Consider the following 72,089-nt stretch of genomic DNA (forward strand, 5'->3'; position numbering starts at 1 on the left):
GGAGGAAAGCGATAAATCATGCTGGATATCCTCTAGCCAGGAATGAGGCGGGCTCTATCTGACGTGATGACACTTGTAATGCACATTGTAAGCAGCTCACAGTGTGCAGTGTGAAATCAGAGGAAGCCATTTCAGTCCAGGAGAGGAGCCTCTATAACTGTCACACTCCATTGTTGGGGTCCCTCTGTATAGTAACACGGAGCTGCCTTGTTGTATTTGTAATGAAAATGGAACGGCACGGTGATGGCCGGGACTGGACTGGTCATGTCGCTCGTGCACAGCCTCCTGGTGCACACAGCGCGGTGATCTGTGGTGAGCTGTGTCCCTTGGAGACAACTAATCACCAATCAGGGAAAAGAGCCAATGACAATGGCTTGGCGCTCTGCTTATTCCCCCCGATCGTTCCCCCGTGAGATCCGGAGATGGGGCATGTGCACATCCCACGGGAGGAGGGGGGGGGACTGTGAACCTCCCCTGTACAGTGTGTACTCCACCCATCATTATATATCCCCCAATGTATCATCACTGCACTCCACCCATAATTGGAAGGATTCTCAACAGCTCCCCCAAAACTATTAAAAATGTTCATTAAACATCTCATAGATGTGGTCACCTTCCAAAGACATTGCAAGCCATGTGCATATCCAACAAATCCATCTTGATATTCAATCGCTCCACCCAAAACTAATAAAAACAAACACCCCATGTGATCAGCTTCAAAACACAATGTGATCCATGTGAAAATCCAATCAACCCTGCTTGATTCTCAATCGCTCCACATTAAAATGAAACTACAAAAACGTAAACACCCCATTTACGTGCTCCCGCCAAAGACACTGCAATCCATCTAATAGATTGTGATTCTCAATGGCTCCGCCCAACACTGAAACTATTAAAACACGCCACATATTTGGTTGCATTCAAAGACATTGCAATCCCTGTGAAAATCCAATAAATCTTGTTACTGTATTGTCCCCACTATAATGTACAGGGCGGAGCAAACCGTTGGCGCTATAGAAATCCTGGATAATAATAATATTACATCTATCTTGATAATCGCTCCATGTAAAACTGAAGGGAATTAAACACTGCATTTATTTGGTCACATTCAAAAGACATTGCATTCCCTCTGAAAATTCAACAAACTCATCTTGGTTCTCAATCGCTCCACCCAAAATTGAAAACAATAAAACAACCCATAAATGTGATCACCTTCCAAAGACATTGCAATATACAGTCATGGCCGAAATTGTTGGCACCCTTGATATTTTTCCTGAAAATCAAGTATTTCACACAAAAAAGGTATTGCATTAACACATGTTTTGCTATACACATGTTTATTCCCTTTGTATGTATTGGAACAAATATAAAACAGAGGCAGAAAAGCAAATATGACATAATGTCACACAAAACCCCAAAAATGGGCTGGACAAAAGTATTGGCACCCTTAACTTAATATTTGGTTGCACACCCTTTGGAAAACATAACTGAAATCAGTCGCTTCCTATAACCATCAATAAGCTTCTGACACCTCTCACCCGGAATTTTGGACCACTCTTCCTTTGCAAACAGCTCCAGGTCTCTCTTATTGGAAGGACACCTTTTCCCAACAGCAATTTTAAGATCTCTCCACAGGTGTTCAATGGGATTTAGATCTGGGCTCATTGCTGGCCACTTCAGAACTCTCCAGCGCTTCTTTGCCATCCATTTCTGAGTGCTTTTTGACGTATGTTTGGGGTCATTGTCCTGCTGGAAGACCCAGGATCTTGGACGCAAACCCAGCTTTCTGACACTGGGCCCTACAGTGCGACCCAAAATCCTTTGGTAATCCTCAGATTTCATGATGCCTTGCACACAGTCAAGGCACCCAGTGCCAGAGGCAGCAAAACAACCCCAAAACATCATTGAACCTCCACCATATTTTACCGTAGGTACTGTGTTTTGTTCTTTGTAGGCCTCATTCCGTTTTCGGTAAACAGTAGAATGATGTGCTTTACCGAAAAGCTCTATCTTGGTCTCATCTGTCCACAAGACGTTTTCCCAGAAGGCTTTTGGCTTACTCAAGTACATTTTGGCAAACTGTAGTCTTGCTTTTTTATGTCTCTGTGTCAGCAGTGGGGTCCTCCTGGGTCTCCTGCCATAGCGTTTCATTTCATTTAAATGTCGACGGATAGTTCGCGCTGACACTGATGCTCCCTGAGCCTGCAGGACAGCTTGAATGTCTTTGGAACATGTTTGGGGCTGCTTATCCACCATCCGGACTATTCTGCGTTGCAATCTTTCATCAATTTTCCTCATCCGTCCACGACCAGGGAGATTAGCTACAGTGCCATGGGTTGCAAACTTCTTGATAATGTTGCGCACTGTGGACAAAGGCAAATCTAGTTCTCTGGAGATGGACTTGTAACCTTGAGATTGTTGATATTTTGCCACAATTTTGGTTCTCAGGTCCTCAGACAGTTCTCGTCTCCTCTTTCTGTTGTCCATGCTTAGTGTGGCACAGACAGACACACAATGCAAAGGTTAAGTGAACGTCTCTCCTTTTTATCTGCTTTCAGGTGTGATTTCTATATTGCCCACACCTGTTACTTGCCCCAGGTGAGTTTACAGGAGCATCACATGCTTGTAACATTCTTATTTATCCGCAGTTGTGAAAGGGTGCCAATACTTTTGTCCAGCCCATTTTTGGAGGTTTGTGTGACATTATGTCGAATTTGCTTTCTTTCCTCCCTTTTTTTGTTTTGTCCCAATACACACAAAGGGAATAAACATGTGTATAGCAAAACATGTGTTAATGCAATACGTTTCGTGAGAAATACATGATTTCCTGGAGAAATATCAAGGGTGCCAACAATTTCGGCCATGACTGTACGTGAATATCCAGCAAATCTATTGTGATTCCCCATGTATGAGGCTGCCTTACAAAGACATTGCATTCTCTGAATATCCAACAAATCCATCCTGATTCTCAATCACTCCACCCAAAACTGAAAATTATAAACACCCCATATATGTGGTCGCCTTCCAAAGACATTGCACTCCATGCGAGTATCCAGCAAATCCATTGCGATTCTCAATTGCTCCACCCAGAAAAAAAAACACCCTAATAAACACCCCACACAAGTGTCACATTTGTATAATGTCCAAAAGACAAAGTGTTTCCCAAATGGATCTTCAAGACGTGCGGCTCCACCCAATACTGAAGATACAGCGATGTGTTCATTCCTCCTCTGCTGGCAGTTATCACTTCCAGGCTATGATGTGCGTCAGTTGGCCGTCACTGTGTCAATAAAGTTTTGTTGAAAAAAAAATGTTTGAACTGTGCAACTGTAACTATGAGGTCATCACAGTGCAGCAGAGGCTGTGTCAATAAAGTTTTTGTACAAAAAAGAAACTGTCACAGTGGAGCAGAGGCTAAAAATAGAAGCCAGCAGAGGCAGAGTTCAGTCTACAAGTGACTGTTGTGGTGAACACATCTGATCTGAAGACCTCTGATTACTACCAATAGAAATTCTTGGTGTATTCTACCATCTGATAGCAGAAATGGTGAGAAACACCCACCGCACTACAGGAGGGAGGGCATCTCCCAGGACAAGGTTGGACTTCCTTTGCAACAGTCCCTGCAAATGGCTGAGGTCAATATTTGCAGAGGAAGATCAGCCAAAGACGACGAATGAAGACATTAAACTCAAAGAGACGGAGGAACAGAAGAAAGACGAAGTGGTGAAGGAGACTGAAGATGAAAGACTTGAGAGAGAAAGGTTAGAGGAGCGGCATCGTGAAATCGTTATAAAACTTCAGTCATGGGCCAGAAGAAGCTTGGAACAACAGCGATTCCACGATTTCATGCATAGTGAAAACCCATCGCCGAGCTCGGTCATCCAGTTTTCTAAATGCTTGAGCCCCCATGACCCAAACTTCAATCTGCAGCTGCGGATGAACACATTGAACGTGGAATTAACGTCTCATTCTAAAACCCTCAATGAACAGAGGTGTGAGATGGACAACTTGGACAGAGAAATCGCAGCTTTAGTGAAAGAAAATATCACTCAACAGGATCTCGTCTCCAGATTCAAAAAACTAAAGCCTAGCAATAAGGAGCAAGTTAAAGAGGCCATAGCCAAGCATAGACAGGAGGCTCGCGAGGACAGGAAGAGAAGTGAGAGGCTGGAGTCCTATGAACACCTCTTCTACTATCTGCAGACGGATCCAGCTTACCTGACCAGACTCATGGACCAGCTGACATCCTATAGTGATATTATCACATTTACAAGCAGACTGCTCCTCCAGCTCTACAACTACGGCAAAACTCCACGAGAAGAGTACTATTTCCTGAAATTGATGGAATTTGCTCTTCGTAAAGAAGTGGAAACCAAAATTGCTAGCGTTCAGGACATATTTCAGGGAAAATCACAGATTCTAAAGGTCATCAAATATTTTTACACCCAGAAAGCAAAGTACAATCCCGTAGTCAACGCACTGACTCGGGGAATAATGGACACCTTGAGAATCGATGATAGACTGACCTATCCAGACTCTAAACACAAGAAGCGTACCAAGCTAGAGAAAAAAATGCGAAAACTATTCAGCCATAAAATTGATGTATATGCCCTGACGGACACATTCCTACAGGACATATTCTCATCTGTCAACAAGATTCCTTATGGGCTGAGATACCTAACCAAAGTCCTCCAACAATCTTTGCTAAGCAAGTTTCCAATGGTAGGTGAAGATTTACTGTCGGAGTCTGTTGGCTATTTCCTTTCTCAGTACCTCCACACAGCCATAGTGGAACCGGATAAATTTGACATCTATGTAGGTGAATTTTCAAACCAGAGGAACAACTTATTGTTCATATCTTCAATCTTCTGCATGACCATGCATCCCTTCTCTGCCAACACAGATCAAGCGCCTGGATTGGACAACTATATCAAGAAAACCTCCCAAAAGCTCGGGAGTTTCTTTAAGCAAGTTCTGAACACTATAGAACCAGAGAAAAAATTTGGCTTTACCAAGTACGCTGACGCAATACAGACTCCCCAGATAATCATACATGCAGGGGACATCATCTATACACATACTCTGCTTTCTATGTATGAGAAGGCTGTATTTTGCGACCGCGGACTTTCGCCAACCGCGGACATTGTGTACCAAATGTATAAGGGTATTGGACCGGTCCCTCCACTTAACGAGCTTGAGGCCACTCATGGAGCTGCCTATAACAAGATAAGTAAAATAATTAACATCCCCCTATCTTTATACAGCAAACTACCTCCGCTGGAGAATTTGGATGGTGAAACAGAGAAAGCCAAGGTTTCCACCATGAATTTGGTCCTACAACTTATGGCTAAGACACCTGAACAAAAACTCCAAGAGATTCTGACGCTCGAACAGGAAAAGAAGGAGGAAGAGGAGAAGGAGAAGGAGAAGGAGAAGGAGAAGGAGGAGGAGGAGGAGAAGGAGAAGGAGGAGGAGGAGGAGGAGGAGGAGAAGGAGGAGGAGGAGAAGAAAGAGAAGGAGGAGGAGAAGAAGGAGAAGGAGGAGGAGAAGAAGGAGAAGGAGGAGGAGAAGAAGGAGAAGGAGGAGGAGGAGGAAAAGGAAGAGGAGGAGAAGGAGGAGGAGAAAGAGGAGATTGTAACAGAAAGCACAACTCCCACCGACACTAAAGGTGCAAATGAACAGGAAGGATCCTGTTCAACTGAAAATCAAGATGATGCCTCTCAGGAATCTGTAACAAAAACCGTCACCGCAAACCTGCAGATTTTGCAAAAAGCCGGTTACTTCACAGAGGCGACATGCTACGAAGAGGTCACCAACCTAATTCGCAATGAAATCAAAGGGAAACACGAACTTCGTGAGAGAAGAGCAGCTGAGGTGAAAATCAACGAGCAGGCGTTAGCTGATGTCAAAGACACCTGTGAAGATATGAAGGGCATCATAGACCTGTACAAGAAGTATAGGAAAAACTGTGTGGACGACTTGCTGGGTGAAAAGTCAGGCTTTGCTGGAAAGGTTCCAAGGATCCATTATACAGAAGATATGACTAAATACACGGCCAAAGATCTATTTAAGAGAGGTGTCATAGTGAGCACACACGGGAAAATCAAGAAAATGAAAAAGGAAATGATTTATATAAAAGTGGTTGGTGAAGACATATATATCGATTTGGACGACAAATGTGAAAAGATATCGATTTTGGACATATTACGTGCTCATCATAGCGGTAATCCAAGGATGAAGATCTTCCATTATGACATCGATGTTGGACTGTTTCTGTTTCTGCTTTGCAGCAACCTTTATGGAAGGCTGGACATGGATGAAGTTTAAGCTGGCCATACTGGCTGAACGACAAAAGACAAACGCATTGGAGGTGGAGGCGGGAATCCACCCTTATTCGCTACTGTATTCTGACAGCGGGGACTCCTGATTGGCGGCAGCGCTGATTAAAACGAAATTTCCCAACAAGACCTTTCGACATGGCCGGATCTAGGGGGGTGCTAGGGTGGGCTGCCGGAGAAATAACAGCGGCAGAGAGCCAGGCGGTGGGAGCTGTGCTGTACTCTTCCCACTCCTGTCATCAGAACAGCACTCCTCCATACAGCAGATAACATTTGAGGGGGGGAGGATTTATGCTAGGAAGGGGGTGGGGTGATTTGAGTTATGGTGGGGGAAGATTTTGAGGATAGAATTAGTGCTAGGATGAGGGATGGGGGGGAAGGGGAATTTGGGTCAAAAGGCAGGATTTCTGCTAAGGGTGGATTTATCGTAGGACAGGGGATTAGTGCTGGGAGGGGGAATTAGGGGGGATTTATCGTAGGTCAGGGGATTAGTGCTAGGAGGGGAAATAAGGGGGGATTTATCGTAGGAAAGGGGATTTGTGCTGGGAGGGGGAATTGGGGGGGATTTGTGCTAAGAAGGGGGATTTATACTAGGAGGGGGGATTTGTGGGAGAGGATTTGTGCTGGGAGGGGGGATTTGTGCTGAGAGGGGAAATTTGTGTCACTATCCAAGGCCAGAGGAAGTGACACCATCACGCTGACCGGAACCCAGAAGTAGGCTGCCGCCAATCAAGGAAGGAGGATTGGATGCTTTGACACTTTTCTATGTACACTGCCTTTGATATCCCTATGGAATGTGAATGTTTTTAGCCTTTCATGAAAATCAGAAGTTTGCTGTTACTACGCCATGACAGTCTCCACTTTTTATATATAAATATAATGTAATGTAATTATTAGTCATCATTTATTAATTGAATGAGACTTTAGAGCTGCGCATCTAGTTATATTATGGGCGATAGATGGCGGCGCGGGTAGGATGGGGATGAGAGTTGGGATATGAAAAGGGGAGGAGGAGGTGTGGAGGGATCATTTATGATTTGTTTTGTGTAAATTTTGCACAAAAAAAAGAAGACCATACCTAGTGTGATGTCATGAAAAGAAGACCATACCTAGTGTGATGTCATGAAAAGAAGACCATACCTAGTGTGATATCATGAATGGAAGGTCTGTCATATATGCAAGAAAGTGGGACACTTAGCCAAGCAGTGTATTGAGTATCTACTGCCAAGGAGAGCTCTGTGGATATCCTGATCGGTTCCGGATGGGAGGTGCACAACATAACTAAGAGCGCAATACTGTGATAAATGAACCTTCACCTTGGGAAACAGCAGCTCTGTACCGTCAAGCTGCTGTCTACCCAGCATTCCAGGAGGAGAGCGCCATGCCCTTTGCTGTGATATATGGGCCTTCACCTTGGGAAACAGCAGCTCCGTACCGTCAAGCTGCTGTCTACCCAGTCTTCACGGAGGAGAGTGCCATGCCCTTTGCTGCGGTAAATGGGCCTTAAAAAAAATATCTTAAAAACATATCATTTAAAAAAAAAACAGTTTTGAGCCTACCTCTGAGGCAGCCGTTTGTACCGGCGAAATCAGTCAGAAAAAGGCCTATTTCACACCTAGAGGTCTCTCAGGGACTTTGATCTTGATGCTGTTATGATAATTACCAACAATCCTACCTTTGCTCTGCCTTGATAACTTGGGACTGTCCATACTTCAGGACTTGCTCACCAATATGCCTTCTGTTTCACAAAGATATGCCTACTTGGCCTGTGTATGAGCCAGACCTTTCTTGATGTACGAGGGAGGTTATGTGTCCTCCTCTGGATGGTGCCCTTGGCTCCTCGGGTACCGGAGGGAGGTGAAGACATCACCATTCATATATGTTTGTTATGTAACTTTCTTCCTCCTCTGGACTACATCAGGATTAATTATCTATCTGGGGACTTTGATGGATACCCTATAAGAGATTAATTTGGCTACTCACACAGTGTAGTCATTCACAATGAGCTGTGCCATCACTTCAGCTCTACAACAGAAGTGGACCAACAGCTCAGTGATAGTCTGGGATAAGGCCATTGTCTCTATAGACACATAACCTGTGCTCATGAGTAAAATGGATCAAGAAGATGGTTCCGTTATTCACAATGAGCTGGGGGGGTGGAGTGGTGTTAGTGGAAGGCTCTCTTGGGTGGGGGAGGCAAGGGTGTTGGTCACTGTCAGAATCTCTGTGGGGGAGGAATGTCTGGGGGAAGGTCTGATTTTTGTGTTGCCTAGGGCAGCAAAAAACCTAAATACACCACTGGCCAAGTGCCCAGGATGTCTGCAGTGCGGGGATGGAATGAGGAGCTCTGTTGAGTGCTCTGCCAGAAGTGACCTTATCCTCTTCTCTGCTAACCCGTCCTCTTACCTGCTAACTCCCAGTACCCTGCCGTGCTGACCCCTGTACCCTGCCGTGCTGACCCCAGTACCCTGCCTTACTGACCCTTGTCTTCTGCCCCCATAGCCCTTGTTCTCTGCTCTGCTGACCCCTGTCCTCTGCCCTACTGACTCTTGTACACTGCCCTGCTGATTCATCAGCATTTACAATGGCACATAGTCAGTACAGGGAGAAAGGAGTGCAGCTGGTATGAAAGTACAACTTGTGATTGACCCCAAAGAGCTCTTTCACACAGGCTGTAGTAAAAACAAGCATCTGAGTAGCAGTTTTAACGCCCCCACCTGCCCACCCAAATGCTAACACAACAGCCTGACAAGGCTGTACACATACTGAAAGTGTAGCTGCCGCCTTGCTCAGAGGGACACAGCCTGGGAGATGGAAGGGGTGGGACGGATGACTGAAAAAGGGACTGTGCCAGCAAGTCTGGGACAAATGACAAGTATTTCTATTCAGCGCAACAGCACTGCACTTTTGGAAAAGGTACCAGTGCTACTTTGCTGCTGTTGTTGCTCTTTTTTGGCCCCAGAGATTTACACAGAAAATGCACCAAAAATGTATTTAAAATACACATACGTACGAGTTTTGTGTAGGTGTTTAAAGAGGCACCTGCTGGCATCCTTACATCCCCAAGCCTAGTGCATTACCATAAAAAATGTTTAATAAAAAATAATAAAGTAGGTGTTGTACTCACAAACGACAATATAGTCAAGGCACATCATAAAAGAACAGCTGGATCAACACCGCGCTGAGTAACAGTCCGCAATAGGGAGTTTAGACATCCAAAAGGCTGACGCGTTTCGAGGACTTGCCTCTTCCTCAGAGCCAACTGACCAAATGTCTGCTCCCTCTTTTATATGCTCACTACTAGTTAAACCAAAGGTCACATGGGCCGTCCTGGACACTCCCCTGTGCAGGTCCAACTCTAAACTCCCTATTGCGGACTGTTACTCAGCGCGGTGTTGATCCAGCTGTTCTTTTATGATGTGCCTTGACTATATTGTCGTTTGTGAGTACAACACCTACTTTATTATTTTTTATTAAACATTTTTTATGGTAATGCACTAGGCCTGTGCGCCCTCTTTTTGTTCTTTCCCCATTCAGTATATTTGGATTCCCCCGGTCCATTTGAGGGCAGCAAGGTGTGCATGTTCCAGGACATTCTTAATGTGGTTGTAGCATCGAGTCCATCCCCAAGCGCAGGAGCATTTGTGTTTGCTGGATCATTACATCCCCGCCCGGCTCATTTAGCTGTCAGCTGGCTGACAGATGAATGTAAACAAAGGAGAAGGGTCATTTAACCCATTTACGCCCTAGTAACCAATATTTGCGTCGGCAAAAAGCTGGGCTTTAACGCATATGAGCTGCTGGGTGGGCAATGTTTCTGCGCCAAAAACAGCTCTCGGTCCTGTGAAAACATCGGTAGACGGCGGGACCGGCTTCCGTTTATGTGCAGAGCACAGCCATCCAAAGCAGTGTCCTTACAGCGAAGCACAGGGACAGAGCACTTAATGAAACAGCACACAGTTAATTAACCCTTTGATCGCCCCTCATGTTAACCCCTTCCTGCCCAGTGCCATTAGTACAGTGTCATTGCTTTGTTTAGCATTGATCACTGTATTGTTGTCACTGGGGATGTCAGTGACACCAAGTCAATTCCCCCCCAGTGTCCGAATGCCCACCGCAGTCCCGCCATAAGTCGCTGATCGCCGCCATTACTAGTAAAAATTAAAGAAAAAAATCCCAGCATATATACCACCATTTGTAAATGTTATAACTTTCACGTAAATCAATTAATTTACACGTATTGGGATTGTTTTAAGCAAAGACATGAAGCAGAATATATTTTGGCCTAAAGTTAAGACGAAAATGTGATTTTTAAAAATTCTTTTACTGGACATGTTTAATAGCAAAATGTCAAAAATATTGTTTTATTTCTCAAAATTGTCGGTATTTTTAATAGCGCAAAAAATAAAAACCGCACAATGATCAAATACCACTGAAAGAAAGCTCTATTCGGGGAAGAAAAGGACATAAATTTAATTTGGGTGCAGCGTTGCATGACCGCACAATTGTCAGTTAAAGTAACGCAGTGCCATAACGCAAAAAATGGCCTGGTCAGGAGGGGGGGGGGGAATCCTCAGGAGGGAGAGTGGTTAAAGAAAAACAAACAAAAAAAAAAACTTTAGCCCTTAGGGGTATCCCTGCTGGCCAGCTAAAGATGCTGAGAGCCACTTCAATCTATCTGAGCCTTTTGGGCCTTATGGGATACCCTCTGCCATATTTCTTATTATCCACACATGTCCCTTACCTGCATTGGCAGTATTTTCGGGGCAGTGAACTAACCCTGTAAAACAACTGGCTATTGATTCTTTTTCTGTCACACCAAATATTCATTTCATTTAGTTTTGATTCTGTGTGCATTGTGTAGATTGTTTATTCAAAATTAATATAAATAAAAATGATTCATCATTTTTTCTAAAGCGTCCTCACTTTACACATTACCTAGTAGTTGTGGCCGAGCGGTTAAGGCGATGGATTCTAAATCCATTGGGATTTCCCCACGCAGGTTCGAATCCTGCCAACTACCGTCTGTAGCTTTGGAAACAGTACACACACTGGGTACATCAGTGCTCTGTAGGTCAATGTTCCAGTTCTGCTGGTTGATGACTCTTGCCAGGATAAAGTGCTGCACTTGACAGCCTAAACCTTTAGCACGGTTCTGTAGCTCCTACAGTCCCTTGACGGAGATGAAGCTCTGCGTCCATTGAGGTCTTGGCTGGTTTGTAGGGTCTAAAGGACCTGCAGAGTTCCCTGAGACTCAGATAAAGACTTGGCCGGGTCAGTAGGTGACATTTACAAGTACCCAGCTGGTCACAATCCAAGCCATGGGGTACATCATAGGACTGGGAAAGCATTTGGAAGACTTTTTTTTTTTACTTTGCGGCTACAATGTAGTTCATACGTGGACTAGGTTTTGTTTTGAAGGTAGGTCCTCTGTAACTACTTCCCATCTGATGTACAGTCCATACATAGACGTCCTGATGGGAAGTGATTAAGAGCTGCAGCCATGATCTTGGTACCATTTCTATGAAAGATTTGGAGAACTCTGGGATGAAGCACAAAAACAAGTTCAACTACACGCACCAACAAACGGTAGTCATGGTCAGTGACAGGGGGGTATAATCCTTGCCGCAGTGTGTACACTCCGTCTGCTCCCTCAATGGTGAATACAGGTAGCAGTTAAGGGTAGAAAAAGCGTAGAACAGCCACATTTTTACCATCCCAAACTACTAGTCTAAACAAGTCCTAACAGTGGGAGCTGTTTAACTGCTTCCCATCCGCCCTATAGAAGATATACTGCTACAGGACGGCACTGGGTGCACAAAATCACATATATATGTGTGTGTGTATATATATATATATATATATATATATATATATATATATATATATATATATACACACACATACATACATACACACACACGCGTGATTTTGCATGTTCAGGTAGGGGGCACGCGAGCAAGGCCGGGTAATGCAAAACATGGCCTGGTCAGGAAAAGGGGTAAATTCTCTACAGGGCAAGTGGTTAAAGAGGGACGATTAAACAGAACATCAGTTTCGTTGATGTACACTTACATTGCACGTCTATGTCACAGTCCTCGCACCCACAAAGTACTTCTAATTACTGTACCACAAGTCTCACACAATCACACAAACCTCTGGATAAAGGATCATCCTAATAAAATTACGTTTTCCAATTATGTATGCTTTTCTCTGCACAAAAAGGTAACACATTGTCTGACTGAGTCTATTTTAAAAAAGAAGTACAGCCAAAGCTGCTGAGAGCCAGAGCCAGCCGCTGCCTCCCCCATCACAGCGCAGAGCTCCAGAGAGCACTGGAGGGGCAGAGCAACAAGTGGAAATAGTCATTGCTCTCTGCTCAGAGTGGCTCGAAGAACTGAGAGATAAGTAATGTTTGATCACTCAGTTCTTACTGTTAGAGCCAGCGGGGGACAGATGAAGCATCCACCTATGAAAGTTTGCATAAAAAAAAATACTTAGTGGGGGGAAAAAGGAAGGAGAAAATAGTGTGGGAGGGAAGATGAAGAGGAGAGAGAGGAGGGGAAAGAGAGTGGGAGGTGTATGGGGGGAAGATGGGTAAAAAGGGGGGAAGGTAGCTTACCCAAGCAGAGACACAAATCTAGGAGGATCTAAGGGGGTCTTCCATTAAGCTGCTGGAAGAGGGAGCTCAGGCAGAAGAGGAACAGGATGTCCACTGGTGAAGCAAAAGCCAATATACTGCAGGAAGCGTGGGGATAGCAAGAACAGCGGGTGGACTTTTAAGGACATCATGTTCAGCAGAATCCAACCCTACCATCACTGCAAAGTCACATTTTGGAGAAAACAGATTTGAATTCGGAGCTCATGCCCGAGCTCACCTGAACTTGAAATTGTCTGGCTCCGGAAATGCACATGCACAGCGTTTATTTCCCATAGGAGAGGATGTTATCTTACTGTCACTTGCTCCCATTCACTGACTTTTATGGAGAGGAACTCCAACAGTGAGAATTCCCCTCTGTAATTCCTGACTCTGTTCCTGTTCACCTGGGAGGTTTGGGTGTTCCCGTCCACTTTGGAGATCTGCAGCTCTTCCTGTTACATTCTCCATAATATAAATGTCAATCCAGCAAGGATGGTGGGAACCCCTCATAATGGGCGCAGCAGGTGCATAGACATGGGAACTCAGCAAAGGGATGCTGGAAACCCCTCATACCGGGCACAGCAGGTGAACAGAAGAGAGGGAACTCCCATAGGGATAGTGCAAACCCCTTAAATCAGGAACAGCGGATGTGGAGATATGGAATCTATGCATAGGGATTGTGGGAATATAATGGGCACAGCAGGTGTACAGACCAGGGATCTCACCATTACAGTCTTCAAGACTGTCATGTGGTTTGACTCGCCAGCATCCATCAAACACTCGAATATCAGTTTTAGATGGACGAACGCTTTATTGCAATCCTCCCTTAAAGTGCCTATATGAGAAGTCTCAGACAGGAGCTACTCTACTCTGACTCCCGGCCCGAAGAGAAGTCCTAGATAGTGACAACTGCCACAGTGAAGCTGAAATAGAGGCCAAGTGTGGCCCCATCTGCCTGCGACCCCTCACAAAGATGCATTGTTTGTGAGCTCTGGTTCACACTGGATCCAACTTGAAGTTGCATGATTTCAAGGTCACATGACAGTACAACTCAGTGTGACTTGGAAGACATCAGTGCGACATCATGCACAGATCTCTATGCAAGTCGCTCCTGAAATCACAAAAAGTAGTGCAGGAACTTTCTTCAAAATTGGGGCGACTCTGATGGAGTCAGAGTTGTACCGATTTGAACTGTTCCATTGTGCAAAACAGGGTGCGACTTGTCATGGAATTTGTAACTGTCAAATCGCATGACAAGTCGCACTGGTGTGACCCAGGACTTACATAGAATACAACATCTTACAAGAGGTGATCCAGGGCTGGGCTCAACATGCCCAATATGGCAGCATTGCCAGTACAGCTTGTATCCCAATAATCTTTAGTAAATCTAGTGCTACTTGTCATTTGGCGCTAGAAAAGCGAAGGCAGTGAAGTTGGGTGTATGAAAGTATGAAGGTCTTGTGCTAAGTAACCATTGGGTATGTCCACTGGATATGGCTGCAGCTTCTCTGGATGAGTATTTGGATATGAACTCTTGCACTGTCAAACAAAATCGGGAGCCGCCATCTAAGTGTAGATTTATTACAAGCAATAAAAGGAAATAAAATTGCAAACACATTTAGGGTCACTTCCCACCATAGAAACGCAGTCCAGATGCGTCTCGGATGCGTTTCTGCATCCGCGTTTTTAACGCGTTTCATTGCGTATTTTATGCTTTCCGGTTCATTTTTTCCACTCTTTTTTCTTCAATTTAAACAGGGACATGTGCATTCCAGTGCGTTTTTGATCCATTTTACTGCATTTACAGTTGTGTGCAGGAATAATAAAGCCTGTTCACCATTTTTTTCTGCAGCCGGAACGCACTGGAACCCCAAGCTGATGTGAAGTATGACATTGACAACAATATAACCTATTACATAATCACTCGGTAACTCACAAAACTGAATAAAACTCACATAGTGAGTACACAATTCATAATCCCAAGAAAAAGTCACCCTTTCACCCTTGAAAGTAAATAATAATATTCCACCTTTTTCTTATCCTTAAATAAAATTAATAAATCAAACAATAAATGAAATTCAAATAAAAAAATTTGAAAAAAATGAAATATAAATATAGTCCCAAAATATATTTCCAAGTCCAACACAATCTCTCAATCCTGTGTGTCCAACTTCAATATTTCCATCACTCCGGACGCGATAAAATAAAACTAAAATAGTGTATTACCTTCAAACAATATGTATATACCTTCACAACTAAGAAGTATATACTTCAATCTGTGCAAAAACAGAATCATCTGTGAGTAACACGTGAATCGTGCAAGTCACTCTGTGTACACTATAAAATGAACTAATAAACAGTGACAAACTGAGTACACTCAAAAATAAAATAATATATATTGAAATAAAATAAACAAACAAAAATAATATTAAACAAATAATATAGAGTAAACTCAATAAATATAAAAAGGTGAACACTCCGTGAACACTTCCATAGGACAAGAATGCATACAATTACCCTCATGGAGTAATATCAAGCCTTAAGGGATATTCAGATGTTTAGCAGTCACTTTCAGGCTCTCAATAGCTGTATATAGGGTAAGCCTTTAATCCACCATCATCCTCATAAAAAATAGAAAAGAGTGCATGTAGCATGATATAATAGGTACCAAAACCATTTAATATAGCATCTTACATTAGGGACTTGAACAATCAGTAATATATTCCAATGACTCAGCTACAGCAGCTTCCTAGGATGTAAAGCGTGTTTTCCAATAATCAAAATGGCCGCGCCACCACTTCCGGTTTTTGCGCAATTACATCAGACGTACTGATTGAGAGCCTGAAAGTGACTGCTAAACATCGGAATATTCCTTAAGGCTTGATATATATAATAATATAACCATATAACCTACTTTCTGTGCACTTTGGGTGCAGAAAAAAAAATCACACTGAAAACGCAGGTAGTGTGAACTGGCCCGTAGTAAAATCATAAGAGCATATCAAGTCCTCTGTGTCTGCAAAGTTCTACTCTACCTGGCCGCTGCCCTGCCGAGCTCTGGCACTGATGGGCACTGGCAGGTGGCATGGATGAGCACTGAGAGCTGGCACTGATGGACACTGACAGGTGGCGCTGCTGGGGCTACACAGATCATCAGGGCACACTGATCATCAGTGCTCTGATGATCTGTGTACATGTCTCCTCCGGGGGAAGGCCGATTACCGGCTCTCTTCTCCTCTGTCAGTGTGACAGCTCGTGGGGAGAGAAATGCCGATAACCGGTAGTTCCCTGTTTACATGTGATCAGCTGTGATTGGACACAGCTGATCACATGACCGAGCCGACATCTTCGGCTCTTTCCGTGGATCGGTGATCCGCTGTGTCCAAGGGACACAGCGCATCACCGTTCGCCGTGCTGCGTGCTCCGGGAGCCGCTCATTCGCGGTTAGAATGGGATGACGTCATATGACGTCCTCCCAGAATGAGAGAACTACCTTGCATCCGTCATATTACTATATGGTGGGTGGGAGGTGGTTAATCTGTGTGTAACCAGCAGTGAGATTTCAGGTAGTCACCTCGACAGAAAACCTTAGCGCAGTCCTGGCAGATGAATGGCTTTGCTGTGGAGTGAACCTACATGTGGCTCAGTAGAAAGGAATGGCTGGGAAAGGCTTTCTTGCAAATTTTGCAGTAAAATACCAAGTCAGCTCTTTGCAGATTAAAGCTTCAGAATTCACTCTCTCAATCAACCGACTATTGTTTAACCTTGTGCTGCTAGCATTAGTAACTAGATAGGAAAGTACATTATATTTACTTATTTACATTTTGTTTACATTTCTTAAGTTACTTCCTGGTTTCCAGGCCTAGGCAAATGATGTCATACATGCCACAGGAGTTTTCAGGAGGGGAGGAGGGGTTTTTCTCAGCTAAGAACACTCGGTTAAGGGCAGATGGATTCCAGGGAGTAAAAGCTACACAATCATCTTCCCTTACTCAAGATGGATATGACCAGAAATGCCAGGCGGTGGTTTTCAAAGTGAATTCTTGGCAAAATAAAGCATGGAGACACGGATGGATGGGGGAGTTTGCTCTGATTATAAAAAATGAATGAAATAGCATTTTTGGCTTGTGGTGCTCAGATGCAGTGCAGTTCCACATAAATATCACGATTCTCAAGATCTTCAATAATGATGGAAGCTGAATTTCTCATTGCTGAGAATTTCTTCTGGCATGCACCATCATAACCTTTCATTAGAGTACCCAACCAAATGTGAATGTTTACATTCATTTTTATCTGCCTGGTCACCTCATTAACATACACACGTCTTTGTTACCGTTTTGGCGAGCAGCTTTGGTGGCGATGTGTGCGCTCTCTTCATGGTTGGTGTATTGTGGAGGTCACTGACTGCTAACGCTTCACAGTTCATACAATCTGCGGGAAGAAATGGCTGTCAGTAACTTATTATAACTGTTCAATGTCACATGGAATGACCCTTAAATATAATGAGAAATAAAGCTGATCTCTAGGCTCTACCTATCTCCACCATACCCCTCTGACTGACCGTTGGACCTTTTTACACATCTAAAGCCGCAGTCACATGATTCTCTCATCCGGAATCTTGAGACTAGAGAATCCAGATTACAGGAAGTGGAGTCCTTCTTCGGGTGTCCATGTCACTGCTCATGTGATGACGTCACTTCCTATTGGTTTGTCAGTGGCGTGGTCCTCCCAAAACAAGCAGAGATTTTTTTTTTTAAGTCCGCAAACGTGCAAACTAGAACGAAAAACCCGTAAGTGATCACAAAAAAAGTGCAAGTGCGAACACCACACGAAAAAGTGCACTTAGGGGTGTGCTTTGTCCTACCCCCGAAGGGGTTGGACCGTTACCCTGATCCCCCGGGGCACGAAGCTCCTGACAGGGACAAGGTTCCCATTTGGTCCTCCTGGCCAAAAGGCCTGGTGGACCACCGTTCCTTATGTCCAGCCGAAGCCGGACATCCAGTACTAGGCCAGGGGGCTCTCCCGGAGAAAAAAGCCCCTAGGGATCAGGGGAAAAAGGAACCAAAAGGCCACACATCCTCCCCCTAGACTTCAGGGTAGGCCCGAGGACCCACACCCTACCATCCAGTGAAAACACACACATAAGCAAAGAAAAAGTGACAAACGTGGGAGGTGTTAAATTAAATAAATAGAAAATAAAAAAGTGGTACCGTGCCAAATTGTGCACAGACCAGGCCCTGAGGCCTGTAGCAAAAATTGCCCTGGACTTAGCCAAAAGGCCTGGTCCTTAGGGCGCTGTGCAAAAAGAATGTAAAAACAGTGACCATGTGCCATGTTCACACAGTGGGGTCCCACACCCAGGTGTTACTAGTGGCACCCCTGAGAGCGTCTACTCAGGGGGCACCGAGTTTGCGGACTTTCTGCCTCCTCAGCCCCTGGCCAGACCGAGGTAGATCCGTCCAAATCAGGAGGTACTGGGTCTTTCCAGTCTTCTCGGAGGAATTACTCCCAGGGCCCCAGAATGACTCATGGCGCTAACCGGTTTCTGTCCCTCCGGTACTAGCCTTCCGGACCCCCACCATACTAGTGAGGGTACTATACAACAGCCATCCCCGCAAAGCTAGAATGGCCGGGAGCACCCCCACTGGACACTGATAAGAACAGATACTACACTTGATCTTAGCCAAAAGGCCGAGAACCCAAAACAAGCAGAGATAGGAAATCAGCAAAAGGGACCTCTTGGGATCCAGGCTGGGTGGCCGCATCAGCAGACTTTGATTAGCGCTCCCCCCACTCCCAGAAATGGCATCGGTGAGAGAGTGCAGGATGGGTTAGAGGGGGTGGGGGAGGATGAATAGTTGTCTGAAGATAGGCAAGCTTTTATTGTTTTTATCTACCTTTTATTTATGTTACAGAGGCCATGTGTGATCAGGACACACTGGGAAAATCTTTGGCAGGCTTAAGGTGAAATTTTGGGCACGTTGTACCTGTTCCGGACTAACATGTACTGCGGGCGGGCGGCACAGACATGCCAAGTGATGTACTTGTACATCACTTAGCACATGCGCATTGGCGCACCACTCCCTCGGGGGACATAGCGGATTGCGGATGCTTGTAACCAGCCACTATGAGACGCTGGGGTGTCAGGTGATCGCATAGCAATCACATGATCACAATGTCAACAAAACTGTTATGAATGAGTTTCAGTAATAATAATTGTGCTTAGCATTGTAATGCTACGAATGGCCCACAGCTATCACATTGTACCTGAGCCAATCACAGCACCTTATATGTAACATGTGATCACAATACTAAGCACATCTGTTATGAATGTAACCAAATCATGATAGTTCAAAACATTGTTGTTACAGTGATCATCATTGTAACAGCAATCAAAGTGTAAAAAAAAAAAATCTCTGATCACCTCACCAGAGAAGTACAGAATCACCAATCATATTATGACACTGTACTGTTCTAGTGACAGTATGTAAAAGAAAAAACGTGAAAAAAAAATGTATTAAAAATTTCAAAATTGTGACAAAAAAAAAATTTAAACTTTCTGTGCATTTTACTAAAATACCTCAGACTGTCCACTTTCAAAAAAAGGGATCATTTGGGGGATATTTGTACTGTCCTGGCATTTAAAGATCAATAAATGAGAGGCCGTCAGTACATCAGGATTGAGCCATTTTCACATATATATCCCATAGTTTGTAGACACCAGAACTGTCACACAAACCAATATACACTTACTGGGATTTGTTTTTACTAAAGACTTAGCAGGATACATTTTGGCCAACAATTATGAAGAAGTTTGATTTCATTGCACATGTTTTAGAACAGAAAGTAGAAAATATAATTTTATTTTCAAAATGTTCAATCTTTTTTTGTTTACATAATAAAAAATAAACCCAGTGGTGATCAAATACCAGCAAAAGAAAGCTCTATTTGTGTGAAAGAAAAATGTATTAGATTGTATTTGGTACAGTGTTGCATGACCACACAATTACCAGTTGAAGTAGTGCAGTGCTGAAAAGCACAAAATGTCACGGGCATGAAGGGGGTAAAACCTTATGGAGGGCAAGTGGTTACAAGACGTCCATCAGACACAGTACTGAACACAATATTGGTGCTAGACATGTTTTGGAGTGTCACTCACCCAGCTCCTGGGGGTCATCTTCCTCCTTCACACCTATCTATAGGAAGTCAGAGCTGTGAGCAGGGAATTCTGGGAATAAAATGACAGTTATAATTCAGGTTCCAATAACAAGGTGTCAGCAAGTTTCTAAAAAGGCTAAAACTGAAGTTTCATAGATGTATATTTTCTGTCCTAGTTCCTCCCTCCTCACTTAATAACACGCTAATAACATGTTACATGAAACCTTTGTCTTTTCATTACACATCTTATTTTACATCTAGTGATGTCATCACTGTGTCTCTGTGCTTCTTCATGCAATTCAGGCAGATCATGGCTGGTGGGAGGGGCCGGCAGGGTGCTGTGCATAGCTTCCTGAAAACATCACAACACCCCGTACTCCTCGCAAGATTCTTCCATTATGATGAAAACAGGGGGCTGGATCTTGGGAGGAGTTATGCAAATATATAAATGCCTTGATGGGTGGACATCAGTGTGGAGGAGTGGGAGTTCCCAGAAAGAATGTATTTGCATGCAGACCACTCTAGGTAATGCCCACGTGATGGTGAGCCTCCATGATTGAAAGAACTTAAAGTGGTTGTAAACCTCAGACATGACAAAGGAACAAAGCATTTCCCTCTATAGGGTGTACTTGTCTCAATCCAGAGCACTAAGGGTCATTTCTGCATGCTGCTTCATTCCTCTGCTATCAGCACCAGTCACTTCTCACAAGTTTTCCTGACACCAAGAAAAATATAGTGATGGGGAGGGACCTCCAGCAGAATGACAACCTCAGCTCTGTTCCTGTGAGCTGTGTATGTGGGGGAAAGGGGGGGCGTCTCTTCCCTCCAATCAGCTCTCCTCACTGAGCTCTGCAGAGTGTAACTTCAGCTCTATGCCCCATTTTTTCTGAACGCTCAGACAAGCTTTACCAATTAAGAACTTTGAACAGATGTAGAGAAGAGACTAAAGATAAACAGGTACAACCTATACAGGAGGATCTGTTTCATCTCTGTGTACCACCTGAGGACAGTCACTTCACTGGGTATATGTTGGGGTTTACAAACACTTTACATCCAATAAATGGAAGGACAGCCCAGGGAGGCTGAGGAGGAAAGCGATAAATCATGCTGGATATCCTCTAGCCAGGAATGAGGCGGGCTCTATCTGACGTGATGACACTTGTAATGCACATTGTAAGCAGCTCACAGTGTGCAGTGTGAAATCAGAGGAAGCCATTTCAGTCCAGGAGAGGAGCCTCTATAACTGTCACACTCCATTGTTGGGGTCCCTCTGTATAGTAACACGGAGCTGCCTTGTTGTATTTGTAATGAAAGTGGAACGGCACGGTGATGGCCGGGACTGGACTGGTCATGTCGCTCGTGCACAGCCTCCTGGGGCACACAGCGCGGTGATCTGTGGTGAGCTGTGTCCCTTGGAGACAACCAATCACCAATCAGGGTAAGGAGACAATGACAATGGCTTGGCTCTCTGCTTATTCCCCCCCGATCGTTCCTCTGTGAGATCCGGAGATGGGGCATGTGCACATCCCACGAGAGGAGGAGGAGGGGGGAGACTGTGAACCTCCCCTGTACAGTGTGTACTCCACCCATCATTATATACCCCCCAATACATCATCACTGCACTCCACCCAAAATTGGAAAGATTCTCAGCAGCTCCCCCAAAACTGAAACCATTAAAAAGGTTCATTAAACATCTCATAGATGTGGTTGCCTTCCAAAGACATTGCAAGCCATGTGCATATACAGCAAATCCATTGTGATAATCACTCCACCCAAAATTGAAAACAATAAAACAACCCATAAATGTGATCACCTTCCAAAGACATTGCAATATACGTGAATATCCAGCAAATCTATTGTGATTCCCCATATATGTGATTACCTTACAAAGACATTGCATTCCCTATGAATATCCAACAAATCCATACTGATTCTCAATCACTCCACCCAAAACTGAAAATTAAAAACCCACCCCCCATATATATATTCGCCTTCCGAAGACATTGCAATCCATGCGAGTATCCAGCGATTCCATCGTGATTCTCAATAGCTTCACCCAAAAAAACCCTAATAAACACCCCACACAAGTGTCACATTTGTAGAATGTCCAAAAGACAAAGTGTTTATCAAACGGATCTTCAAGACGTGCGGCTCCACCCAATACTGAAGATACAGCGATGTGTTCATTCCTTCTCTGCTGGCAGTTATCACTTCCAGGCCATGATGTGTCAGTTGGCTGTCACTGTGTCAATAAAGTTTTGTTGAAAAAAAATGTTTGAACTGTGCAACTGTAACTATGAGGTCATCACAGTGCAGCAGAGGCTGTGTCAATAAAGTTTTTGTACAAAAAAACCAATTGTCACAGTGGAGCAGAGGCTATAAATAGAAGCCAGCAGAGGCAGAGTTTAGTCTACAAGTGACTGTTGTGGTGAACACATCTGATCTGAAGACCTCTGATTACTACCAATAGAAATTCTTGGTGTATTCTACCATCTGATAGCAGAAATGGTGAGAAACACCCACCGCACTACAGGAGGGAGGGCATCTCCCAGGACAAGGTTGGACTTCCTTTGGAATGGAAGGCTCAGCAATTGGCTGAGGTCATTCTTTACAAAGAAAGATCCAAAGGTTACCGAACCCAAGAAGACGAATAAAGACAACGAACCCAAAAAGACGAATGAACGGAATGAAAAACTTCAGAGAGAGAGATCAGAGCAGCGTCGTGGTGAAATCATTGTAAAATTTCAGTCGTGCGTCAGAAGAGGCTTGGCCCGACAGCGATACCTGGATTTCATGACAAATACAAATCCATCTGTGAGCGCGGTCATCCAGTTCTCTCAATGCCTGAGCCCCCATGACCCCACCTTCGATATGCAGTTGTGGCTGAATCAGTTGAAGGTGGATATCACGTCTAAATGTAAAACCTTCTATGGATATAAGGAGGAGCTGAGAACCTTAGACAAAGACATCGCAGCTTTAGTAAAGGGCAATATGGCTCAACAGGATCTGCAATCCAGATTCAAAAGACTAAAGCCTAGCAATAGGCAGAAAATTAAAGAGGCCATCACCGGGCATAGACAGGAGGCTAATGAGGCCAGAAAGAGAAGAAAGAGGCTGGAGTCCTATGAACACCTCTTCTACTATCTGCAGACGGATCCAGCTTACCTGACCAGACTCATGGACCAGCTGACGTACGATCAGGATATTCTAACATTTACGGACAGACTGCTCTTCCATCTCTATGACCACGGCCACAATCCACGCGCAGAGTACTATTTCATCAAACTGATGGAATTTGCTCTTTGGAAGGAAGTGGAGAACAAAATCCATGTCATTCAGGACATATTGGAGGGGAAATCAACGATTTTAAAGCTAATCATCTATTTTTACACCCAGGAAGCAAAGTACATTCCCCTAGTCATGGCGCTGGTTCCAGCAATACTGACCACATCCAGCACTGAATATACACTGCCCACCTATCTAGGGGAGCCTGCAGACCAGCCTTCCATTACAACCAAACCATTCAAAGCAAGGAAAGGACTACAAGGAAGATGCATCGATGATGAAAACACGGCTTTATATGACATCACAAACAAATTCCTACAGGCCATACTCTCATCTGTGGACAGGATTCCTTATGGGCTCAGATACCTTACAAAAGTCCTACAACAATCTTTGCTAAAAAAGTTTCCGGAGGTTGGTGAAGATTTAGTGTTGAAGACTGTCGGCTATTTCTTCTCTCAGTACCTCCAGCCAGCCATAGAGAGGCCAGATCTATTTGGTATGATTGAGAGAGAGAAGTATTTAGGTTCAATCCTGAGCAAGAACCTCAAGCTCATGTCTTCAATCACCCGCCTGACCATGCAATTCCTTCCTGCTGAAACACTTCTTGGACCTGGAGCAGACGACTACATCAGAATCACCTCCCCAAAGCTCAGGGGATTCTTCAGCAAACTTCTGAACACTCCAGATCCAGAGGACAACTTCAGCTTTTCCAAGTACGTCGACGCTATACAGACTCCTGTGATAAACATGCCTGCGAAGGATATCATCTACACACATTCTCTGCTTTCTGAATACAAGAATGTTGTATTTTGCGACCTAGGACATTGGCCAATCACAGACATTGTGTACCGAGTATACAAGGATATTGGACCCGTCCCTCTCCTTAAGGATCTTGTGGACACTCAGGCAGCTGTGTATGATGACACAAAGAAAAGTCCTACAATCTCGTTATATTTAAGCAGCAAATTTTCTCCACTGGAAGATTTGGATATTGAACTGGAGAATGTGAAGGTTTCCACCATAAAACTAGTCCTGGAACTAATGGGTAAGGAGACCGAAGAAAAACTCCTAGAGATCCTGACACCTACCTCGCCAGCACAGGAAAAGGATCAGGATACGGCAATAGGAGGCAGAACTTCCTACAGTACTGAAGGTGCACATAAAGAGGAAAAATCCCGTCCAAATAAAGACCGTGACACCTCCCGGGAATGTCAAAAACACCTTCTGGCTGCAAACCTGCAGACTTTACACAAAGCCGGGTACTTCACAGAGGCAAACAGCCACCAAGAGATCATCAACCTAATTACTGAAGAAATCAAAGGGAAAGAGAACCTGCTAGAGAAAAGAAAATCTGAGATAACAATCAACCAGCAGGTATTAGCTGATCTGGAGGAGACGTGTGCATTACTGGAGGACTCCATAGACATGCACAAGAAGTATAAGAAAAGCTGTATGGACATCCTGCTCTCTGAACACTCAGGCATTGATGGAGAGATCCACAAGATCTATTTTACAGAAGATTCAACTACATACACTGCCAAAGAGTTATTTAAGAAAGGGATCATAGTGAACACACCGGGGGAAGTCAGGCAAATGAAAAGAGATGTCATTTGTGTAAAAGCTGTTGATGATCACTTCCAAGTCAGATTAGGCAACAAAGGTCAAGACCTCCCAATTGGCCAACTGCTGCATGCTAATCACAGCGATTATCCAATCATGAACATTTTCCATTACAAAATCGATGTGGGAATGTTTCTGTATGAGATTTGCAGGAACCGTTATGGAAGGTTAACAAACGTTTAAAGCTTAAGTTGTTTTCTTTTTTTTAGATTTTTTTTGCAGCAAATAGCTGAAGTTTAAGCTGGCTGTGCTGTCTGAATGCCAAAAACCGAAGACATGTGAGGTGGAGGTGAGAATCCTCCCCTTTGTGCTATTGTATTCTGACAACGGGGACTCCTGATTGGCTGCAGCACTGATTGAAACAACATTTCCAAACGACACCATTCGACATGGCTGGATCTAGAAGGGTGCTGATGTGGGTTGCACCCCCCAGAATTTTGTTGTTACCTCCCGCTCGGCCTTCCTATGGACATTGTGCCTGCCTTGCTGAGCTCCTCTCCTCATCCCCACACTCAGGGCCGGCACAAGGGGAGACAGCCTGGCACATTGAACAGTAAAGTGAAAGTCTCCACAGGAGAAATGACAGGAGCAGACAGTCTGAAGGAGGTGTGGGCTGTGCTCTCTCCACAGTGCTCCTCCATACAGCAGATAACATTTGGGTGTGAGGAATTGAGCTGGGCAGGGTTGGGGTAATCTGGGTTAAGATGGGGGTTGTGGAGGGGATTTAGAATAGGTGGGGGATTTGTGATGGGAGGGGGGATTTGGGGGGTGAGGATCTGTAATGGGAGGGGGGATTTGGGGGGTGAGGATCTGTAATGGGAGGGGGGATTTGGGGGGTGAGGATCTGTAATGGGAGGGGGGATATGGGGGGTGAGGATCTGTAATGGGAGGGGGGATGGGTAGGGGAATTGGACTGGGGAGGGGATCTGTGCTGGGGTGGACACATACATGCATTTTTAGTGGATTTTTGGCAGAGTTTTCTGTAGGGTGTTAAGGAGACACCCGATGGCATCTAACAACCAGTGACTCATCCCTGCCCTGCTCATTAAGCTGACAGCTGACTGACACGTGAATGTAAACGAAGGAGATGGATGTTAAGGCCCTTTATGCCCTAGTAACCCACATATGTGGCAGCAAAAAGCGGGACTTTGCAGCATAAGAGTTGCTGGGGGGCAATGTTTATGCGCCAAAAACAGCTCTTGGTCCAAAACAAGCAATCGGTAGCCGGCGGAATGTGCCCAAGTAAAAACATCCCTTGGGTCTTTGTTACAGGGACATAGGCAGTCCCTGCCACCTAGCATCCATCTTTGCTAGTTGCAGTACTCCTTCACAGCTCGGATACAGATGGGGCTTTCTGTTTTACCCTGGACAGCCCAAGTATTGCAGAAAGTGTTTTATTCATGGCCAGATCAGAGCAGAATGTCAGAGCGCAATACTGTGATAAATGAACCTTCACCTTGGGAAACAACATCTCCGTACCGTCAGGCTGCAGTCTACCCAGTCTTCACGGAGGAGAGCGTCATGCCCTTTGCTGCGGTAAATGGGCCTTAAAAAAATATCTTAAAAACATATCATTTAAAAAAAACAAACAGTTTTGAGCCTACCTCTGAGGCAGCCGGTTGTACCGGTGAAATCAGTCAAAAAAAGGCCTATTTCACACCTAGAGGTCTCTCAGGGACTTTGATCTTGATGCTGTTACGATAATTACCAACAATCCTACCTTTGCTCTGCCTTGATAACTTGGAACTGTCCATACTTCAGGACTTGCTCACCAATATGCCTTCTGTTTCACAAAGATATGCCTACTTGGCCTGTGTATGAGCCAGACCTTTCTTGATGTACGAGGGAGATTATGTGTCCTCCTCTGGATGGTGCCCTTGGCTCTTCGGGTACCGGAGGGAGGTGAAGACATCACCATTCATATATGTTTGTTATGTAACTTTCTTCCTCCTCTGGACTACATCAGGATTAATTATCTATCTGGGGACTTTGATGGATACCCTATAAGAGATTAATTTGGCTACTCACACAGTGTAGTCATTCACAATGAGCTGTGCCATCACGTCACCTCTACAACAGAAGTGGACCAACAGCTCAGTGATAGTCTGGGATAAGGCCATTGTCTCTATAGAGACATAACCTATGCTCATGAGTAAAATGGATCAAGAAGATGGTTCCGTTATTCACAATGAGCTGGGGGGGGGTGGAGTGGTGTTAGTGGAAGGCTCTCTTGGGTGGGTGGGTGGGGGGTCAAGGGTGTTGGTCACTGTCAGAATCTCTGCGGGGGAGGAATGTCTGGGGGAAGGTCTGATTTTTGTGTTACCTAGGGCAGCAAAAAACCTAAATACACCACTGGCCAAGTGCCCAGATTGTCTGCAGTGCGGGGATGGAATGAGGAGCTCTGTTGAGTGCTCTGCCAGAAGTGACCTTATCCTCTTCTCTGCTAACCCGTCCTCTTACCTGCTAACTCCCTGTACCCTGCGGTGCTGACCCCTGTACCCTGCCGTGCTGACCCTTGTCTTCTGCCCCCATAGCCCTTGTTCCCTGCTCTGCTGACCCCTGTCCTCTGCCTTACTGACTCTTGTACACTGCCCTGCTGATTCATCAGAGTTTACAATGGCACAAAGTCAGTACAGGGAGAAAGGAGTGCAGCTGGTATGAAAGTACAACCTGTGATTGACCCCAAAGAGCTCTTTCACACAGGCAGTAGTAAAAACAAGCATCTGAGTAGCAGTTTTAACGCCCCCACCTGCCCACCCAAATGCTAACACAACAGCCTGACAAGGCTGTACACATACTGAAAGTGTAGCTGCCGCCTTGCTCAGAGGGACACAGCCTGAGAGATGGAAGGGGTGGGACGGATGACTGAAAAAGGGACTGTGCCAGCAAGTCTGGGACAAATGACAAGTCTTTCTATTCAGCGCAACAGCACTGCACTTTTGGAAAAGGTACCAGTGCTACTTTGCTGCTGTTGTTGCTCTTTTTTGGCCCCACAGATTTACACAGAAAATGCACCAAAAATGTATTTAAAATACACATACGTACGAGTTTTGTGTAGGTGTTTAAAGAGGCACCTGCTGGCATCCTTACATCCCCGCCCGGCTCATTTAGCTGTCAGCTGGCTGACAGATGAATGTAAACAAAGGAGAAGGGTCATTTAACCCCTTTGCCCTCTAGTAACCAATAGTTGCGTCGGCAAAAAGCTGGGCTTTAACGCATATGAGCTGCTGGGTGGGCAATGTTTCTGCGCCAAAAACAGCTCTCGGTCCTGTGAAAACATCGGTTGCCGGCGGGACCGGCTTCCGTTTATGTGATCATTGCCAATCCAACCAATCACAATGGTCACATAATTGTTGACCCTTGTAGGGCCTCTTCTTCATAACACTGACCCGGTGGTTACAAGGGGCCTATGGGTGGGGGGCATATTGGAATCTGGAATATCTATTTAACAATATGTGAATATGGGATACAAAGTACCTCTATTAATCCACGAAAAAAAGAAGTAAAAACACCCCTTGGGTCTTTGTTACAAGGACATAGACGGATTTTTGCTGATGGAAGATTTGGGGGTGAGGATTTGTGCTGAGCGGGAGGATTTAGAAGTGAGGAATTGTGCTAGCATGGAAAATTTGAAGGGAAAAAAAGGATATGTGCAAGGAGGGCTAAATTATTTTTGCTAGAAGGGAGGAATTGGGGTGATTAAAGCTAGGAGGTGAGATTGAGGGGCAAAGATCTGTTTTAAGAGGGGAATTTGGAGTGGGAGGAGGATACATTTTTGCATTTTTGTTTGGGGAGAATTTTTGCTTGCAGAGGATATTTTTGCTTAGGCGGTGAGCTTGCTGACCACTGCTTAATTTGTAAGGGAGAGGGTGTTATGCTGAGACATGATGCTCACACATGGGGGGGAATAGATTATGTCTGCCATGAGAGGTAGATGACCTTGTCCTGACAAGTCCCGAGACTTACACAGAAAATGCACCAAAACTACATTTAAAATGCACATACGTCACAGTTTTGTGTAGGTTGTTACAGAGGCACTTACAACCCTTGACTCATCCCTGCCCGGCTCATTTAGCTGTCAGCTGGCTGACAGATGAATGTAAACAAAGGAGAAGGGACATTTAACCCCTTTAGTTTTGATTCTGTGTGCATTGTGTAGATTGTTTATTCAAAATTAAAAACATAGTAGTTGTGGCCGAGCGGTTAAGGCGATGGATTCTAAATCCATTGGGATTTCCCCACGCAGGTTCGAATCCTGCCAACTACCATCTGTAGCTTTGGAAACAGTACACACACTGGGTACATCAGTGCTCTGTAGGTCAATGTTCCAGTTCTGCTGGTTGATGACTCTAGACAGGAAAAAGTGGTGCACTTGACAGCCTAAAACTTTAGCACAGTTCTGTAGCTCCTACAGTCCCTTGACTGAGATGAAGCTCTGTGTCCATGGAGGTCTTGGCGGGGTGTGGGGTCTAAATGACCTGTAGAGTTCCCTGAGACTCAGATAAAGGCTTGGCCCGGTCAGTAGATGACATTTACAATGTCACACATCCTGCAGGAGTTTTTAGGAGGGGAGGAGGGCTTTTCTCAGCTAAGCACACGGTTAAGGGAGTTAAGTACAGATGGATTCCAAGAAGTAAATGCTATACAATCATCTTCCCTTACTCAGGATGGATATGACCAGAAATGCCAGGAGGTGTTTTTCAAAGTGATTTCTCTGCAAAATAAAGCATGGAGACACGGATGGATGGGGGAGTTACTTTGTTACCGTTTTGGCGAGCAGCTTTGGTGGCGATGTGTTCTCTCTCTTCATGGTTGGAGTATTGTGGAGGTCACTGACTGCCAACGCTTCACAGTTCATACAATCTGCAGGAAGAAATGGCTGTCAGTAACTTATTATAACTGTTCAATGTCACATGGAATGATCCTTAAATATAATGAGAAATAAAGCTGATCTCTAGGCTCTACCTATCTCCACCATACCCCTCTGACTGACCGCTGGCCCTTTTTACTCATCTAAAGCCGCAGTCACATGATTCTCTCGCCCTGAATCTTTTCTTGAGACTAGAGAATCCAGATTACAGGAAGTGGGGTCCTTCTTTGGGTGTCCATGTCACTGCTCGTGTGATGTGGACACTTATTGGTTTGCCAGTGGTGCGGTTTTCCCAAGATCCAGAAGAGGTAGGAAATCAGTACAAGGGGCCTCTTAAGGTCCAGCCTGGGTGGCCGCATCTGCAGAGTTTGATTAGCATCCCCCCCCCCCCCCACACCCAGAAATGGCATCTGTGAGAGAGTGTACTTGTACGTCACTTAGCATATGCGCATTGGCGCGCCGCTCCCTTGGCGGACACAGTGGATTGCACATCCTGGTAACCGGCCACTACGAGAAGCAATCAAATTGATTAAAAAAAAAAAAAAAAAAACCATCTCTGATCACCTGGCCAGAGAAGTATAGTATCACTAAGATGACACTGAACTACTCTGAAGACAGAGTTTAAAAAAAAAAAAATAGTAAATTAAAAAAATATATTTAACCACTTTCCACCCAGCAACTGCACATAAACGGCCAGGTGGGAGCTTTGTTGTTCTGAGTGTATGTTCAGGGCCTCTGATTGGCCCTTCTGATCACATGACGGCCATATCCAATCACAGCCGTCATGTGATGTCAGTTCAACGGCTCTGCCTCTTCTCACACAGAGCCAGTGAGTGAGGAGAAGCAGAGCCGATCAGCGAGTACAAACAAGCACATCACCTTGTCACAGTACCATCTGTGATCCACATCTGTCCCAGTGCTAGTGATCCATATCTGTCACCGTACCCTTGGCCCTCATCTGTCACTGTGCCCGTGATCCATATCTGTGATCCACATTTGTCCCAGTGCAAGTGATCCACATCTGTCACCATAACCGTGGGCAACATTTGTCACCGTGCCAGTGGTCCACATCTGTCAACATACCCGTGATTCATATCTGTGATCCACATCTGTCCCAGTGCCCGTGATCCACATCTGTCACCATAACCGTGGGCCACATCTGTCACTGTGCCAGTGGTCCACATCTGTGATCCACATCTATCCCAGTGCCAATGATCCACATCTGTCACCGTGTCCGTGGTCAACATCTGTCACCGTGCCCGTGGTCAACATCTGTCACCGTGCCCGTGGTCAACATCTGTCACCGTGCCCGTGGTCCACATCTGTCACCGTGCCCGTGGTCCACATCTGTCACCGTGCCCGTGGTCCACATCTGTCACCGTGCCCGTGGTCCACATCTGTCACCGTGCCCGTGGTCCACATCTGTCACAGTACCCCAGTGGTGTATTTAGATTTTGTGCTGCCCTAGGCAACACAAAAATGTTGCACCCCACCCCCAATAAGAGAGAAAGTCAATAAGTGTGTGTATGTATATATGATTCTCTCCCTCCCTCTTCTCTCTCTTCCCTCTCCTCTCTCTCTTCTCTTTCTCCCTCTATTCCCTCTATCTCTTCCCTCTCTCCCCCCCCCCCCCCTCTCTGTCTCAGATCCTATGGGACTGAACACACACACACCTCCTCCTAGGGCTGCTGATCTCCCAGCAGGAAGGGGGAAGGGGAGGAGGTGTGTGCAGTCCCACACGATCTGTCAGTGTATAATGTGCTGGATGGAAAACACGACAGGAGGGAGAGCCCACAGAACACAACACAGCTCAGCTCCTCCCAGCTCTTTCATCTCCGCCACTTCTCCTCTCCCTGCTCCAGGTGGTCCCCTGGTCCTGGCTCCTAAGCTGCTGGAGGGAGAGATACACAAGCATCGTTCTGCAACTACCCTCCTCCACGCCCCACATCGATCCTCCTGCTGTCCGGGACACTGCAAGAGCACCGGTGGTACCCCTCTGATGGCAGCCCTGCATGGCTCTGTCCACCGCTGCTCAAAAGGTCCCTGCTTCCAGGGAGCAGTGCTGCACCCCTAAAAATAACCGCCCTAGGCAAACGCCTTATTTGCCTCGCAGTATATACGTCCCTGAAGAACCAGTGAGCCACATTGGTCACCGTACCTGTGGTCCACATCGGTCACCGTACCAATTATCCACATCGGTCACCGTACCAATTATCCACATCGGTCACTGTACCAGTGATCCACATCTGTCACAGTACCAGTGATCCACATCTGTCACAGTGCCAGTGATTGACATCTGTCACAATGCCAGTGATCCAAATCAGTCACAGTGCCAGTGATCCATATCTGTCAACATACCCTTAACCCACATCTGTCACCATAGCTGTGATCCACATCTGTAATTCTCATCTGTTATAGTGCCTGTGATCCACATCTGTCACACAATATCAGTGATCCACATCCATCATGGTGTACTAGTGGTCATCCACATCTCTCACGTGTACCAGTGTAAAATCCACATCTGCACCAGTGATCCACATCTGTCACAGTGTACCAGTACTCATCAACTTCTGTACCAGTGATCAACATCTTTCACAACCTACCAGGGTCAAAGCCACATCTGTCACAGTTGACCAGTGCTCAATATCTGTCGGCGGATGAGATGAGAGTAGCGAGAACTCTCTTTGTCAGACTCAGATTTTGAGTATGAGCCCATTGAAAGCAGTGGGTCAGCAACAGATTGTGAGGAGAGAGTCCAAACAAAGAGGTTCAAGAGATCTGAGGAGCAGCAGGCACCCACCAGTAGTGCAGTGGCTGGAAAAGTCTTACAAGTGTGGTATCCCCATACTCAGGAGGAGCAGCAGAATGTGTTTTGTGGTGAAGCTGCGAGTATGCATATGCCATGTGAGAGGAATAACCTGCTCATATAACAGTTGTGTGGAAAAAAAACACATTTTATTTACTTTCTTCATTTTCCAAAGAATTGTGGGAAAAAAATCACAGGTTCAAAAAACTCACCATGCATCTTACTAAATACCTTGGAATGTCTACTTTCCAAAAAGGGGTCATTTGGGGGGTATTTGTACTGTCCTGGCTTGTTATGCAGACCATAGACGGTTCGCACTGTTGGTGGAGCAATGTCATCGGACAAATTTTGCGGTTCCTCCTCATTTCGTTTATCGTTCATGCTGGAAAATTCGTGAAAAACAGCCGATTTTTTAAATCATTGGTGGCAACATCGGATTACACAACGAACAATGTTATATTTTTGGACGAAAAATCGGCTGATAAACAAACCGTCTATGGCCTGCATTAGTGTCACAAGAAATGAGATAGGCCATCAGTACATCAGGTGTGATCAGGTGTGTTCAATTATCAATGATCGGTACCATAGCTTGTAGACTCTATAACTTCCACACAGACCAAATAATACACACCGATGGGGATTATTTTTACCAAAGCAATGTAGCAGTATACATTTTGGCCCAAATATATGAAGAAAAATTACTTATTTGCAAAATTTATAAAGGGAACGGTTTTTGGTTTTTTTTAATTTACAGCGCAAAAAAACAAAAAAAACCACTGCTGATTAAATACAAACAAAAGAAAGCTCTATTTGTGAAAAGAAAAGAACAAAAATGTCATTTGAGTCCAGTGTTGCATGACTGAGTAATTGTCATACAAAGTGTAAGAGTGCTGAAAGCTGAAAATTGGTCTGGGCAGGAAGGGGGTAAAAGTGCCCGGTATTGAGATGGTTAAATAACGTTTTAAAAATTGAACAAAACATTATTTTGTGTTCATATTAACATATTGTCAGCATTCAGTATCCCTGATCACCGCCACACCAGTCATACTATGACACTGTACTGCTCTAGTGACAGTATGTAAAAAAAAAAAAAAAAAAAAACATTTTGGGAAAAAAAGGTTTTCAATTTTTGTATTTTTTTAATCAAAACTGTGACAAAAAAAATAAACCTTTCCAAGCATTTTATGAAATATCTCAGACTGTCCACTTTCAAAAAAGGGGTCTTTTGGGGATATTTGTACTGTCTTGGCATTTAGGGGCTTCAATAAATGAGAGGCCATCAGTACATCAGGATTGAGCCATTTTCAGATATACAGTGAAGAAAATAAGTATTTGATCCCCTGCTGATTTTGAATGTTTGCCCACTCACAAAGAAATGATCGGTCTAAAAATCGAATGTTCGGTGTATTGTAACACTGAGAGACAGAATAGAAACAAAAAATTCAAAAGAAATGCATTTCTAACAAATGATGCACTGATTTGCATGTTCATGAGGGAAATAAGTATTTGTTCCCCTATCATTCAGCAGGATTTCTGGCTACCAGGTGTCTTTCATACAGGTAACAAGCTGAGATTAGAAGCAGTCTCTTAAAGGGAGTGCTGCTAATCTCATTTTGTTACCTGTATAAAAGACACCTGTCCACAGAAGCAATCAATCAGATCCCAAACTCTCCACCATGGCAAAGACCAAAGAGCTGTCCAAGGATGTCAGGGACAAGATTGTAGACCTACACAAGGCTGGACTGGGCTACCAAACTATCAGCAAGCAGCTTGGTGAAAAAGTGACAACAGTTGGTGCAATCATTCACAAATGGAAGAAACACAAAACAACTGTCAGTCTCCCTAGGTCTGGTGCACCATGCAAGATCTCACCTCGTGGAGTGTCAATGATCAGGAATCATCCCAGAACTACATGTGAGGATCTTGTCAATGATCTCCAGGCAGCTGGGACCACAGTCACCAAGAAAATAATTGGTAACACACTACGCCGGCAAGGACTGAAATCCTGCAGTGCCCACAAGGTCCCTCTGCTCAAGAAAGCACATGTCCAGGCCCGTCTGAAGTATGCCACTGAACATCTGAATGATGCAGAGGAGGACTGGTTGAAAGTGTTGTGGTCAGATGAGACCAAAATCGAGCTCCTTGGCATCAACTCAACTCACCGTGTTTGGAGGAGGAGGAATGCTGCCTATGACCCCAAGAACACCATCCCAACTGTCAAACATGGTGGAGACATTCTGCTTTGGGGGTGTTTTTCTGCTAAAGGGACAGAGCAACGGCACCGCTTCAAAGGGACAGGGCAATGTACCGTCAAATCTTGGGTGAGAACCTTCTTCCCTCAGTAAGGGCATTGAAAATGGGTCGTGGATGGGTGTTCCAGCATGACAATGACCCAAAACACAAGGTCAAGGCACCAAAGGAGTGGCTCAAGAAGAAGCACATTGAAGTACTGGAGTGGCCTAGCCAGTCTCCAGACCTTCATCTGATTGAAAATCTGCTTAGTCTCTTGGATTTTTAATCCACATTTGACCCTGTTGACTGTTTTGATACACACCACGTCTTAAGCTACAGGTCTATATTTCTATTGTGGCTCATTTAACATGAAGTAAGCCATTTATCCGCAAGCATACACTCCGCTTCACTGTTTTACCTTATCCTAAATCCTCCCCCCCACCCCCCTTTTTATTTATTTATTTTTTCTCTCTCTCTCTCTCTCTTTTCCCTTCCAATCTATTCTATATACTTACCTTTACTACTACGCTATACTACATACCCTTTTCTAACCCACCCTTTCTCTATCTGATCTCTAGCTCACATCTGTTTTCAACTCCTATCATCATTTTTATATCATAAACGATACAGAGCATTGACCTTCAAACAGGTGTGCTATGCTCCATATAACTCACATATCCAATTCATGGACACACGGAACAGAACTAAAGCTGTATCATGTGCTGTTCTTACTACTCCACACTCCCTTGATATACAATCCTGCTCATAGGTCAGAAGACAACATATCTCCCTGCTTCTCTCCTATACTCTGTACATTTACTGGATTGTAATACTATGTTGTCATAACGTCTTACACTGTTATATTTTGTATTGCCTTTTATTCTTTGACCCGTCTGCGCAACGGGAGGCGACATGCTATGTTTTGTTCAGATTTGCATCCATAACTGTATTTGCATTGTTACGTCTGTTTTCTTCTAATAAAAACATTTAAAAAAAAAAAAAAAAAAGAAAATCTGTGGAGGGAGATGAAAGTTTGAGTTGCCAAAATGTCAGTCACCAAACCTTAATGACTTGGAGAGGATCTGCCAAGAGGAGTGGGCCAAAATCCCTCCTGAGATGTGTGCAAACCTGGGGGCCAACTCCAGGAAACGTCTGACCTCTGTGATTGCCAACAAGGGATTTGCCACCAAGTACTAAGTCATGTTTTGTGAAGGGGATCAAATACTTATTTCCCTCATGAACATGAAGATCAGTCATCATTTGTTAGACATGCATTTCTGCTGAATTTTTTCTTGCTATTCTCTCTTTCAGTGTTACAATACACCGAACATTCGATTTTTAGACAGATCATTTCTTTGTGAGTGGGCAAACATTCAAAACCAGCAGGAAAAAAAAACTTATTTCCATCGCTGCATATCCCATAGTTTGCAGACATCAGTACTGTCACACAAACCAATATACACTTACTGGGATTTGTTTTTACCAAAGACATGCAGCAGAATACATTTTGGCCTAAATTTATGAAGAAATTTGATTTTATTGGACATATTTTAGAACAGAAAGTAGAAAATATCATTTTATTTTCAAAATGTTCAATCCTTTTTTGTTTATATAATAAAAAAGAAACCCAGTGGTGATCAAATACCACAGAAAGAAAGCTCTATTTGTGTGAAAAAAAATGTTTTATAAATTTTATTAGGTACAGTGTTGGATGACCGCGCAATTACCAGTTAAAGTAGTGCAGTGCTGAATAGAAAAAAATGTCCTGGTCATAAAGGGGGTAAAACCTTATGGAGGACAAGTGGTTACAAGACGTCCATCAGACACAGTACTGAACACAATATTGGTGCTAGACATGTTTTGGAGTGTCACTCACCCAGCTCCTGGGGGGTCATCTTCCTCCTTCACACCAATCAGTAAGAAGTCAGAGCTGTGAGCAGGGAATTCTGGGAATAAAATGACAGTTATAATCAGGTTCCAATAACAAGGTGTTAGCAAGTTTCTAAAAAGGCTAAAACTGAAGTTTCATAGATGTATATTTTTCTGTCCTAGTTCCTCCCTCCTCACTTAATAACACGCTAATAACATGTTACATGAAACCTTTGTCTTTTCATTACACATCTTATTTTACATCTAGTGATGTCATCACTGCGTCTCTGTGCTTCTTCATGCAATTCAGGCAGATCATGGCTGGTGGGAGGGGCCGGAAGGGTGCTGTGCATACAGTCAGGTCCATAAATATTGGGACATCGACACAATTCTAACATTTTTGGCTCTATACACCACCACAATGGATTTGAAATGAAACGAACAAGATCTGCTTTAACTGCAGGCTGTCAGCTTTAATTTGAGGTATTTACATCCAAATCAGGTGAACGGTGTTGGAAGTATAGAACCAAAAATGTTAGAATTGTGTCGATGTCCCAATATTTATGGACCTGACTGTAGTCTCCTGAAAACATCACAGCACCCCGTACTCCTCTCAAGAGCCTTCCATTATGATGAAAACAGGGGGCTGGATCTTGGGAGGAGTTATGCAAATATATAAATGCCTTGATGGGTGGACATCAGTGTGGAGGAGTGGGAGTTCCCAGAAAGAATGTATTTGCATGCAGACCACTCTAGGTAATGCCCACGTGATGGTGAGCCTCCATGATTGAAAGAACTTAAAGTGGTTGTAAACCTCAGACATGACAAAGGAACAAAGCATTTCCCTCTATAGGGTGTACTTGTCTCAATCCAGAGTAGTAAGGGTCATTTCTGCATGCTGCTTCATTCCTCTGCTATCAGCACCAGTCACTTCTCACAAGTTTTCCTGACACCAAGAAAAATATGGTGATGGGGAGGGACCTCCAGCAGAATGACAACCTCAGCTCTGTTCCTGTGAGCTGTGTATGTGGGGGAAAGGGGGGGCGTCTCTTCCCTCTAATCAGCTCTCCTCACTGAGCTCTGCAGAGTGTAACTTCAGCTCTACGCCCCATTTTTTCTGAACGCTCAGACAACATTTATCAATTAAGAACTTTGAACAGATGTAGAGAAGAGAAGACTACAGATAAACAGGTACAACCTATACAGGAGGATCTGTTTCATCTCTGTGTACCACCTGAGGACAGTCACTTCACTGGGTATATGTTGGGGTTTACAAACACTTTACATCCAATAAATGGAAGGGACAGCCCAGTGAGGCTGAGGAGGAAAGCGATAAATCATGCTGGATATCCTCTAGCCAGGAATGAGGCGGGCTCTATCTGACGTGATGACACTTGTAATGCACATTGTAAGCAGCTCACAGTGTGCAGTGTGAAATCAGAGGAAGCCATTTCAGTCCAGGAGAGGAGCCTCTATAACTGTCACACTCCATTGTTGGGGTCCCTCTGTATAGTAACACGGAGCTGCCTTGTTGTATTTGTAATGAAAGTGGAACGGCACGGTGATGGCCGGGAGGACCTCCTGGTCATGTCGCTCGTGCACAGCCCCCTGGGGAACGCAGCGCGGTGATCTGTGGTGAGCTGTGTCCCTTGGAGACAACTAATCACCAATCAGGGTAAGGAGCCAATGACAATGGCTTGGCGCTCTGCTTATTCCCCCCCGATCGTTCCCCCGTGAGATCCGGAGATGGGGCATGTGCACATCCCACAGGAGGAGGGGGGGGGGGGGGGGGGACTGTGAACCTCCCCTGTACAGTGTGTACTCCACCCATCATTATATATCACCCAATGTATCATCACTGCACTCCACCCATAATTGGAAGGATTCTCAACAGCTCCCCCAAAACTATTAAAAATGTTCATTAAACATCTCATAGATGTGGTCGCCTTCCAAAGACATTGCAAGCCATGTGCATATCCAACAAATCCATCTTGATATTCAATCGCTCCACCCAAAACTAATAAAAACAAACACACCATGTGATCAGCTTCAAAACACAATGTGATCCATGTGAAAATCCAATCAACCCTGCTTGATTCTCAATCGCTCCACATTAAAATGAAACTACAAAAACGTAAACACCCCATTTACGTGCTCCCGCCAAAGACACTGCAATCCATCTAATAGATTGTGATTCTCAATGGCTCCGCCCAACACTGAAACTATTAAAACACGCCACATATTTGGTTGCATTCAAAGACATTGCAATCCCTGTGAAAATCCAATAAATCTTGTTACTGTATTGTCCCCACTATAATGTACAGGGCGGAGCAAACCGTTGGCGCTATAGAAATCCTGGATAATAATAATATTACATCTATCTTGATAATCGCTCCATGTAAAACTGAAGGGAATTAAACACTGCATTTATTTGGTCACATTCAAAAGACATTGCATTCCCTGTGAAAATTCAACAAACTCATCTTGGTTCTCAATCGCTCCACCCAAAATTGAAAACAATAAAACAACCCATAAATGTGATCACCTTCCAAAGACATTGCAATATAAGCGAATATCCAACAAATCCATCCTGATTCTCAATCACTCCACCCAAAACTGAAAATTATAAACACCCCATATATGTGGTCGCCTTCCAAAGACATTGCACTCCATGCGAGCATCCAGCAAATCCATTGTGATTCTCAATTACTCCACCCAGAAAAAAAACACCCTAATAAACACCCCACACAAGTGTAACATTTGTATAATGTCCAAAAGACAAAGTGTTTCCCAAATGGATCTTCAAGACGTGCGGCTCCACCCAATACTGAAGATACAGCGATGTGTTCATTCCTCCTCTGCTGGCAGTTATCACTTCCAGGCTATGATGTGCGTCAGTTGGCCGTCACTGTGTCAATAAAGTTTTGTTGAAAAAAAAATGTTTGAACTGTGCAACTGTTACTATGAGGTCATCACAGCGCAGCAGAGGCTGTGTCAATAAAGTTTTTGTACAAAAAAGAAACTGTCACAGTGGAGCAGAGGCTAAAAATAGAAGCCAGCAGAGGCAGAGTTCAGTCTACAAGTGACTGTTGTGGTGAACACATCTGATCTGAAGACATCTGATTACTACCAATAGAAATTCTTGGTGTATTCTACCATCTGATAGCAGAAATGGTGAGAAACACCCACCGCACTACAGGAGGGAGGGCATCTCCCAGGACAAGGTTGGACTTCCTTTGCAACAGTCCCTGCAAATGGCTGAGGTCATTATTTGCAGAGGAAGATCAGCCAAAGACGACGAATGAAGACATTAAACTCAAAGAGACGGAGGAACAGAAGAAAGACGAAGTGGTGAAGGAGACTGAAGATGAAAGACTTGAGAGAGAAAGGTTAGAGGAGCGGCATCGTGAAATCGTTATAAAACTTCAGTCATGGGCCAGAAGAAGCTTGGAACAACAGCGATTCCACGATTTCATGCATAGTGAAAACCCATCGCCGAGCTCGGTCATCCAGTTTTCTAAATGCTTGAGCCCCCATGACCCAAACTTCAATCTGCAGCTGCGGATGAACACATTGAACGTGGAATTAACGTCTCATTCTAAAACCCTCAATGAACAGAGGTGTGAGATGGACAACTTGGACAGAGAAATCGCAGCTTTAGTGAAAGAAAATATCACTCAACAGGATCTCGTCTCCAGATTCAAAAAACTAAAGCCTAGCAATAAGGAGCAAGTTAAAGAGGCCATAGCCAAGCATAGACAGGAGGCTCGCGAGGACAGGAAGAGAAGTGAGAGGCTGGAGTCCTATGAACACCTCTTCTACTATCTGCAGACGGATCCAGCTTACCTGACCAGACTCATGGACCAGCTGCCATCCTATAGTGATATTATCACATTTACAAGCAGACTGCTCCTCCAGCTCTACAACTACGGCAAAACTCCACGAGAAGAGTACTATTTCGTGAAATTGATGGAATTTGCTCTTCGTAAAGAAGTGGAAACCAAAATTGCTAGCGTTCAGGACATATTTCAGGGAAAATCACAGATTCTAAAGGTCATCAAATATTTTTACACCCAGAAAGCAAAGTACAATCCCGTAGTGAACGCGCTGACTCGGGGAATAATGGACACCTTGAGAATCGATGATAGACTGACCTATCCAGACTCTAAACACAAGAAGCGTACCAAGCTAGAGAAAAAAAAGCGAAAACTATTCAGCCATAAAATTGATGTATATGCCCTGACGGACACATTCCTACAGGACATATTCTCATCTGTGAACAAGATTCCTTATGGGCTGAGATACCTAACCAAAGTCCTCCAACAATCTTTGCTAAGCAAGTTTCCAATGGTAGGTGAAGATTTACTGTCGGAGTCTGTTGGCTATTTCCTTTCTCAGTACCTCCACACAGCCATAGTGGAACCGGATAAATTTGACATGTATGTAGGTGAATTTTCAAACCAGAGGAACAACTTATTGTTCATATCTTCAATCTTCTGCATGACCATGCATCCCTTCTCTGCCAACACAGATCAAGCGCCTGGATTGGACAACTATATCAAGAAAACCTCCCAAAAGCTCGGGAGTTTCTTTAAGCAAGTTCTGAACACTATAGAACCAGAGAAAAAATTTGGCTTTACCAAGTACGCTGACGCAATACAGACTCCCCAGATAATCATACATGCAGGGGACATCATCTATACACATACTCTGCTTTCTATGTATGAGAAGGCTGTATTTTGCGACTGCGGACATTCGCCAACCGCGGACATTGTGTACCAAATGTATAAGGGTATTGGACCGGTCCCTCCACTTAACGAGCTTGAGGCCACTCATGGAGCTGCCTATAACAAGATAAGGAAAATAACTAACATCCCGCTATCTTTATACAGCAAATTACCTCCACTGGAGAATTTGGATGGTGAAACAGAGAAAGCCAAGGTTTCCACCATGAATTTGGTCCTACAACTTATGGCTAAGACACCTGAACAAAAACTCCAAGAGATTCTGACGCTCGAACAGGAAAAGAAGGAGGAAGAGGAGAAGGAGAAGGAGAAGGAGGAGAAGGAGAAGGAGAAGGAGGAGGAGGAGGAGGAGGAGGAGGAGAAGGAAGAGAAGGAGGAGAAGGAGGAGGAGGAGAAGGAGGAGAAGGAGAAGGAAGAGAAGGAGGAGGAGAAGAAAGAGAAGGAGGAGGAGGAGGAGAAGGAGAAGAAGAAGGAGAAGGAGGAGAAGGAGGAGAAGAAGGAGAAGGAGGAGAAGAAGAAGGAGGATAAGGAAGAAAAGAAGGAGGAGGAGAAGGAAGAAAAGAAGGAGGAGGAGAAGGAGGAGAAAGAGGAGATTGTAATAGAAAGCACAACTCCCACCGACACTAAAGGTGCAAATGAACAGGAAGAATCCTGTTCAACTGAAAATCAAGATGATGCCTCTCAGGAATCTGTAACAAAAACCGTCACCGCAAACCTGCAGATTTTGCAAAAAGCCGGTTATTTCACAGAGGCGACATGCTACGAAGAAGTCACCAACCTAATTCGCAATGAAATCAAAGGGAAACACGAACTTCGTGAGAGAAGAGCAGCTGAGGTGAAAATCAACGAGCAGGCGTTAGCTGATGTCAAAGACACCTGTGAAGATATGAAGGGCATCATAGACCTGTACAAGAAGTATAGGAAAAACTGTGTGGACGACTTGCTGGGTGAAAAGTCAGGCTTTGCTGGAAAGGTTCCAAGGATCCATTATACAGAAGATATGACTAAATACACGGCCAAAGATCTATTTAAGAGAGGTGTCATAGTGAGCACACACGGGAAAATCAAGAAAATGAAAAAGGAAATGATTTATATAAAAGTGGTTGGTGAAGACATATATATCGATTTGGACGACAAATGTGAAAAGATATCGATTTTGGACATATTACGTGCTCATCATAGCGGTAATCCAAGGATGAAGATCTTCCATTATGACATCGATGTTGGACTGTTTCTGTTTCTGCTTTGCAGCAACCTTTATGGAAGGCTGGACATGGATGAAGTTTAAGCTGGCCATACTGGCTGAACGACAAAGGACAAACGTGTAAATCAAAGAAAATAAGTGAGCGCTTTAAAGGACGAGCAGCTGAAACACATAGGACAACCAAAAGATTCCTCACATAAATATAAAAGTAAAGTGCAGCGCTAAAGAAAACAAAAACAAAAACAAAATTTATTTTGTTTTTTGTTTTCTTTAGCGCTGCACTTTACTTTTAGACAAAGGACAAACGCATTGGAGGTGGAGGCGGGAATCCTCCCTTCTTCGCTACTGTATTCTGACAGCGGGGACTCCTGATTGGCGGCAGCGCTGATTAAAACGAAATTTCCCAACAAGACCTTTCGACATGGCCGGATCTAGGGGGGTGCTAGGGTGGGCTGCCGGAGAAATAACAGCGGCAGAGAGCCAGGCGGTGGGAGCTGTGCTGTACTCTTCCCACTCCTGTCATCAGAACAGCACTCCTCCATACAGCAGATAACATTTGAGGGGGGGAGGATTTATGCTAGGAAGGGGGTGGGGTGATTTGAGTTATGGTGGGGGAAGATTTTGAGGATAGAATTAGTGCTAGGATGAGGGATGGGGGGGAAGGGGAATTTGGGTCAAAAGGCAGGATTTCTGCTAAGGGTGGATTTATCGTAGGACAGGGGATTAGTGCTGGGAGGGGGAATTAGGGGGGATTTATCGTAGGAAAGGGGATTTGTGCTGGGAGGGGGAATTGGGGGGATTTGTGCTAAGAAGGGGGATTTATACTAGGAGGGGGGATTTGTGGGAGAGGATTTGTGCTGGGAGGGGGGATTTGTGCTGAGAGGGGAAATTTGTGTCACTATCCAAGGCCAGAGGAAGTGACACCATCACGCTGACCGGAACCCAGAAGTAGGCTGCCGCCAATCAAGGAAGGAGGATTGGATGCTTTGACACTTTTCTATGTACACTGCCTTTGATATCCCTATGGAATGTGAATGTTTTTAGCCTTTCATGAAAATCAGAAGTTTGCTGTTACTACGCCATGAGAGTCACCACTTTTTATATATAAATATAATGTAATATAATTATTAGTCATAATTTATTAATTGAATGAGACTTTAGAGCTGCGCATCTAGTTATATTATGGGCGATAGATGGCGGCGCGGGTAGGGTGGGGATGAGAGGTGGGGTATGAAAAGGGGAGGAGGAGGTGTGGAGGGATCATTTATGATTTGTTTTGTGTAAATTTTGCACAAAAAAAAGAAGACCATACCTAGTGTGATGTCATGAAAAGAAGACCATACCTAGTGTGATGTCATGAAAAGAAGACCATACCTAGTGTGATATCATGAATGGAAGGTCTGTCATATATGCAAGAAAGTGGGACACTTAGCCAAGCAGTGTATTGAGTATCTACTGCCAAGGAGAGCTCTGTGGATATCCTGATCGGTTCCGGATGGGAGGTGCACAACATAACTAAGAGCGCAATACTGTGATAAATGAACCTTCACCTTGGGAAACAGCAGCTCTGTACCGTCAAGCTGCTGTCTACCCAGCATTCCAGGAGGAGAGCGCCATGCCCTTTGCTGTGATATATGGGCCTTCACCTTGGGAAACAGCAGCTCCGTACCGTCAAGCTGCTGTCTACCCAGTCTTCACGGAGGAGAGTGCCATGCCCTTTGCTGCGGTAAATGGGCCTTAAAAAAAATATCTTAAAAACATATCATTTAAAAAAAAAACAGTTTTGAGCCTACCTCTGAGGCAGCCGTTTGTACCGGCGAAATCAGTCAGAAAAAGGCCTATTTCACACCTAGAGGTCTCTCAGGGACTTTGATCTTGATGCTGTTATGATAATTACCAACAATCCTACCTTTGCTCTGCCTTGATAACTTGGGACTGTCCATACTTCAGGACTTGCTCACCAATATGCCTTCTGTTTCACAAAGATATGCCTACTTGGCCTGTGTATGAGCCAGACCTTTCTTGATGTACGAGGGAGGTTATGTGTCCTCCTCTGGATGGTGCCCTTGGCTCCTCGGGTACCGGAGGGAGGTGAAGACATCACCATTCATATATGTTTGTTATGTAACTTTCTTCCTCCTCTGGACTACATCAGGATTAATTATCTATCTGGGGACTTTGATGGATACCCTATAAGAGATTAATTTGGCTACTCACACAGTGTAGTCATTCACAATGAGCTGTGCCATCACTTCAGCTCTACAACAGAAGTGGACCAACAGCTCAGTGATAGTCTGGGATAAGGCCATTGTCTCTATAGACACATAACCTGTGCTCATGAGTAAAATGGATCAAGAAGATGGTTCCGTTATTCACAATGAGCTGGGGGGGTGGAGTGGTGTTAGTGGAAGGCTCTCTTGGGTGGGGGAGGCAAGGGTGTTGGTCACTGTCAGAATCTCTGTGGGGGAGGAATGTCTGGGGGAAGGTCTGATTTTTGTGTTGCCTAGGGCAGCAAAAAACCTAAATACACCACTGGCCAAGTGCCCAGGATGTCTGCAGTGCGGGGATGGAATGAGGAGCTCTGTTGAGTGCTCTGCCAGAAGTGACCTTATCCTCTTCTCTGCTAACCCGTCCTCTTACCTGCTAACTCCCAGTACCCTGCCGTGCTGACCCCTGTACCCTGCCGTGCTGACCCCAGTACCCTGCCTTACTGACCCTTGTCTTCTGCCCCCATAGCCCTTGTTCTCTGCTCTGCTGACCCCTGTCCTCTGCCCTACTGACTCTTGTACACTGCCCTGCTGATTCATCAGCATTTACAATGGCACATAGTCAGTACAGGGAGAAAGGAGTGCAGCTGGTATGAAAGTACAACTTGTGATTGACCCCAAAGAGCTCTTTCACACAGGCTGTAGTAAAAACAAGCATCTGAGTAGCAGTTTTAACGCCCCCACCTGCCCACCCAAATGCTAACACAACAGCCTGACAAGGCTGTACACATACTGAAAGTGTAGCTGCCGCCTTGCTCAGAGGGACACAGCCTGGGAGATGGAAGGGGTGGGACGGATGACTGAAAAAGGGACTGTGCCAGCAAGTCTGGGACAAATGACAAGTATTTCTATTCAGCGCAACAGCACTGCACTTTTGGAAAAGGTACCAGTGCTACTTTGCTGCTGTTGTTGCTCTTTTTTGGCCCCAGAGATTTACACAGAAAATGCACCAAAAATGTATTTAAAATACACATACGTACGAGTTTTGTGTAGGTGTTTAAAGAGGCACCTGCTGGCATCCTTACATCCCCAAGCCTAGTGCATTACCATAAAAAATGTTTAATAAAAAATAATAAAGTAGGTGTTGTACTCACAAACGACAATATAGTCAAGGCACATCATAAAAGAACAGCTGGATCAACACCGCGCTGAGTAACAGTCCGCAATAGGGAGTTTAGACATCCAAAAGGCTGACGCGTTTCGAGGACTTGCCTCTTCCTCAGAGCCAACTGACCAAATGTCTGCTCCCTCTTTTATATGCTCACTACTAGTTAAACCAAAGGTCACATGGGCCGTCCTGGACACTCCCCTGTGCAGGTCCAACTCTAAACTCCCTATTGCGGACTGTTACTCAGCGCGGTGTTGATCCAGCTGTTCTTTTATGATGTGCCTTGACTATATTGTCGTTTGTGAGTACAACACCTACTTTATTATTTTTTATTAAACATTTTTTATGGTAATGCACTAGGCCTGTGCGCCCTCTTTTTGTTCTTTCCCCATTCAGTATATTTGGATTCCCCCGGTCCATTTGAGGGCAGCAAGGTGTGCATGTTCCAGGACATTCTTAATGTGGTTGTAGCATCGAGTCCATCCCCAAGCGCAGGAGCATTTGTGTTTGCTGGATCATTACATCCCCGCCCGGCTCATTTAGCTGTCAGCTGGCTGACAGATGAATGTAAACAAAGGAGAAGGGTCATTTAACCCATTTACGCCCTAGTAACCAATATTTGCGTCGGCAAAAAGCTGGGCTTTAACGCATATGAGCTGCTGGGTGGGCAATGTTTCTGCGCCAAAAACAGCTCTCGGTCCTGTGAAAACATCGGTAGACGGCGGGACCGGCTTCCGTTTATGTGCAGAGCACAGCCATCCAAAGCAGTGTCCTTACAGCGAAGCACAGGGACAGAGCACTTAATGAAACAGCACACAGTTAATTAACCCTTTGATCGCCCCTCATGTTAACCCCTTCCTGCCCAGTGCCATTAGTACAGTGTCATTGCTTTGTTTAGCATTGATCACTGTATTGTTGTCACTGGGGATGTCAGTGACACCAAGTCAATTCCCCCCCAGTGTCCGAATGCCCACCGCAGTCCCGCCATAAGTCGCTGATCGCCGCCATTACTAGTAAAAATTAAAGAAAAAAATCCCAGCATATATACCACCATTTGTAAATGTTATAACTTTCACGTAAATCAATTAATTTACACGTATTGGGATTGTTTTAAGCAAAGACATGAAGCAGAATATATTTTGGCCTAAAGTTAAGACGAAAATGTGATTTTTAAAAATTCTTTTACTGGACATGTTTAATAGCAAAATGTCAAAAATATTGTTTTATTTCTCAAAATTGTCGGTATTTTTAATAGCGCAAAAAATAAAAACCGCACAATGATCAAATACCACTGAAAGAAAGCTCTATTCGGGGAAGAAAAGGACATAAATTTAATTTGGGTGCAGCGTTGCATGACCGCACAATTGTCAGTTAAAGTAACGCAGTGCCATAACGCAAAAAATGGCCTGGTCAGGAGGGGGGGGGGGAATCCTCAGGAGGGAGAGTGGTTAAAGAAAAACAAACAAAAAAAAAAACTTTAGCCCTTAGGGGTATCCCTGCTGGCCAGCTAAAGATGCTGAGAGCCACTTCAATCTATCTGAGCCTTTTGGGCCTTATGGGATACCCTCTGCCATATTTCTTATTATCCACACATGTCCCTTACCTGCATTGGCAGTATTTTCGGGGCAGTGAACTAACCCTGTAAAACAACTGGCTATTGATTCTTTTTCTGTCACACCAAATATTCATTTCATTTAGTTTTGATTCTGTGTGCATTGTGTAGATTGTTTATTCAAAATTAATATAAATAAAAATGATTCATCATTTTTTCTAAAGCGTCCTCACTTTACACATTACCTAGTAGTTGTGGCCGAGCGGTTAAGGCGATGGATTCTAAATCCATTGGGATTTCCCCACGCAGGTTCGAATCCTGCCAACTACCGTCTGTAGCTTTGGAAACAGTACACACACTGGGTACATCAGTGCTCTGTAGGTCAATGTTCCAGTTCTGCTGGTTGATGACTCTTGCCAGGATAAAGTGCTGCACTTGACAGCCTAAACCTTTAGCACGGTTCTGTAGCTCCTACAGTCCCTTGACGGAGATGAAGCTCTGCGTCCATTGAGGTCTTGGCTGGTTTGTAGGGTCTAAAGGACCTGCAGAGTTCCCTGAGACTCAGATAAAGACTTGGCCGGGTCAGTAGGTGACATTTACAAGTACCCAGCTGGTCACAATCCAAGCCATGGGGTACATCATAGGACTGGGAAAGCATTTGGAAGACTTTTTTTTTTTACTTTGCGGCTACAATGTAGTTCATACGTGGACTAGGTTTTGTTTTGAAGGTAGGTCCTCTGTAACTACTTCCCATCTGATGTACAGTCCATACATAGACGTCCTGATGGGAAGTGATTAAGAGCTGCAGCCATGATCTTGGTACCATTTCTATGAAAGATTTGGAGAACTCTGGGATGAAGCACAAAAACAAGTTCAACTACACGCACCAACAAACGGTAGTCATGGTCAGTGACAGGGGGGTATAATCCTTGCCGCAGTGTGTACACTCCGTCTGCTCCCTCAATGGTGAATACAGGTAGCAGTTAAGGGTAGAAAAAGCGTAGAACAGCCACATTTTTACCATCCCAAACTACTAGTCTAAACAAGTCCTAACAGTGGGAGCTGTTTAACTGCTTCCCATCCGCCCTATAGAAGATATACTGCTACAGGACGGCACTGGGTGCACAAAATCACATATATATGTGTGTGTGTATATATATATATATATATATATATATATATATATATATATATATATATATACACACACATACATACATACACACACACGCGTGATTTTGCATGTTCAGGTAGGGGGCACGCGAGCAAGGCCGGGTAATGCAAAACATGGCCTGGTCAGGAAAAGGGGTAAATTCTCTACAGGGCAAGTGGTTAAAGAGGGACGATTAAACAGAACATCAGTTTCGTTGATGTACACTTACATTGCACGTCTATGTCACAGTCCTCGCACCCACAAAGTACTTCTAATTACTGTACCACAAGTCTCACACAATCACACAAACCTCTGGATAAAGGATCATCCTAATAAAATTACGTTTTCCAATTATGTATGCTTTTCTCTGCACAAAAAGGTAACACATTGTCTGACTGAGTCTATTTTAAAAAAGAAGTACAGCCAAAGCTGCTGAGAGCCAGAGCCAGCCGCTGCCTCCCCCATCACAGCGCAGAGCTCCAGAGAGCACTGGAGGGGCAGAGCAACAAGTGGAAATAGTCATTGCTCTCTGCTCAGAGTGGCTCGAAGAACTGAGAGATAAGTAATGTTTGATCACTCAGTTCTTACTGTTAGAGCCAGCGGGGGACAGATGAAGCATCCACCTATGAAAGTTTGCATAAAAAAAAATACTTAGTGGGGGGAAAAAGGAAGGAGAAAATAGTGTGGGAGGGAAGATGAAGAGGAGAGAGAGGAGGGGAAAGAGAGTGGGAGGTGTATGGGGGGAAGATGGGTAAAAAGGGGGGAAGGTAGCTTACCCAAGCAGAGACACAAATCTAGGAGGATCTAAGGGGGTCTTCCATTAAGCTGCTGGAAGAGGGAGCTCAGGCAGAAGAGGAACAGGATGTCCACTGGTGAAGCAAAAGCCAATATACTGCAGGAAGCGTGGGGATAGCAAGAACAGCGGGTGGACTTTTAAGGACATCATGTTCAGCAGAATCCAACCCTACCATCACTGCAAAGTCACATTTTGGAGAAAACAGATTTGAATTCGGAGCTCATGCCCGAGCTCACCTGAACTTGAAATTGTCTGGCTCCGGAAATGCACATGCACAGCGTTTATTTCCCATAGGAGAGGATGTTATCTTACTGTCACTTGCTCCCATTCACTGACTTTTATGGAGAGGAACTCCAACAGTGAGAATTCCCCTCTGTAATTCCTGACTCTGTTCCTGTTCACCTGGGAGGTTTGGGTGTTCCCGTCCACTTTGGAGATCTGCAGCTCTTCCTGTTACATTCTCCATAATATAAATGTCAATCCAGCAAGGATGGTGGGAACCCCTCATAATGGGCGCAGCAGGTGCATAGACATGGGAACTCAGCAAAGGGATGCTGGAAACCCCTCATACCGGGCACAGCAGGTGAACAGAAGAGAGGGAACTCCCATAGGGATAGTGCAAACCCCTTAAATCAGGAACAGCGGATGTGGAGATATGGAATCTATGCATAGGGATTGTGGGAATATAATGGGCACAGCAGGTGTACAGACCAGGGATCTCACCATTACAGTCTTCAAGACTGTCATGTGGTTTGACTCGCCAGCATCCATCAAACACTCGAATATCAGTTTTAGATGGACGAACGCTTTATTGCAATCCTCCCTTAAAGTGCCTATATGAGAAGTCTCAGACAGGAGCTACTCTACTCTGACTCCCGGCCCGAAGAGAAGTCCTAGATAGTGACAACTGCCACAGTGAAGCTGAAATAGAGGCCAAGTGTGGCCCCATCTGCCTGCGACCCCTCACAAAGATGCATTGTTTGTGAGCTCTGGTTCACACTGGATCCAACTTGAAGTTGCATGATTTCAAGGTCACATGACAGTACAACTCAGTGTGACTTGGAAGACATCAGTGCGACATCATGCACAGATCTCTATGCAAGTCGCTCCTGAAATCACAAAAAGTAGTGCAGGAACTTTCTTCAAAATTGGGGCGACTCTGATGGAGTCAGAGTTGTACCGATTTGAACTGTTCCATTGTGCAAAACAGGGTGCGACTTGTCATGGAATTTGTAACTGTCAAATCGCATGACAAGTCGCACTGGTGTGACCCAGGACTTACATAGAATACAACATCTTACAAGAGGTGATCCAGGGCTGGGCTCAACATGCCCAATATGGCAGCATTGCCAGTACAGCTTGTATCCCAATAATCTTTAGTAAATCTAGTGCTACTTGTCATTTGGCGCTAGAAAAGCGAAGGCAGTGAAGTTGGGTGTATGAAAGTATGAAGGTCTTGTGCTAAGTAACCATTGAGTATGTCCACTGGATATGGCTGCAGCTTCTCTGGATGAGTATTTGGATATGAACTCTTGCACTGTCAAACAAAATCGGGAGCCGCCATCTAAGTGTAGATTTATTACAAGCAATAAAAGGAAATAAAATTGCAAACACATTTAGGGTCACTTCCCACCATAGAAACGCAGTCCAGATGCGTCTCGGATGCGTTTCTGCATCCGCGTTTTTAACGCGTTTCATTGCGTATTTTATGCTTTCCGGTTCATTTTTTCCACTCTTTTTTCTTCAATTTAAACAGGGACATGTGCATTCCAGTGCGTTTTTGATCCATTTTACTGCATTTACAGTTGTGTGCAGGAATAATAAAGCCTGTTCACCATTTTTTTCTGCAGCCGGAACGCACTGGAACCCCAAGCTGATGTGAAGTATGACATTGACAACAATATAACCTATTACATAATCACTCGGTAACTCACAAAACTGAATAAAACTCACATAGTGAGTACACAATTCATAATCCCAAGAAAAAGTCACCCTTTCACCCTTGAAAGTAAATAATAATATTCCACCTTTTTCTTATCCTTAAATAAAATTAATAAATCAAACAATAAATGAAATTCAAATAAAAAAATTTGAAAAAAATGAAATATAAATATAGTCCCAAAATATATTTCCAAGTCCAACACAATCTCTCAATCCTGTGTGTCCAACTTCAATATTTCCATCACTCCGGACGCGATAAAATAAAACTAAAATAGTGTATTACCTTCAAACAATATGTATATACCTTCACAACTAAGAAGTATATACTTCAATCTGTGCAAAAACAGAATCATCTGTGAGTAACACGTGAATCGTGCAAGTCACTCTGTGTACACTATAAAATGAACTAATAAACAGTGACAAACTGAGTACACTCAAAAATAAAATAATATATATTGAAATAAAATAAACAAACAAAAATAATATTAAACAAATAATATAGAGTAAACTCAATAAATATAAAAAGGTGAACACTCCGTGAACACTTCCATAGGACAAGAATGCATACAATTACCCTCATGGAGTAATATCAAGCCTTAAGGGATATTCAGATGTTTAGCAGTCACTTTCAGGCTCTCAATAGCTGTATATAGGGTAAGCCTTTAATCCACCATCATCCTCATAAAAAATAGAAAAGAGTGCATGTAGCATGATATAATAGGTACCAAAACCATTTAATATAGCATCTTACATTAGGGACTTGAACAATCAGTAATATATTCCAATGACTCAGCTACAGCAGCTTCCTAGGATGTAAAGCGTGTTTTCCAATAATCAAAATGGCCGCGCCACCACTTCCGGTTTTTGCGCAATTACATCAGACGTACTGATTGAGAGCCTGAAAGTGACTGCTAAACATCGGAATATTCCTTAAGGCTTGATATATATAATAATATAACCATATAACCTACTTTCTGTGCACTTTGGGTGCAGAAAAAAAAATCACACTGAAAACGCAGGTAGTGTGAACTGGCCCGTAGTAAAATCATAAGAGCATATCAAGTCCTCTGTGTCTGCAAAGTTCTACTCTACCTGGCCGCTGCCCTGCCGAGCTCTGGCACTGATGGGCACTGGCAGGTGGCATGGATGAGCACTGAGAGCTGGCACTGATGGACACTGACAGGTGGCGCTGCTGGGGCTACACAGATCATCAGGGCACACTGATCATCAGTGCTCTGATGATCTGTGTACATGTCTCCTCCGGGGGAAGGCCGATTACCGGCTCTCTTCTCCTCTGTCAGTGTGACAGCTCGTGGGGAGAGAAATGCCGATAACCGGTAGTTCCCTGTTTACATGTGATCAGCTGTGATTGGACACAGCTGATCACATGACCGAGCCGACATCTTCGGCTCTTTCCGTGGATCGGTGATCCGCTGTGTCCAAGGGACACAGCGCATCACCGTTCGCCGTGCTGCGTGCTCCGGGAGCCGCTCATTCGCGGTTAGAATGGGATGACGTCATATGACGTCCTCCCAGAATGAGAGAACTACCTTGCATCCGTCATATTACTATATGGTGGGTGGGAGGTGGTTAATCTGTGTGTAACCAGCAGTGAGATTTCAGGTAGTCACCTCGACAGAAAACCTTAGCGCAGTCCTGGCAGATGAATGGCTTTGCTGTGGAGTGAACCTACATGTGGCTCAGTAGAAAGGAATGGCTGGGAAAGGCTTTCTTGCAAATTTTGCAGTAAAATACCAAGTCAGCTCTTTGCAGATTAAAGCTTCAGAATTCACTCTCTCAATCAACCGACTATTGTTTAACCTTGTGCTGCTAGCATTAGTAACTAGATAGGAAAGTACATTATATTTACTTATTTACATTTTGTTTACATTTCTTAAGTTACTTCCTGGTTTCCAGGCCTAGGCAAATGATGTCATACATGCCACAGGAGTTTTCAGGAGGGGAGGAGGGGTTTTTCTCAGCTAAGAACACTCGGTTAAGGGCAGATGGATTCCAGGGAGTAAAAGCTACACAATCATCTTCCCTTACTCAAGATGGATATGACCAGAAATGCCAGGCGGTGGTTTTCAAAGTGAATTCTTGGCAAAATAAAGCATGGAGACACGGATGGATGGGGGAGTTTGCTCTGATTATAAAAAATGAATGAAATAGCATTTTTGGCTTGTGGTGCTCAGATGCAGTGCAGTTCCACATAAATATCACGATTCTCAAGATCTTCAATAATGATGGAAGCTGAATTTCTCATTGCTGAGAATTTCTTCTGGCATGCACCATCATAACCTTTCATTAGAGTACCCAACCAAATGTGAATGTTTACATTCATTTTTATCTGCCTGGTCACCTCATTAACATACACACGTCTTTGTTACCGTTTTGGCGAGCAGCTTTGGTGGCGATGTGTGCGCTCTCTTCATGGTTGGTGTATTGTGGAGGTCACTGACTGCTAACGCTTCACAGTTCATACAATCTGCGGGAAGAAATGGCTGTCAGTAACTTATTATAACTGTTCAATGTCACATGGAATGACCCTTAAATATAATGAGAAATAAAGCTGATCTCTAGGCTCTACCTATCTCCACCATACCCCTCTGACTGACCGTTGGACCTTTTTACACATCTAAAGCCGCAGTCACATGATTCTCTCATCCGGAATCTTGAGACTAGAGAATCCAGATTACAGGAAGTGGAGTCCTTCTTCGGGTGTCCATGTCACTGCTCATGTGATGACGTCACTTCCTATTGGTTTGTCAGTGGCGTGGTCCTCCCAAAACAAGCAGAGATTTTTTTTTTTAAGTCCGCAAACGTGCAAACTAGAACGAAAAACCCGTAAGTGATCACAAAAAAAGTGCAAGTGCGAACACCACACGAAAAAGTGCACTTAGGGGTGTGCTTTGTCCTACCCCCGAAGGGGTTGGACCGTTACCCTGATCCCCCGGGGCACGAAGCTCCTGACAGGGACAAGGTTCCCATTTGGTCCTCCTGGCCAAAAGGCCTGGTGGACCACCGTTCCTTATGTCCAGCCGAAGCCGGACATCCAGTACTAGGCCAGGGGGCTCTCCCGGAGAAAAAAGCCCCTAGGGATCAGGGGAAAAAGGAACCAAAAGGCCACACATCCTCCCCCTAGACTTCAGGGTAGGCCCGAGGACCCACACCCTACCATCCAGTGAAAACACACACATAAGCAAAGAAAAAGTGACAAACGTGGGAGGTGTTAAATTAAATAAATAGAAAATAAAAAAGTGGTACCGTGCCAAATTGTGCACAGACCAGGCCCTGAGGCCTGTAGCAAAAATTGCCCTGGACTTAGCCAAAAGGCCTGGTCCTTAGGGCGCTGTGCAAAAAGAATGTAAAAACAGTGACCATGTGCCATGTTCACACAGTGGGGTCCCACACCCAGGTGTTACTAGTGGCACCCCTGAGAGCGTCTACTCAGGGGGCACCGAGTTTGCGGACTTTCTGCCTCCTCAGCCCCTGGCCAGACCGAGGTAGATCCGTCCAAATCAGGAGGTACTGGGTCTTTCCAGTCTTCTCGGAGGAATTACTCCCAGGGCCCCAGAATGACTCATGGCGCTAACCGGTTTCTGTCCCTCCGGTACTAGCCTTCCGGACCCCCACCATACTAGTGAGGGTACTATACAACAGCCATCCCCGCAAAGCTAGAATGGCCGGGAGCACCCCCACTGGACACTGATAAGAACAGATACTACACTTGATCTTAGCCAAAAGGCCGAGAACCCAAAACAAGCAGAGATAGGAAATCAGCAAAAGGGACCTCTTGGGATCCAGGCTGGGTGGCCGCATCAGCAGACTTTGATTAGCGCTCCCCCCACTCCCAGAAATGGCATCGGTGAGAGAGTGCAGGATGGGTTAGAGGGGGTGGGGGAGGATGAATAGTTGTCTGAAGATAGGCAAGCTTTTATTGTTTTTATCTACCTTTTATTTATGTTACAGAGGCCATGTGTGATCAGGACACACTGGGAAAATCTTTGGCAGGCTTAAGGTGAAATTTTGGGCACGTTGTACCTGTTCCGGACTAACATGTACTGCGGGCGGGCGGCACAGACATGCCAAGTGATGTACTTGTACATCACTTAGCACATGCGCATTGGCGCACCACTCCCTCGGGGGACATAGCGGATTGCGGATGCTTGTAACCAGCCACTATGAGACGCTGGGGTGTCAGGTGATCGCATAGCAATCACATGATCACAATGTCAACAAAACTGTTATGAATGAGTTTCAGTAATAATAATTGTGCTTAGCATTGTAATGCTACGAATGGCCCACAGCTATCACATTGTACCTGAGCCAATCACAGCACCTTATATGTAACATGTGATCACAATACTAAGCACATCTGTTATGAATGTAACCAAATCATGATAGTTCAAAACATTGTTGTTACAGTGATCATCATTGTAACAGCAATCAAAGTGTAAAAAAAAAAAATCTCTGATCACCTCACCAGAGAAGTACAGAATCACCAATCATATTATGACACTGTACTGTTCTAGTGACAGTATGTAAAAGAAAAAACGTGAAAAAAAAATGTATTAAAAATTTCAAAATTGTGACAAAAAAAAAATTTAAACTTTCTGTGCATTTTACTAAAATACCTCAGACTGTCCACTTTCAAAAAAAGGGATCATTTGGGGGATATTTGTACTGTCCTGGCATTTAGGGATCAATAAATGAGAGGCCGTCAGTACATCAGGATTGAGCCATTTTCACATATATATCCCATAGTTTGTAGACACCAGAACTGTCACACAAACCAATATACACTTACTGGGATTTGTTTTTACTAAAGACTTAGCAGGATACATTTTGGCCAACAATTATGAAGAAGTTTGATTTCATTGCACATGTTTTAGAACAGAAAGTAGAAAATATAATTTTATTTTCAAAATGTTCAATCTTTTTTTGTTTACATAATAAAAAATAAACCCAGTGGTGATCAAATACCAGCAAAAGAAAGCTCTATTTGTGTGAAAGAAAAATGTATTAGATTGTATTTGGTACAGTGTTGCATGACCACACAATTACCAGTTGAAGTAGTGCAGTGCTGAAAAGCACAAAATGTCACGGGCATGAAGGGGGTAAAACCTTATGGAGGGCAAGTGGTTACAAGACGTCCATCAGACACAGTACTGAACACAATATTGGTGCTAGACATGTTTTGGAGTGTCACTCACCCAGCTCCTGGGGGTCATCTTCCTCCTTCACACCTATCTATAGGAAGTCAGAGCTGTGAGCAGGGAATTCTGGGAATAAAATGACAGTTATAATTCAGGTTCCAATAACAAGGTGTCAGCAAGTTTCTAAAAAGGCTAAAACTGAAGTTTCATAGATGTATATTTTCTGTCCTAGTTCCTCCCTCCTCACTTAATAACACGCTAATAACATGTTACATGAAACCTTTGTCTTTTCATTACACATCTTATTTTACATCTAGTGATGTCATCACTGTGTCTCTGTGCTTCTTCATGCAATTCAGGCAGATCATGGCTGGTGGGAGGGGCCGGCAGGGTGCTGTGCATAGCTTCCTGAAAACATCACAACACCCCGTACTCCTCGCAAGATTCTTCCATTATGATGAAAACAGGGGGCTGGATCTTGGGAGGAGTTATGCAAATATATAAATGCCTTGATGGGTGGACATCAGTGTGGAGGAGTGGGAGTTCCCAGAAAGAATGTATTTGCATGCAGACCACTCTAGGTAATGCCCACGTGATGGTGAGCCTCCATGATTGAAAGAACTTAAAGTGGTTGTAAACCTCAGACATGACAAAGGAACAAAGCATTTCCCTCTATAGGGTGTACTTGTCTCAATCCAGAGCACTAAGGGTCATTTCTGCATGCTGCTTCATTCCTCTGCTATCAGCACCAGTCACTTCTCACAAGTTTTCCTGACACCAAGAAAAATATAGTGATGGGGAGGGACCTCCAGCAGAATGACAACCTCAGCTCTGTTCCTGTGAGCTGTGTATGTGGGGGAAAGGGGGGGCGTCTCTTCCCTCCAATCAGCTCTCCTCACTGAGCTCTGCAGAGTGTAACTTCAGCTCTATGCCCCATTTTTTCTGAACGCTCAGACAAGCTTTACCAATTAAGAACTTTGAACAGATGTAGAGAAGAGACTAAAGATAAACAGGTACAACCTATACAGGAGGATCTGTTTCATCTCTGTGTACCACCTGAGGACAGTCACTTCACTGGGTATATGTTGGGGTTTACAAACACTTTACATCCAATAAATGGAAGGACAGCCCAGGGAGGCTGAGGAGGAAAGCGATAAATCATGCTGGATATCCTCTAGCCAGGAATGAGGCGGGCTCTATCTGACGTGATGACACTTGTAATGCACATTGTAAGCAGCTCACAGTGTGCAGTGTGAAATCAGAGGAAGCCATTTCAGTCCAGGAGAGGAGCCTCTATAACTGTCACACTCCATTGTTGGGGTCCCTCTGTATAGTAACACGGAGCTGCCTTGTTGTATTTGTAATGAAAGTGGAACGGCACGGTGATGGCCGGGACTGGACTGGTCATGTCGCTCGTGCACAGCCTCCTGGGGCACACAGCGCGGTGATCTGTGGTGAGCTGTGTCCCTTGGAGACAACCAATCACCAATCAGGGTAAGGAGACAATGACAATGGCTTGGCTCTCTGCTTATTCCCCCCCGATCGTTCCTCTGTGAGATCCGGAGATGGGGCATGTGCACATCCCACGAGAGGAGGAGGAGGGGGGAGACTGTGAACCTCCCCTGTACAGTGTGTACTCCACCCATCATTATATACCCCCCAATACATCATCACTGCACTCCACCCAAAATTGGAAAGATTCTCAGCAGCTCCCCCAAAACTGAAACCATTAAAAAGGTTCATTAAACATCTCATAGATGTGGTTGCCTTCCAAAGACATTGCAAGCCATGTGCATATACAGCAAATCCATTGTGATAATCACTCCACCCAAAATTGAAAACAATAAAACAACCCATAAATGTGATCACCTTCCAAAGACATTGCAATATACGTGAATATCCAGCAAATCTATTGTGATTCCCCATATATGTGATTACCTTACAAAGACATTGCATTCCCTATGAATATCCAACAAATCCATACTGATTCTCAATCACTCCACCCAAAACTGAAAATTAAAAACCCACCCCCCATATATATATTCGCCTTCCGAAGACATTGCAATCCATGCGAGTATCCAGCGATTCCATCGTGATTCTCAATAGCTTCACCCAAAAAAACCCTAATAAACACCCCACACAAGTGTCACATTTGTAGAATGTCCAAAAGACAAAGTGTTTATCAAACGGATCTTCAAGACGTGCGGCTCCACCCAATACTGAAGATACAGCGATGTGTTCATTCCTTCTCTGCTGGCAGTTATCACTTCCAGGCCATGATGTGTCAGTTGGCTGTCACTGTGTCAATAAAGTTTTGTTGAAAAAAAATGTTTGAACTGTGCAACTGTAACTATGAGGTCATCACAGTGCAGCAGAGGCTGTGTCAATAAAGTTTTTGTACAAAAAAACCAATTGTCACAGTGGAGCAGAGGCTATAAATAGAAGCCAGCAGAGGCAGAGTTTAGTCTACAAGTGACTGTTGTGGTGAACACATCTGATCTGAAGACCTCTGATTACTACCAATAGAAATTCTTGGTGTATTCTACCATCTGATAGCAGAAATGGTGAGAAACACCCACCGCACTACAGGAGGGAGGGCATCTCCCAGGACAAGGTTGGACTTCCTTTGGAATGGAAGGCTCAGCAATTGGCTGAGGTCATTCTTTACAAAGAAAGATCCAAAGGTTACCGAACCCAAGAAGACGAATAAAGACAACGAACCCAAAAAGACGAATGAACGGAATGAAAAACTTCAGAGAGAGAGATCAGAGCAGCGTCGTGGTGAAATCATTGTAAAATTTCAGTCGTGCGTCAGAAGAGGCTTGGCCCGACAGCGATACCTGGATTTCATGACAAATACAAATCCATCTGTGAGCGCGGTCATCCAGTTCTCTCAATGCCTGAGCCCCCATGACCCCACCTTCGATATGCAGTTGTGGCTGAATCAGTTGAAGGTGGATATCACGTCTAAATGTAAAACCTTCTATGGATATAAGGAGGAGCTGAGAACCTTAGACAAAGACATCGCAGCTTTAGTAAAGGGCAATATGGCTCAACAGGATCTGCAATCCAGATTCAAAAGACTAAAGCCTAGCAATAGGCAGAAAATTAAAGAGGCCATCACCGGGCATAGACAGGAGGCTAATGAGGCCAGAAAGAGAAGAAAGAGGCTGGAGTCCTATGAACACCTCTTCTACTATCTGCAGACGGATCCAGCTTACCTGACCAGACTCATGGACCAGCTGACGTACGATCAGGATATTCTAACATTTACGGACAGACTGCTCTTCCATCTCTATGACCACGGCCACAATCCACGCGCAGAGTACTATTTCATCAAACTGATGGAATTTGCTCTTTGGAAGGAAGTGGAGAACAAAATCCATGTCATTCAGGACATATTGGAGGGGAAATCAACGATTTTAAAGCTAATCATCTATTTTTACACCCAGGAAGCAAAGTACATTCCCCTAGTCATGGCGCTGGTTCCAGCAATACTGACCACATCCAGCACTGAATATACACTGCCCACCTATCTAGGGGAGCCTGCAGACCAGCCTTCCATTACAACCAAACCATTCAAAGCAAGGAAAGGACTACAAGGAAGATGCATCGATGATGAAAACACGGCTTTATATGACATCACAAACAAATTCCTACAGGCCATACTCTCATCTGTGGACAGGATTCCTTATGGGCTCAGATACCTTACAAAAGTCCTACAACAATCTTTGCTAAAAAAGTTTCCGGAGGTTGGTGAAGATTTAGTGTTGAAGACTGTCGGCTATTTCTTCTCTCAGTACCTCCAGCCAGCCATAGAGAGGCCAGATCTATTTGGTATGATTGAGAGAGAGAAGTATTTAGGTTCAATCCTGAGCAAGAACCTCAAGCTCATGTCTTCAATCACCCGCCTGACCATGCAATTCCTTCCTGCTGAAACACTTCTTGGACCTGGAGCAGACGACTACATCAGAATCACCTCCCCAAAGCTCAGGGGATTCTTCAGCAAACTTCTGAACACTCCAGATCCAGAGGACAACTTCAGCTTTTCCAAGTACGTCGACGCTATACAGACTCCTGTGATAAACATGCCTGCGAAGGATATCATCTACACACATTCTCTGCTTTCTGAATACAAGAATGTTGTATTTTGCGACCTAGGACATTGGCCAATCACAGACATTGTGTACCGAGTATACAAGGATATTGGACCCGTCCCTCTCCTTAAGGATCTTGTGGACACTCAGGCAGCTGTGTATGATGACACAAAGAAAAGTCCTACAATCTCGTTATATTTAAGCAGCAAATTTTCTCCACTGGAAGATTTGGATATTGAACTGGAGAATGTGAAGGTTTCCACCATAAAACTAGTCCTGGAACTAATGGGTAAGGAGACCGAAGAAAAACTCCTAGAGATCCTGACACCTACCTCGCCAGCACAGGAAAAGGATCAGGATACGGCAATAGGAGGCAGAACTTCCTACAGTACTGAAGGTGCACATAAAGAGGAAAAATCCCGTCCAAATAAAGACCGTGACACCTCCCGGGAATGTCAAAAACACCTTCTGGCTGCAAACCTGCAGACTTTACACAAAGCCGGGTACTTCACAGAGGCAAACAGCCACCAAGAGATCATCAACCTAATTACTGAAGAAATCAAAGGGAAAGAGAACCTGCTAGAGAAAAGAAAATCTGAGATAACAATCAACCAGCAGGTATTAGCTGATCTGGAGGAGACGTGTGCATTACTGGAGGACTCCATAGACATGCACAAGAAGTATAAGAAAAGCTGTATGGACATCCTGCTCTCTGAACACTCAGGCATTGATGGAGAGATCCACAAGATCTATTTTACAGAAGATTCAACTACATACACTGCCAAAGAGTTATTTAAGAAAGGGATCATAGTGAACACACCGGGGGAAGTCAGGCAAATGAAAAGAGATGTCATTTGTGTAAAAGCTGTTGATGATCACTTCCAAGTCAGATTAGGCAACAAAGGTCAAGACCTCCCAATTGGCCAACTGCTGCATGCTAATCACAGCGATTATCCAATCATGAACATTTTCCATTACAAAATCGATGTGGGAATGTTTCTGTATGAGATTTGCAGGAACCGTTATGGAAGGTTAACAAACGTTTAAAGCTTAAGTTGTTTTCTTTTTTTTAGATTTTTTTTGCAGCAAATAGCTGAAGTTTAAGCTGGCTGTGCTGTCTGAATGCCAAAAACCGAAGACATGTGAGGTGGAGGTGAGAATCCTCCCCTTTGTGCTATTGTATTCTGACAACGGGGACTCCTGATTGGCTGCAGCACTGATTGAAACAACATTTCCAAACGACACCATTCGACATGGCTGGATCTAGAAGGGTGCTGATGTGGGTTGCACCCCCCAGAATTTTGTTGTTACCTCCCGCTCGGCCTTCCTATGGACATTGTGCCTGCCTTGCTGAGCTCCTCTCCTCATCCCCACACTCAGGGCCGGCACAAGGGGAGACAGCCTGGCACATTGAACAGTAAAGTGAAAGTCTCCACAGGAGAAATGACAGGAGCAGACAGTCTGAAGGAGGTGTGGGCTGTGCTCTCTCCACAGTGCTCCTCCATACAGCAGATAACATTTGGGTGTGAGGAATTGAGCTGGGCAGGGTTGGGGTAATCTGGGTTAAGATGGGGGTTGTGGAGGGGATTTAGAATAGGTGGGGGATTTGTGATGGGAGGGGGGATTTGGGGGGTGAGGATCTGTAATGGGAGGGGGGATTTGGGGGGTGAGGATCTGTAATGGGAGGGGGGATTTGGGGGGTGAGGATCTGTAATGGGAGGGGGGATATGGGGGGTGAGGATCTGTAATGGGAGGGGGGATGGGTAGGGGAATTGGACTGGGGAGGGGATCTGTGCTGGGGTGGACACATACATGCATTTTTAGTGGATTTTTGGCAGAGTTTTCTGTAGGGTGTTAAGGAGACACCCGATGGCATCTAACAACCAGTGACTCATCCCTGCCCTGCTCATTAAGCTGACAGCTGACTGACACGTGAATGTAAACGAAGGAGATGGATGTTAAGGCCCTTTATGCCCTAGTAACCCACATATGTGGCAGCAAAAAGCGGGACTTTGCAGCATAAGAGTTGCTGGGGGGCAATGTTTATGCGCCAAAAACAGCTCTTGGTCCAAAACAAGCAATCGGTAGCCGGCGGAATGTGCCCAAGTAAAAACATCCCTTGGGTCTTTGTTACAGGGACATAGGCAGTCCCTGCCACCTAGCATCCATCTTTGCTAGTTGCAGTACTCCTTCACAGCTCGGATACAGATGGGGCTTTCTGTTTTACCCTGGACAGCCCAAGTATTGCAGAAAGTGTTTTATTCATGGCCAGATCAGAGCAGAATGTCAGAGCGCAATACTGTGATAAATGAACCTTCACCTTGGGAAACAACATCTCCGTACCGTCAGGCTGCAGTCTACCCAGTCTTCACGGAGGAGAGCGTCATGCCCTTTGCTGCGGTAAATGGGCCTTAAAAAAATATCTTAAAAACATATCATTTAAAAAAAACAAACAGTTTTGAGCCTACCTCTGAGGCAGCCGGTTGTACCGGTGAAATCAGTCAAAAAAAGGCCTATTTCACACCTAGAGGTCTCTCAGGGACTTTGATCTTGATGCTGTTACGATAATTACCAACAATCCTACCTTTGCTCTGCCTTGATAACTTGGAACTGTCCATACTTCAGGACTTGCTCACCAATATGCCTTCTGTTTCACAAAGATATGCCTACTTGGCCTGTGTATGAGCCAGACCTTTCTTGATGTACGAGGGAGATTATGTGTCCTCCTCTGGATGGTGCCCTTGGCTCTTCGGGTACCGGAGGGAGGTGAAGACATCACCATTCATATATGTTTGTTATGTAACTTTCTTCCTCCTCTGGACTACATCAGGATTAATTATCTATCTGGGGACTTTGATGGATACCCTATAAGAGATTAATTTGGCTACTCACACAGTGTAGTCATTCACAATGAGCTGTGCCATCACGTCACCTCTACAACAGAAGTGGACCAACAGCTCAGTGATAGTCTGGGATAAGGCCATTGTCTCTATAGAGACATAACCTATGCTCATGAGTAAAATGGATCAAGAAGATGGTTCCGTTATTCACAATGAGCTGGGGGGGGGTGGAGTGGTGTTAGTGGAAGGCTCTCTTGGGTGGGTGGGTGGGGGGTCAAGGGTGTTGGTCACTGTCAGAATCTCTGCGGGGGAGGAATGTCTGGGGGAAGGTCTGATTTTTGTGTTACCTAGGGCAGCAAAAAACCTAAATACACCACTGGCCAAGTGCCCAGATTGTCTGCAGTGCGGGGATGGAATGAGGAGCTCTGTTGAGTGCTCTGCCAGAAGTGACCTTATCCTCTTCTCTGCTAACCCGTCCTCTTACCTGCTAACTCCCTGTACCCTGCGGTGCTGACCCCTGTACCCTGCCGTGCTGACCCTTGTCTTCTGCCCCCATAGCCCTTGTTCCCTGCTCTGCTGACCCCTGTCCTCTGCCTTACTGACTCTTGTACACTGCCCTGCTGATTCATCAGAGTTTACAATGGCACAAAGTCAGTACAGGGAGAAAGGAGTGCAGCTGGTATGAAAGTACAACCTGTGATTGACCCCAAAGAGCTCTTTCACACAGGCAGTAGTAAAAACAAGCATCTGAGTAGCAGTTTTAACGCCCCCACCTGCCCACCCAAATGCTAACACAACAGCCTGACAAGGCTGTACACATACTGAAAGTGTAGCTGCCGCCTTGCTCAGAGGGACACAGCCTGAGAGATGGAAGGGGTGGGACGGATGACTGAAAAAGGGACTGTGCCAGCAAGTCTGGGACAAATGACAAGTCTTTCTATTCAGCGCAACAGCACTGCACTTTTGGAAAAGGTACCAGTGCTACTTTGCTGCTGTTGTTGCTCTTTTTTGGCCCCACAGATTTACACAGAAAATGCACCAAAAATGTATTTAAAATACACATACGTACGAGTTTTGTGTAGGTGTTTAAAGAGGCACCTGCTGGCATCCTTACATCCCCGCCCGGCTCATTTAGCTGTCAGCTGGCTGACAGATGAATGTAAACAAAGGAGAAGGGTCATTTAACCCCTTTGCCCTCTAGTAACCAATAGTTGCGTCGGCAAAAAGCTGGGCTTTAACGCATATGAGCTGCTGGGTGGGCAATGTTTCTGCGCCAAAAACAGCTCTCGGTCCTGTGAAAACATCGGTTGCCGGCGGGACCGGCTTCCGTTTATGTGATCATTGCCAATCCAACCAATCACAATGGTCACATAATTGTTGACCCTTGTAGGGCCTCTTCTTCATAACACTGACCCGGTGGTTACAAGGGGCCTATGGGTGGGGGGCATATTGGAATCTGGAATATCTATTTAACAATATGTGAATATGGGATACAAAGTACCTCTATTAATCCACGAAAAAAAGAAGTGAAAACACCCCTTGGGTCTTTGTTACAAGGACATAGACGGATTTTTGCTGATGGAAGATTTGGGGGTGAGGATTTGTGCTGAGCGGGAGGATTTAGAAGTGAGGAATTGTGCTAGCATGGAAAATTTGAAGGGAAAAAAAGGATATGTGCAAGGAGGGCTAAATTATTTTTGCTAGAAGGGAGGAATTGGGGTGATTAAAGCTAGGAGGTGAGATTGAGGGGCAAAGATCTGTTTTAAGAGGGGAATTTGGAGTGGGAGGAGGATACATTTTTGCATTTTTGTTTGGGGAGAATTTTTGCTTGCAGAGGATATTTTTGCTTAGGCGGTGAGCTTGCTGACCACTGCTTAATTTGTAAGGGAGAGGGTGTTATGCTGAGACATGATGCTCACACATGGGGGGGAATAGATTATGTCTGCCATGAGAGGTAGATGACCTTGTCCTGACAAGTCCCGAGACTTACACAGAAAATGCACCAAAACTACATTTAAAATGCACATACGTCACAGTTTTGTGTAGGTTGTTACAGAGGCACTTACAACCCTTGACTCATCCCTGCCCGGCTCATTTAGCTGTCAGCTGGCTGACAGATGAATGTAAACAAAGGAGAAGGGACATTTAACCCCTTTAGTTTTGATTCTGTGTGCATTGTGTAGATTGTTTATTCAAAATTAAAAACATAGTAGTTGTGGCCGAGCGGTTAAGGCGATGGATTCTAAATCCATTGGGATTTCCCCACGCAGGTTCGAATCCTGCCAACTACCATCTGTAGCTTTGGAAACAGTACACACACTGGGTACATCAGTGCTCTGTAGGTCAATGTTCCAGTTCTGCTGGTTGATGACTCTAGACAGGAAAAAGTGGTGCACTTGACAGCCTAAAACTTTAGCACAGTTCTGTAGCTCCTACAGTCCCTTGACTGAGATGAAGCTCTGTGTCCATGGAGGTCTTGGCGGGGTGTGGGGTCTAAATGACCTGTAGAGTTCCCTGAGACTCAGATAAAGGCTTGGCCCGGTCAGTAGATGACATTTACAATGTCACACATCCTGCAGGAGTTTTTAGGAGGGGAGGAGGGCTTTTCTCAGCTAAGCACACGGTTAAGGGAGTTAAGTACAGATGGATTCCAAGAAGTAAATGCTATACAATCATCTTCCCTTACTCAGGATGGATATGACCAGAAATGCCAGGAGGTGTTTTTCAAAGTGATTTCTCTGCAAAATAAAGCATGGAGACACGGATGGATGGGGGAGTTACTTTGTTACCGTTTTGGCGAGCAGCTTTGGTGGCGATGTGTTCTCTCTCTTCATGGTTGGAGTATTGTGGAGGTCACTGACTGCCAACGCTTCACAGTTCATACAATCTGCAGGAAGAAATGGCTGTCAGTAACTTATTATAACTGTTCAATGTCACATGGAATGATCCTTAAATATAATGAGAAATAAAGCTGATCTCTAGGCTCTACCTATCTCCACCATACCCCTCTGACTGACCGCTGGCCCTTTTTACTCATCTAAAGCCGCAGTCACATGATTCTCTCGCCCTGAATCTTTTCTTGAGACTAGAGAATCCAGATTACAGGAAGTGGGGTCCTTCTTTGGGTGTCCATGTCACTGCTCGTGTGATGTGGACACTTATTGGTTTGCCAGTGGTGCGGTTTTCCCAAGATCCAGAAGAGGTAGGAAATCAGTACAAGGGGCCTCTTAAGGTCCAGCCTGGGTGGCCGCATCTGCAGAGTTTGATTAGCATCCCCCCCCCCCCCCCACACCCAGAAATGGCATCTGTGAGAGAGTGTACTTGTACGTCACTTAGCATATGCGCATTGGCGCGCCGCTCCCTTGGCGGACACAGTGGATTGCACATCCTGGTAACCGGCCACTACGAGAAGCAATCAAATTGATTAAAAAAAAAAAAAAAAAAACCATCTCTGATCACCTGGCCAGAGAAGTATAGTATCACTAAGATGACACTGAACTACTCTGAAGACAGAGTTTAAAAAAAAAAAAATAGTAAATTAAAAAAATATATTTAACCACTTTCCACCCAGCAACTGCACATAAACGGCCAGGTGGGAGCTTTGTTGTTCTGAGTGTATGTTCAGGGCCTCTGATTGGCCCTTCTGATCACATGACGGCCATATCCAATCACAGCCGTCATGTGATGTCAGTTCAACGGCTCTGCCTCTTCTCACACAGAGCCAGTGAGTGAGGAGAAGCAGAGCCGATCAGCGAGTACAAACAAGCACATCACCTTGTCACAGTACCATCTGTGATCCACATCTGTCCCAGTGCTAGTGATCCATATCTGTCACCGTACCCTTGGCCCTCATCTGTCACTGTGCCCGTGATCCATATCTGTGATCCACATTTGTCCCAGTGCAAGTGATCCACATCTGTCACCATAACCGTGGGCAACATTTGTCACCGTGCCAGTGGTCCACATCTGTCAACATACCCGTGATTCATATCTGTGATCCACATCTGTCCCAGTGCCCGTGATCCACATCTGTCACCATAACCGTGGGCCACATCTGTCACTGTGCCAGTGGTCCACATCTGTGATCCACATCTATCCCAGTGCCAATGATCCACATCTGTCACCGTGTCCGTGGTCAACATCTGTCACCGTGCCCGTGGTCAACATCTGTCACCGTGCCCGTGGTCAACATCTGTCACCGTGCCCGTGGTCCACATCTGTCACCGTGCCCGTGGTCCACATCTGTCACCGTGCCCGTGGTCCACATCTGTCACCGTGCCCGTGGTCCACATCTGTCACCGTGCCCGTGGTCCACATCTGTCACAGTACCCCAGTGGTGTATTTAGATTTTGTGCTGCCCTAGGCAACACAAAAATGTTGCACCCCACCCCCAATAAGAGAGAAAGTCAATAAGTGTGTGTATGTATATATGATTCTCTCCCTCCCTCTTCTCTCTCTTCCCTCTCCTCTCTCTCTTCTCTTTCTCCCTCTATTCCCTCTATCTCTTCCCTCTCTCCCCCCCCCCCCCCTCTCTGTCTCAGATCCTATGGGACTGAACACACACACACCTCCTCCTAGGGCTGCTGATCTCCCAGCAGGAAGGGGGAAGGGGAGGAGGTGTGTGCAGTCCCACACGATCTGTCAGTGTATAATGTGCTGGATGGAAAACACGACAGGAGGGAGAGCCCACAGAACACAACACAGCTCAGCTCCTCCCAGCTCTTTCATCTCCGCCACTTCTCCTCTCCCTGCTCCAGGTGGTCCCCTGGTCCTGGCTCCTAAGCTGCTGGAGGGAGAGATACACAAGCATCGTTCTGCAACTACCCTCCTCCACGCCCCACATCGATCCTCCTGCTGTCCGGGACACTGCAAGAGCACCGGTGGTACCCCTCTGATGGCAGCCCTGCATGGCTCTGTCCACCGCTGCTCAAAAGGTCCCTGCTTCCAGGGAGCAGTGCTGCACCCCTAAAAATAACCGCCCTAGGCAAACGCCTTATTTGCCTCGCAGTATATACGTCCCTGAAGAACCAGTGAGCCACATTGGTCACCGTACCTGTGGTCCACATCGGTCACCGTACCAATTATCCACATCGGTCACCGTACCAATTATCCACATCGGTCACTGTACCAGTGATCCACATCTGTCACAGTACCAGTGATCCACATCTGTCACAGTGCCAGTGATTGACATCTGTCACAATGCCAGTGATCCAAATCAGTCACAGTGCCAGTGATCCATATCTGTCAACATACCCTTAACCCACATCTGTCACCATAGCTGTGATCCACATCTGTAATTCTCATCTGTTATAGTGCCTGTGATCCACATCTGTCACACAATATCAGTGATCCACATCCATCATGGTGTACTAGTGGTCATCCACATCTCTCACGTGTACCAGTGTAAAATCCACATCTGCACCAGTGATCCACATCTGTCACAGTGTACCAGTACTCATCAACTTCTGTACCAGTGATCAACATCTTTCACAACCTACCAGGGTCAAAGCCACATCTGTCACAGTTGACCAGTGCTCAATATCTGTCGGCGGATGAGATGAGAGTAGCGAGAACTCTCTTTGTCAGACTCAGATTTTGAGTATGAGCCCATTGAAAGCAGTGGGTCAGCAACAGATTGTGAGGAGAGAGTCCAAACAAAGAGGTTCAAGAGATCTGAGGAGCAGCAGGCACCCACCAGTAGTGCAGTGGCTGGAAAAGTCTTACAAGTGTGGTATCCCCATACTCAGGAGGAGCAGCAGAATGTGTTTTGTGGTGAAGCTGCGAGTATGCATATGCCATGTGAGAGGAATAACCTGCTCATATAACAGTTGTGTGGAAAAAAAACACATTTTATTTACTTTCTTCATTTTCCAAAGAATTGTGGGAAAAAAATCACAGGTTCAAAAAACTCACCATGCATCTTACTAAATACCTTGGAATGTCTACTTTCCAAAAAGGGGTCATTTGGGGGGTATTTGTACTGTCCTGGCTTGTTATGCAGACCATAGACGGTTCGCACTGTTGGTGGAGCAATGTCATCGGACAAATTTTGCGGTTCCTCCTCATTTCGTTTATCGTTCATGCTGGAAAATTCGTGAAAAACAGCCGATTTTTTAAATCATTGGTGGCAACATCGGATTACACAACGAACAATGTTATATTTTTGGACGAAAAATCGGCTGATAAACAAACCGTCTATGGCCTGCATTAGTGTCACAAGAAATGAGATAGGCCATCAGTACATCAGGTGTGATCAGGTGTGTTCAATTATCAATGATCGGTACCATAGCTTGTAGACTCTATAACTTCCACACAGACCAAATAATACACACCGATGGGGATTATTTTTACCAAAGCAATGTAGCAGTATACATTTTGGCCCAAATATATGAAGAAAAATTACTTATTTGCAAAATTTATAAAGGGAACGGTTTTTGGTTTTTTTTAATTTACAGCGCAAAAAAACAAAAAAAACCACTGCTGATTAAATACAAACAAAAGAAAGCTCTATTTGTGAAAAGAAAAGAACAAAAATGTCATTTGAGTCCAGTGTTGCATGACTGAGTAATTGTCATACAAAGTGTAAGAGTGCTGAAAGCTGAAAATTGGTCTGGGCAGGAAGGGGGTAAAAGTGCCCGGTATTGAGATGGTTAAATAACGTTTTAAAAATTGAACAAAACATTATTTTGTGTTCATATTAACATATTGTCAGCATTCAGTATCCCTGATCACCGCCACACCAGTCATACTATGACACTGTACTGCTCTAGTGACAGTATGTAAAAAAAAAAAAAAAAAAAAACATTTTGGGAAAAAAAGGTTTTCAATTTTTGTATTTTTTTAATCAAAACTGTGACAAAAAAAATAAACCTTTCCAAGCATTTTATGAAATATCTCAGACTGTCCACTTTCAAAAAAGGGGTCTTTTGGGGATATTTGTACTGTCTTGGCATTTAGGGGCTTCAATAAATGAGAGGCCATCAGTACATCAGGATTGAGCCATTTTCAGATATACAGTGAAGAAAATAAGTATTTGATCCCCTGCTGATTTTGAATGTTTGCCCACTCACAAAGAAATGATCGGTCTAAAAATCGAATGTTCGGTGTATTGTAACACTGAGAGACAGAATAGAAACAAAAAATTCAAAAGAAATGCATTTCTAACAAATGATGCACTGATTTGCATGTTCATGAGGGAAATAAGTATTTGTTCCCCTATCATTCAGCAGGATTTCTGGCTACCAGGTGTCTTTCATACAGGTAACAAGCTGAGATTAGAAGCAGTCTCTTAAAGGGAGTGCTGCTAATCTCATTTTGTTACCTGTATAAAAGACACCTGTCCACAGAAGCAATCAATCAGATCCCAAACTCTCCACCATGGCAAAGACCAAAGAGCTGTCCAAGGATGTCAGGGACAAGATTGTAGACCTACACAAGGCTGGACTGGGCTACCAAACTATCAGCAAGCAGCTTGGTGAAAAAGTGACAACAGTTGGTGCAATCATTCACAAATGGAAGAAACACAAAACAACTGTCAGTCTCCCTAGGTCTGGTGCACCATGCAAGATCTCACCTCGTGGAGTGTCAATGATCAGGAATCATCCCAGAACTACATGTGAGGATCTTGTCAATGATCTCCAGGCAGCTGGGACCACAGTCACCAAGAAAATAATTGGTAACACACTACGCCGGCAAGGACTGAAATCCTGCAGTGCCCACAAGGTCCCTCTGCTCAAGAAAGCACATGTCCAGGCCCGTCTGAAGTATGCCACTGAACATCTGAATGATGCAGAGGAGGACTGGTTGAAAGTGTTGTGGTCAGATGAGACCAAAATCGAGCTCCTTGGCATCAACTCAACTCACCGTGTTTGGAGGAGGAGGAATGCTGCCTATGACCCCAAGAACACCATCCCAACTGTCAAACATGGTGGAGACATTCTGCTTTGGGGGTGTTTTTCTGCTAAAGGGACAGAGCAACGGCACCGCTTCAAAGGGACAGGGCAATGTACCGTCAAATCTTGGGTGAGAACCTTCTTCCCTCAGTAAGGGCATTGAAAATGGGTCGTGGATGGGTGTTCCAGCATGACAATGACCCAAAACACAAGGTCAAGGCACCAAAGGAGTGGCTCAAGAAGAAGCACATTGAAGTACTGGAGTGGCCTAGCCAGTCTCCAGACCTTCATCTGATTGAAAATCTGCTTAGTCTCTTGGATTTTTAATCCACATTTGACCCTGTTGACTGTTTTGATACACACCACGTCTTAAGCTACAGGTCTATATTTCTATTGTGGCTCATTTAACATGAAGTAAGCCATTTATCCGCAAGCATACACTCCGCTTCACTGTTTTACCTTATCCTAAATCCTCCCCCCCACCCCCCTTTTTATTTATTTATTTTTTCTCTCTCTC

At 44.6% G+C, this 72,089-nt stretch overlaps 4 protein-coding genes and 2 pseudogenes across 4 annotated transcripts; 4 read left to right on the top strand and 2 right to left on the bottom strand.

The window, feature by feature from the left end:
* Positions 1-3,543: 3,543 nt before the first annotated feature.
* On the top strand, positions 3,544-6,327 carry LOC149443295 (ras GTPase-activating-like protein IQGAP1). The gene is made up of 2 exons (XM_089655690.1): positions 3,544-5,331; positions 5,725-6,327. Exons 1-2 carry the CDS (start codon positions 3,544-3,546, stop codon positions 6,325-6,327), a joined length of 2,391 nt encoding a protein of 796 aa, XP_089511816.1.
* Positions 6,328-18,565: 12,238 nt separating this feature from the next.
* LOC149443296 (U2 spliceosomal RNA) lies at positions 18,566-18,681 on the bottom strand (annotated as a pseudogene).
* Positions 18,682-22,641: 3,960 nt separating this feature from the next.
* On the top strand, positions 22,642-25,224 carry LOC149443297 (ras GTPase-activating-like protein IQGAP1). The gene has a single exon (XM_089655691.1). The coding sequence runs from the start codon at positions 22,642-22,644 to the stop codon at positions 25,222-25,224; it is 2,583 nt and encodes an 860-aa protein (XP_089511817.1).
* A 14,765-nt stretch (positions 25,225-39,989) lies between these two features.
* LOC149443298 (ras GTPase-activating-like protein IQGAP1) lies at positions 39,990-42,851 on the top strand. The gene is made up of 2 exons (XM_089655692.1): positions 39,990-41,759; positions 42,249-42,851. The coding sequence occupies exons 1-2, from the start codon at positions 39,990-39,992 to the stop codon at positions 42,849-42,851; spliced, it is 2,373 nt and encodes a 790-aa protein (XP_089511818.1).
* A 12,377-nt stretch (positions 42,852-55,228) lies between these two features.
* Positions 55,229-55,344, bottom strand: LOC149443299 (U2 spliceosomal RNA; annotated as a pseudogene).
* A 3,960-nt stretch (positions 55,345-59,304) lies between these two features.
* Positions 59,305-61,887, top strand: LOC149443300 (ras GTPase-activating-like protein IQGAP1). Its single transcript, XM_089655693.1, has one exon. It carries the CDS (start codon positions 59,305-59,307, stop codon positions 61,885-61,887), a length of 2,583 nt encoding a protein of 860 aa, XP_089511819.1.
* The last annotated feature ends 10,202 nt before the right edge of the window (positions 61,888-72,089 follow it).

The sequence above is a fragment of the Staurois parvus genome, unplaced genomic scaffold (assembly GCF_062004578.1).
Source record: "Staurois parvus isolate SC_StPar_1 unplaced genomic scaffold, SC_StPar_1.0 ptg000860l, whole genome shotgun sequence".
NCBI lineage: Eukaryota > Metazoa > Chordata > Amphibia > Anura > Ranidae > Staurois > Staurois parvus.

Excerpts from the sequence above, each read along its gene's own strand:
- LOC149443295 (XM_089655690.1), top strand. The coding sequence starts at position 3,544 with ATGGTGAGAAACACCCACCGCACTACAGGAGGGAGGGCATCTCCCAGG. Across the intron at positions 5,332-5,724 it reads AGGTTTCCACCATGAATTTG|GAATCTGTAACAAAAACCGT; the intron begins GTCCTACAACTT and ends GATGCCTCTCAG.
- LOC149443297 (XM_089655691.1), top strand. The coding sequence starts at position 22,642 with ATGGTGAGAAACACCCACCGCACTACAGGAGGGAGGGCATCTCCCAGG.
- LOC149443298 (XM_089655692.1), top strand. The coding sequence starts at position 39,990 with ATGGTGAGAAACACCCACCGCACTACAGGAGGGAGGGCATCTCCCAGG. Across the intron at positions 41,760-42,248 it reads GTGAAACAGAGAAAGCCAAG|GAATCTGTAACAAAAACCGT; the intron begins GTTTCCACCATG and ends GATGCCTCTCAG.
- LOC149443300 (XM_089655693.1), top strand. The coding sequence starts at position 59,305 with ATGGTGAGAAACACCCACCGCACTACAGGAGGGAGGGCATCTCCCAGG.